Source organism: Myxocyprinus asiaticus, chromosome 49 (genome assembly GCF_019703515.2).
Source record: "Myxocyprinus asiaticus isolate MX2 ecotype Aquarium Trade chromosome 49, UBuf_Myxa_2, whole genome shotgun sequence".
NCBI lineage: Eukaryota > Metazoa > Chordata > Actinopteri > Cypriniformes > Catostomidae > Myxocyprinus > Myxocyprinus asiaticus.
In genome coordinates, this window is record NC_059392.1 from 10,878,405 (window position 1) to 10,939,352 (window position 60,948).

Sequence of the window (60,948 nt, forward strand, 5' to 3'; positions counted from 1 at the left end):
GCAGAGCTGCTGGGATGGAAAAAAATATCCATGAGGATGGCTGAGCAGAATGCTGGAAAAGCAGTTTACTTTATTGATACCAATTCATATTTGTGTTGCTTTATTTACCTTCCCTCTATCTTTATTGGTTCGATGTTACTGTTATATTGAAGGCATTAACATTTCTTGTTCAGAATGGAATTCTAGCTTCGTGCTTACTGAATTTGCAAAAAAACATTTTCAAACTTTGTGTAAAATGTCAACATTTGGTGGTCTAATCAGTTTTTAACATCTGGTTCTGTCACACTGGAAATGGAAGGTCAAGTGCTTTGGTGGTGGCGACCAGTGCACTCTGTTATTTACTGCCTGGGCAAATGTAGGTCATCTGGGTATTCTATGCATACAGAAAATGTGCATACTGTACTCCGTATACATACTGCACAATAAATCAAATAAATAATCAAGATTACAATTACAACTGCCACAATGATCTAATTGTGAAAAGTGTCAATTATAGCAGTCTATTTAGGTTTGCTCAAGTGTGTAAGATTTCAATTTCAATTTCTATTTAATGTATTTTTGCTCACCTTTGTGTATAATTTATTCAGAATTTACTAACATGCTGCTTGGAGGGCCAATGTGAAGTTGACAGTTTAGGCAATGTCTTCATTTACTGATAAAACATCCATAAAATTATTGTATAATTTGTTGGTCTCACTGCTGTTTTTCTTTTTCTCACGACAGCATTGAAAAGATTGATTACCACTATGCTGGAATATATTCATGCGTTTTCCAAACAGAACCTCAGGCTAGTGCAACCATTGAAGTCAAAGGTAAGACTATTTTGGGTCTAGTGCATTTATGCCTCTGTTGGGACTTGAAATCATTAAAGTTCTTTATTTTGTGAATATACATTTCTTTTCATTCAACTACAACTGCATTTACCCTGGTTTTTGGCTTTTTGCCCAATGCTCTTCCTGTTAGCCCCCCCACATGTTGCGGCCTACAAACACTCTGAATATGGTAATGAGAATGACCAGGCTGTTCTTGCATGTGTTGGCCATGGACACCCCCTGCCTACTGACTGGAGTTGGTACAAGCTCTCCAATGATGGAACTGAGACGAAGGTACGCAAAGGTTTTACGAGACATTTTATAAGAAAAGGGGATAGGTACCTGGCCTTGTGGTTTGACATTAGTTTTTAAATGCATACAGATGTTAAAATTGCAGAGACATACCAAATGTCACTTGGCACAATATGAATACAGTACTGTTTAAGTGATATTTAGCAGACGTATTATATTCAGTGTATCTCATGAGAAGATTTATGTAGTTCTCTCAAATTGTAAACAGAAACTTGTAATACTGAGCTGTTATAAGCCATCATATCCTCATCAACATGTAGGTCGCCATCACCAATGGCACTGACGACAAGTATGAAATCAAGAACACCCCCAACAAGACCACACTGTATGTGAAAGATCTGGATATCAACAACGACATGGGCAACTATGAATGCCATGGTATTAATGATTTGGGATCAGCCCACGATAAGATTCAGCTGCGTGTGCGCAGCCGCCTGGCTGCCTTGTGGCCCTTCCTCGGCATTGTCGCTGAGGTCATCATTCTCGTCACCATCATATTTATCTACGAGAAGAGGAGAAAGCCTGATGAGATCAATGACGGTAAGCATCAGGAATCATTTACGTCATAGTGATCTTTCGCAAACCGAACATACAAATTTTCAATGGATGTAAATATATTTTTTGTTTTGTTTTTTTGTATTAATTCTTAATGGTGCAAGATCCTATTTCAATTTGATTTTGTAAGTTTGTTTTATTTGGCTGTAGTGTGTGGCTGTGCCTTAGCTGAGTCTATTTTTATTATTTACGTTGTTTATTCCTCTGTTCGCTGCTGCTTTTACGTTGTGGTAAGTGCTCAAAACTGCATGTCAGACTGCAGTGGATTTGCTTAAAGAGGGGATTTGGAATGCACTCCCAAATAGGCTGAAAAATACAACTCTTTCACTGGCAGTTTGTCTTAAATGAAAAGATAAATTACACCAGATTTGTCAGAATGAGAAAAAAAGTGACTTATTGGTTCTCTCATAGCCAGTGAAAGGGTTTAGTTGAGTCTGACATGTTGCAGTTCAGAATGGTTTTAAATGTCAAGGTATAATGCATAATAACCAAGATGACATTTCGAAAGGATCATGTTATATTGCCTTGCATGCTCTCTGCATCATAATCTCAATGCATGATATTGTTTAGGTGAGACAATTCTGGCAAATTATATATCCAAACTTGAATATTACTTTAACGGTTATTCTTTGTTCTGAATGTGTTTGAACATGCTTTCTGCATGAACAACTTGGGCAGCAAAGTTATCTTAACCACAGGATTCAACTCTGTGTTTTAAAGAATATGTTTGCTGGTTTTTGATCCATCTTATTAAAATGTTCATCTTCTATTGTGTAGCGCAACCTTGCCAGTAGCCGTAGTATTTTATACAGTTCTTTTTCAAACAAGCATTTATAGATCCTTCAAAACCCCTGAGTATTTTATTTCGAAAATGGGGGGGGGGTCCTTGTAGTACAATTAATGGTGTCTATGAGTGTAAATTATCACAAACATTATTAGGGCTGAGAAACTAAATACTAATTTTTCACTAAAATATTACCAAAATTCAAATTACATTCGAATGCTTTCTAATTAAATATGAATTTTCACATTTTAAAGACAATATTTCAGGTTGGGGAAAAAAATGTACAAGACATCTGATTTTTAAATTGCCATCTCCTACATCCACAAGACACGAGGATGCAACGAATCGGTATAAACCAATCAGCACCGTGTTACAGCTATTAATTTTTGCAAAGAACATATCTGGGGGTAAAAAAAAATAAAAAAAGTGCATGAAATGATTCAGAAGATTTAGCCATTTCATATTCTCAAATCTATACATTTGCACATATACAGTGAAATTTCTCTTTTCACATATCCCAGCTAAGCTGGGGTCACAGTGCAGGGTCAGCCATGATACGGCGCCCCTGGAGCAGATAGGGTCAAGGGCCTTGCTCAAGGGCCCAGCACTGCCAAGATGCCACTGTTGGGCCCTTGAGCAAGGCCCTTGACCCTATCTGCTCCAGGGGCGCCGTATCATGGCTGACCCTGCACTCTGACCCCAGCTTAGCTGGGATATGTGAAAAGAGGAATTTCACTGTATATGTGCAAATGTATAATGTGTGATAAATAAATATAATTATAATGAAGTAAAAAGTACAACAAGAAATAAATGGTTCTGTGTTAGCTTAGACCAATATTCACGTCCTATGACTCAATCGGTGATCTGTAATTTGGCCGATCGCATGAACCGATCGCTCATGTCAAAAAAGACGTACGGCTCTGCTGTTGTGGCATCATGGAGTGTGGAGAATAAGGGCATAGTGTTGTAAGACAACAAACTTGATACAGCAGTTAAGATCGATGCAGTTGGAGAGGTACGGCGAATATGAAAATCTGTTAATGTGACGTTTCACACATGACAAGGCAAAGGGAAGACCGCGCGAGCTGTTAAACAGTCCTTATTATCGTTCATGTCTGCAGCTTCTCAATCTCCACCAGGCATAGGCATCCCAGTAATAACGTGAGTTACAAGATGTGGTATAATTCTAACATCTTTATTAAATACCTCCCGATTAAACAGCAGTAACAATAGTAGCACCTGTGGAGTCCAGAGGCATGCGCTGTTTCTCCGCTTTTCTCAATCTCTTGCCCTCATGAGAAAAGCGTGTTCCTCTTATTAAAGTTCAAGCAGCAACAAGTGAAAAATTAACTATTAATACAATCACCCAACTTAAAAGGCAGGGAAGGAATTTATAAATATAATAATTCTTTATACATTATTAAGATAACCACAGTATAATATTAAATATAATGCAACAATAACATTTATATAATAATATGAAATAATGACAATAAATCAATAACCAAAAATTTTACAAGTTTAATTGCACCTATGGGTTATTAGTTTGTGTTCAATTTGACACTAAGCTTAAATATAGAATATTTTGTTAGCCTATACTTGATTTAAAGTCTTATTAAAAATAGCTTTTTTTAATAAGCCTTTTAAACATTTTTTTTTTTTTTTTTTTTTTGGTCAGCAAAAACTTGGCAAATTGATATTACTGTGAAGAGGAAAATTAAATTAATAGTGACAGTGTGCAGAAAGTTTACATATAGGCAGTTATGGCGGAGATCCTGATAAAAGGTGAAATTATCGGGATCGGGTGACAAGAAGATCGGTGATCGGTATTGGCTGTAAAAATCCTGATCGGAGCGTCCTTGTTTTTCATTAAATACAGTGGTATGTACATACTAATGCAGCGAGTCTCTCATAAGAGCAAGCCAAGGCATAGTCAAGACACAACCACAAAAGACCTCCACCAAAGGGGCCGTTCATTCAACACGTTTGTCTTTTTTACGCAAGCATGCACTAGATTGACGTCTTTGACTGTTGCTCCATGTCTTGCTGTTGCGCCAAGATGCTATCAATTTAAAAGGTATTTCAGCCTTAAACGCATCTCTAGACACCCGCATTCTGTTTTGTCCATTAAACTGCATCTGTTTTAGCTCAAGAATGCGATTTGATCTGAACCGCCCCGTAAGTCATCGTCAGTGCTTGGCACACATTCGAATGCTCATTTTGACATTTTTATCCTAAATTAGAGGAATATTTGAATTTCTAACTGTAATTTGACAGCTTTATTTTTATTTTTTAAAGTACATTTATTTGCAAAAATAAAAAAATGAAGCCTACATTTAAGGACCATTAAATCCTTAAATGTGTAAATGTGATGCGATCATGTCAACATTGACCAGAATCTCACAGGAAAGTTTCCAACATCTTGTTAATTCCATGCCACGAAAAATAAAGGCTGTTTTGAGAGCAAAGAGAGGCCGAGTATTTGCATTGTGACTGTATTTTTAGGACACTTAATTTAACCCCCCGATTCTCATTATCGTAACACGTCCAGATGTTTTAATTGGTAATTCTCGTTACCGTAACACGGTCATGATTTTACAGTATTACACTAAAAAGATGCTGTTGAACAATGAATTCCTTAACTAAAATCAGCGTAAATTATGCGTAACTGTCAGGGTTACGCATAATAATGCAGGGATGAAAACTAGTCACTTTTCTGAAGCTAATTTCCCCTAATTGTTTGGTAAAATGTTCTACATTTTCCTAATTAGAATCACTTGAAAGGGTTCATTTAAGCTTAAACAAAAAGCTTTAAATACGTAAAAAAATAAAAAAAAAAAAAAAAAAAAAGCTTTACACACACAAACAAATAAATGGAAAATATACATCTGAACATCTGCTATGACTTTCTCACCTTTTTCATCTCTTAAATTTGCATCCCTGATTTAATGTCACAATGTAAAAATCTTAATGGCCCTAAAAATAGGCTTCATTTTCTATAGAAAAAATGTTTCATTTGCTTTTGGATTAAAATAGGACTTGGACATTTTCTTGACAAACTATCGGCAAATTTGTGCTGCAAACAGCAATACGTGATTGAAAACTTGTTCTAATAAAACCACTAAACGTATCCTTTCAATCCAACATTAGACTGCATGGCTAATGCAACTGTATTATTCTGCATGAATCATGATCAGTAGTGCTGTAAAGAAACTGCATAGCAGTGTATAGTTGACCTTTACAGACTTTCAAATCAAGCAGCTTAGCAGTAGAACTGACCAAATTATGAATAATAATACTACTCTTTTTAAATTCCCCAAATCACAGTGTACAGTAGGTGCTCTGCTTTTAACTTCATTAAGGTTATCTCACTGTCTCTTGAGGCTGTCAGAACTAGACAAGCTAACGGCAAAGTAGACAGGGTAGTCTTGTATCTGTAAACCTGTAAAATTAGTTTTTAACTTTTCCTTTTTGTCTTTCCATGTGTGCCCTCCTGCTTACTGTAGATGACGACTCAGGATCTGCCCCACTGTAAGTCTTTTTAATTATTTACATCTTCAGCCTAGACAGCCTGATCTCATGAGAATTGTGACTGTGGTGCCATTTTTGCAATTATTACGTGGTTCATTATACGTATTGCAAGCAGACTTTTTTTTTTTTAAGTGGTTTTGGGGGGTGGGGGATGAGGGGGATGTTGACATTATACGTGTTATACGTTAACTAATCTTATCTGTGCAAAGTTATGAAAAATGCTGGGAACATTATATAGGTTCATTATACATATTGCGGCAGTTCCAAGGCAGAAATGTCCCCTTTGTGGCACTAAAAGTGAGTTAATATTTCTCCCAAATAGGTGAAGTTTTTAAGGTTAATGCTCTGTCGAGTTTTAAATCAACCAAACCTTAAACATAAGCAATAGCGTCATAAAATGCAAACGTGACATGAAAAACTGAAGCAAGCTTGTGCCTCCAGGAAACTGCAGCGATACGTACAAATAGCCACGTAAAAAGAATCTACCTGGTCTCATAGAATCTAGGAAATGATTGTGGTTGAATTTGATCTTTTTCAAAAGAACAAAAATTTTGTTTTGAAATCTGGACAATAGCTTCTCAATATAGTTCTAGCTCAGGAAATCCTTGAGTGCATCATAGAGGGAACTTAAATGAAATCATGTTTTTCAGGAAGAGCAATGCCGCAACAAACCACAAAGACAAAAACGTCCGGCAAAGAAACTCCAACTGAGAATGGAGAAAAGGTGAGGCAAGATAAACTTGACAAATTTGTCACACCATCTTGATATGACAAAATATCAGATTTTCCTGTTTTGTTCCCGTCAGGTATCCTGATGACTACTGTTGAAGATCAGCATCAAGTTGCTGAGTAGCACATTATAGTGCACCCTGAGAGTTCTAAAACTTTTGCTTGAGTGTAAATGTCTTGAGATATTAATTGGTCTCCTTTTATTCCGACCTGTATTGTGCTGCAAGCAGACTTTTAAAAAAAAAAAAAAAAAAAGTGGTTTTGGGGGGAGGGTGAAATTGCATGATTGTGTTCTAGCTGTAGATGTGTGTTTAGTGAAAATCTCTAAATGTGGGAAAACTTTTTTTCTTTTTGTCCTGGCTTTCTTCACTGTTCCTCACGAGTGCACACCTGTTTCCAAAACATCTTCCAAACTTGTAATCTTATCACTGTTCAGCAACTTGGTAATTTGACAATGTCCCTTGTCTACAAATAGATTGATGTAGCTAGAACAGTGGTTAAAGGTTTTCTTTGGCAGGAGTCAATGGACCTCTTATTCACTCTTTTTGGCAGTGATTTTCCTTTCTGTAAGCCTTAATGTCTAGCCACTTTATTGTACATGCTGTTTTAAATCATGGAAATAATTTAAATTAACTTTTTATGAGCAGTACTCATGATGTTTCTGCATATGAAAGTGCACTGTTTCAGAGTGGATGGTGAAATGCCACTTAAGAAATATATATATATTTCCAGTAGGTTAGTAATTTTTTCCATTTAATATCTCAAACAAAAGATGCTTTTTATGTGGACTTCTAAGATTACTGCCGCTACTAACCTTTAAGGACCAAGTGCTAGGAAGGCGTGCATTTTGCTACTTGGATTATCAAATATGTAAAATGTTACTCAAATGTTAAAATCTAACATAGAGGTCAGTGAGATGGTAATATATTTAGATAAGTCGATGGATGTGATGTATAGTGAAGGCTTATTTTTTTGCTTAATGATTCTCTCCTATGGTTCAGATGTCATTCTTAATACATTGTGACATATAGTGTCTGGATGTGTGCCATTTCCAAGTTAAGAGATGCAAAAAAGTTAAGACCTTATTAGAAGTGTTTAAATTATTTTGCCTTAGCATCATAGGAAATCTAATACACTGTCAACTGTACTGGCTTGCACAATCTGAATAAACGTATTTGATTTTAACATTTGTTCTCTTTTGAATATTCTGTCTGTCTGTCTTACACTCACTGAGCTTTATTAGGAACACCTGTACACCTACTTATGTGATTATCTAATCGGCCAATCATGTGGCAGCAGTGCCATGCATAAAATAATGCAGATATGGGTCAGGAGCTTCAGGTTATGTTCACATCAACCATCAGAATGGGGGAATAAATGTGATTTCAGTAATTTTGACCGTGGTATGATTGTTGGTGCCAGACAGGCTGGTTTGAGTTTTGCTATAACTGCTGATCTGGGATTTTTACATGCAACAGTCTCTAGAATTTACTCAGAATGGTGCCAAAAAACAAAAAAAAAAAAATGCATCCAGTGATCGGCAGTTCTGTGGACGGAAATGCCTTGTTGATGAGAGAGGTCAACGGAGAATGGCCAGAGTGGTTCAAGCTGACAAAGGCTACGGTAACTCATAACCCCTCTCTGTGCAATTGTAGTGAGCAGAATAGCATCTCTCAATGCACAACACTTTGAACCTTGAGGCGGATGAGCTACAACAGCAGAAGACCATGTCGGGTTCCACTTCGTCAGCCATGAACAAAGCTGAGGCTCCAGTGGGCACAGGTTCACCAAAACTGGACAGTTGAAAACTGGAAAAATGTAGCTTGGTCTGATGAATCTCTATTTCTGCTATGGCACATAGATGGTCAGAATTTGGTAACAACAGGATGAATCCAAGGACCTAACCTGCTTTGTGTCAACAGTCCAGGGCTGTGTTTCCCAAAAGTAGATCATAGAAACCCATTGAGGCCAAAGGACTTTACGATCAGCTTAATCTTGTGAAGCTTTTGGGAAACGCAGCCCTGGCTTGTGGCAGTGGTGTAATTGTGTGGGGAATGTTTTCTTGGCACACTCTGGGCCCGTTAATACCAATCAATCATTGCTTGAATGCCACAGCCTATTTGAGTAAAAAAATAAAGTGGGATAAAATTGCATTTTGTTTTTTTATTTAGTGCTGCCCTGAAGAATTTGACATAACAGATACTCATATATTCCACAAGACAAAATAGTAACTGAATTTACACAAATGGTTCTGTTCAAAAGTTTACATTCCCTTGATTCTTCATATGGTGTGTTGCTTTCTCAATGATCGATGGCTGTGTAATAATTGTTCACGAGTCCCTATTTTGTACTGAGTAATGAAGCTGACCACTTTTCTTCAGAAATCCTCCAGGTCCTGCACATTCTTTGGTTTTCCAGCATCTTCTGCACATTTGAGCTCTTCCCAGCAGTGGCCTACATGATGCTGAGATCCAGCTTTTCACTCTTGGGACAACTGTGGGACTCATAAACAACTATTACAAAAGGTGCAAACATTCCTTGATCCTCAAGAAAGCAACACAAGAACCAAGGGGTGCAAACTTTTGAACAGGATTATTTGTGTCAATTTGATAAAATGTTGTGTTATGTAGCTTCTGAAGGGCAGAACTACATAAAAAATATAATCTTTTATCTCTTATATTTGTACACATTCTGAAAGGGTGTGCAAACTTCTATGTAAGTGCCTCACTTTTACTGCAAATTTATATATATATATATATATATATATATATATATATATATATATATATATATACTCAGCAAAAAAAGAAACATCCCTTTTTCAGGACACTGTACTTTAAAGATAATTTTGTAAATCCAAATAACTTTACAGATCTTTATTGTAAAGGGTTTAAACAATGTTTTCCATGCTTGTTCAATGAACCATAAACAATTAATGAACATGCACCTGTAGAACAGAGGTTAAGACACTAACAGCTTACAGATGGTAGGCAATTAAGGTCACAGTTATAAAAATGTAGGACACTAAAGAAACTTTTCTACTGAATCTGAAAATGCCAAAAGAAAAATGTCCAGGATCCCTGCTCATCTGCGTGAGGCATGAGGACTGTAGATGTGGCCAGGGCAATAAATTGCAATGTCCGAACTGTGAGACGCCTAAGACAGCACTACAGGGAGACAGGAAGGACCGCTGATCGTCCTCGCAGTGGCAGACCACATGTAACAACACCTGCACAGGATTGGTACATCCAAATATCACACCTGCGGGACAGGTACAGGATGGCAACACCAAATGCCTGAGTTACACCAGGAACGCACAATCCCTCCATCAGTGCTCAGACTGTCCTCAATAGGCTGAGAGAGGCTGGACTGAGGGCTTGTAGGCCTGTTGTAAGGCAGGTCCTTACCAGGCAACAACGGGCACAAACCCACCTTCGCTGGACCAGACAGGACTGGCAAAAAGTGCTCTTCACTGACGAGTCACGGTTTTGTCTCACCAGGGGTGATGGTTGGACTCACGTTTATCGTCGAAGGAATGAGCGTTACACCGAGGCCTGTACTCTGGAGCGGGATCAATTTGGAGGTGGAGGGTCCATCATGGTCTGGGGCGGTGTGTCACAGCATCATCGGACTGAGCTTGTTGTCTTTGCAGGCAATCTCAACGCTGTGCGTTACAGGGAAGACATCCTCCTCCCTCATGTGGTACCCTTCCTGCAGGCTCATCCTGACATGACCCTCCAGCATGACAATGCCACCAGCCATACTGCTCGTTCTGTGCATGATTTCCTGTAAGACAGGAATGTCAGTGTTCTGCCATGGCCAGTGAAGAGCCCGGATCTCAATCCCATTGAGCACGTCTGGGACCTGTTGGATCGGAGGGTGAGGGTTAGGGCCAGTCCCCCCAGAAATGTCCGGGAACTTGAAAGTGCCTTGGTGGAAGCGTGGGGTAACTTCTCGCAGCAAGAACTGGCAAATCTGGTGCAGTCCATGAGGAGGAGATGCACTGCAGTACTTAATGCAGCTGGTGGCCACACCAGATACTGACTGTTAACTTCAGTCAGGATATCTGTCTGATAGGCTAGATGAGTTTTTTGTCAACACCTTCAAGTTGACTTAACTAATGTTATTAAGCACTAAAATGGATATCTGCAGTGTGAGAATCAACGACCTACACGGATTTGGCAAAGTTTGTTTCAAATAAAAAATCGAGAAAGAGATGCTATGGAAACTTCAACAAGCGGGCGACTTTTACAACAAAGTAACGGAGATGGTCATTGGATTTTGTGTTCAAGTAAAGGTAAGTTCGTATACTTATTAAAAACCTGTGTTATTAGGTCATAGAAACTAGGTCATTGTTTCTGGTTAGTCTGAGGCTATGAAGTTGTGATCTGGCAACCATGTCCTTCTTGTGTTATGCTCTGTCTGTTTTATAGTTATAACGTTTGGGTGCAGTGTCTGTTTATATTATAATATAATGTTTATGTTGTAATATTAAGGAATGTAGACTGCAGTGTTTACGTTACGTTTGCCCTGTGTATTCAGGTTAAGATTGTTGTCTTTGGTGGTCAGATTCGTTAATTGCTTCTGACCATTCCAGTGGTTATGAACTGTGGGAAGAGTGACGTGTGACTATGATGTTGAAACTACTGTAGTAACTGGTAGGTGTTTTTTTTTTTTTTTTTTTTTTCTTTTCTCGTATATCAAAACAAGCTCTTCGGGCACTGTGGTTCATTGATTTAATGGCCATAAACATGCTCGGTTCAATATATGACAATCTTTAATTTGTGTGGTATATCAGCAATATTACTGTCCTGAATTCATAACCATATATATATATATAAGTTATTTTTGTGAAAATCAACATTATGCCGCTGAGTTTAACGTCTACTGAACCCGGAATATTCCTGTAGCGTTTATATCGGCATATTCACTGAACCACCGGATGGTGGAGACATTTCCTCATTTATTTATTTTCATTCATTCAGGTTCTGGGAGAGGCACTACGTGACAAAACGCTCAAAGCACTGTTCCAATGGAACCAAGGAGCGATTCCATATTCTTAAATATATATAGGAGAGCACGAGCAACAGGGTTTAAAAGCTTACGAGTTTTCAAAGGAACGAAAACTTCCCCAAATATTTGGATACTATCCACAATTTAACAGCCATAAAATGGACGTCAGTTCGGCTTTCAACACCATCATCCCAGCTATACTCCAGAATAAATTACACCAACTCTCTGTTCCCACCTCTATCTCTCAGTGGATCACCAGCTTTCTGACAGATAGGCAGCAGTTAGTGAGACTGGGGAAATTCACTTCCAGCACCTGTACAATCAGCACTGGTGCCCTCCAGGGATGTGTGGGATGTGTGCTCTCCCCACTACTATTCTCCCTGTACACAAATGACTGCACTGCCAAGGACCCTTCTGTCAAGCTCCTGAAGTTTGCAGATGACACTACTGTCATCGGCCTCATCTTTGATGACGACAAGCCTGCTTACAGAAGGGAGGTTGAACAGCTGGCTGTCTGGTGCAGTCAAAACAACCTGGAGCTGAACACGCTCAAAACAGTGGAGATGATTGTGGACTTTAGGAGGAACACTCCAACACTGACCCCCCTCACCATTCTATAATTATAATAATAATTTTCTTTATTTATCACACATTATACATTTGCACATATACAGTGAAATTCTTCTTTTCCACATATCCCAGCTAGGCTGGGGTCAGAGTGCAGGGTCAGCCATGATACAGCGCCCCTGGAGCAGATAGGGTCAAGGGCCTTGCTCAAGGGCCCAACAGTGGCATCTTGGCGGTGCTAAACAGCACTGTGGCAGCAGTGGAGTCATTCAGGTTCCTGGGCTCTACCATCTCACAGGATCTGAAGTAGGAGACCCACATTGACTCCATTGTGAAAAAGGCCCAGCAGAGGTTGTACTTCCTTTGCCAGTTGAGGTCACTTAGTCTGTCCTCTGCACTTCAATAACTGTCTGGTTTGGTTCAGCTACAAAATCAGACATCAGAAGACTACCAAGGACAGTCCGGACTGCTGAGACTGCTGGTTGCCCCCTGCCCTCCCTTCAAGAACTGTACACTTCCAGAGTGATGAAAAGGGCTGGAAAAATCACTCTGGACCCCACTCACCACCTTTTTGAACTGTTGCCTTTTGGCCGGTGCTACAGAGCTCTGAGCACCAGAACCGTCAGGCACAGGAACAGTTTTTTCCCTCAGGCTATCCATCTCATAAACCGTTAAAACTGCCTCATTGTGCAATTATTATGTGCAATACACAACTTAGTCTATTTATATTTATCCAACATATCCTACCCCTTCTGCCATTATATTCCCTATTGTCTTATTGTGTATTTCTATATATACTTATATTTTCTATTCACCTTTTATTTTTATTCTATCTTTGTATTGTTTGTGCACTGGAAGCTTCTGTCACCAAGACAAATTCTTTGTATGTGTAAGCACACTCGGCAATAAAGCTCATTCTGATTCTGATGATTTTAAACCATAATAATTGCATTTATAAATCTGAGGCATAAAAATGGGGAAACCACACAAATTTAATTATTAATAAATTATATCATATTTAGAATTGAGAACTGATCTCAGGACCAAACATAGACAACTATGTCAAAGGGGGCCATTATCCACTTTTCCATGTACATTTTTTTTTTTTTTTTTTTTTTTTAATTGTCTAAATGTGCTTCATTCATAAGTCCATCTGAGAATAAAGAGATTGTTATGTGTAACCAGGTAAGGGAGTGAGCAACTGCGACTGCAGCCATAGCAACGCGACTGGTGTGGCTGTATGGTAGTATATTGGTGACATTGGAAAGAGGTGCAAATGACTATAGCCTACTGCCCACGTCTGCGCTTTCGCAATCTGGCTGCGTCAGGATTCATCTCCAAGCAATACCGTCATGGACGAAGCGGAGGACGGCGATGGAGACAAGAAAGAGGCTCGAAGGGGCGACATGCTTGACTCGTCCTCCAGAATAATGAAGAATTTAACACCAGGAGGGGGAGCAACGGCAGCACCGAGCAGAAACTCCAACAACAATGATCTCCGCGTCGCGCACGACAAGGACTTCGCTTCTGCCTCATGTGAAGACACCACGGAATCCGCGTTCCTCCTCTGCCAGGGAGATGCCTCCGGCTTTTGCGCCCCGGTCACCAGGTGTGGCGCGGAAAAGACCCCAGGCGAGGATGGCACCGGACGGAGATGCGTAATCAACGGAGACTGTAGAAGAGACGCGGCCACCTCCGGGAGCTTGTCCTCGATTCTCTCTAAACAGGAGAAGCAGACAGGTGGAGGTGGTCACTTCGCCACCGCCAGCATGGATGGCACGGTCACTCCTTTAGCACAGGGAGCCACCGAGAAGAAGGACTCGAGAGTTTCTTTCTCAAACGCGCCTAGCAGAAAGGCGTCCTCACCTGCCCACGGAGCGACCCCGAACCAGCAGCCAGGGAATTTGGTCAGCTTTCCCAAGTCCGAGGATGGACAGATTGTGGCAGACGATGGAGAGTCAAGGGACAATCAAACTTACATGCAGAGACAGTTCAGTTCCATGCTACAGCCCGGGGTCAATAAATTCTCGTTGCGCATGTTTGGGAGCCAAAAGGCAGTGGAGAAAGAGCAAGAACGGGTCAAGTCGGCCGGCAATTGGATCATTCATCCTTACAGTGATTTCAGGTATGTCAATGGAGATCATATATATCACACACTCTCTTCATATTATCAATAATCAAGATCCCTGGTTTTATAGAACTTTTCTCCAATAAGTGGGCCAGTTTGACAGCTGTACCAAAGCTGTTATGTTTAATGTCATCATGTGTGTTTAAAACCATAAATTTGGTGGGAAATTCTTGTGCGTAAAAGCTGGATAAACTGCATATTGTACATGGAAACAGGTCAGGACACTTAGTCTACTCCAAAATCAAGAAATGATCCTCCTGGCCTCTCAGGATGATAATGAATGAATGCAATTAAGAGTGGTATAAACCTTTCCTATCACAGGCCGTCACAAGTGGAGTCAATTAATGTGCAAATTACCCCACAGAATACCAGATGCAAACGATTTGCATTGCTCTCTTTAGCAATACCTTTAGGTTTTGTACATGCATTACTTAAAACAATGAATGAAGTGTCTTATGACCAGATTAGACCAGACTTTGACCACTTGGTTACGTGTGCGATAAAACAATTCATTATTAATTATTAAAACCATAGGCTATTAATTCTTAGATATCACACTTAGATATCTTAGCTAAAAATGCGTTTTTTCCCCAACGGTTGGTTTGTTGTTCTGCTGACAAGCACTTTGAAGTAATATCCACTGTGTTCTATATTAAAGGGATGGTTCACCCAAAAATGAAAATTCTCTCATCATTTACTCACCATCATGCCATCCCAGATGTGTATGACTTTCTTTCATCTGCTGAACACAAACGAAGATTTTAAGAATATGTCAGCTCTGTAGGTCCATACAATGCAAGTGAAGGTCCAAAAAGCATATAAAGGTAGCATAATACTAATCCATAAAATCAAGGGCGTAGCCAGGAAATTACTTTTGGGTGGGCCTCAATAAAAATGGATGGGCCAAGTTTTCCTCCACATTTTTATTTTACCTAATTTTCCTTAACAACAGAGAAGCGGCGCATTTTAACAGTTCTTTCACATTTACAGAAATCAGAATTTATGCTGCTGCTTTTTTTTTTAATTTAAGGAAATTTTTTTTTTTTTATCTATTTTATAAATATATATTTGAAGCCAAAGAATAATCTCTAATATTCTGGGTGGGATCAGGCCAACCCTTAGCTACGCCACTGCATACAACTCCAGTGGACTCCATGTCTTCTGAAGTGATATGATAGGTGTGGGTGAGAAACAGATCAGTATCCTTTTTTTACTATAAATCTCCACATTCACTTCCTCATTCTTCTTTTGTTTTTGGAGATTCGCATTCTTTGTGCATATTACCACCTACTGGGCCGGGAGGAGAATTCATAGTAAAAAAGGACTTAAATATTGATCTGTTTCTCATCCACACTTATCATATCGCTTCTGAAGACATGGATTAAACCACTGGAGTCTTATGGATTACTTTTATGCTGCCTTTATGTGCTTTTTGGTCCTTCAAATTTCTGGCCACTATTCACTTGCATTGTATGGACCTACAGAGATGAGAGATTCTTCTAAAAATCTTTGTTTGTGTTTTGCAGAAGAAAGAAAGTCATACACATCTGGGATGGCATGAGGGTGAGTAAATGATGAGAGAATTTTCATTTTTGGGTGAACTATCCCTTTAAATTATCTCTCAGGACACAGAGCAATACACTGACAAACAGGTTGATTTTCTTTCAATTCCAACAAAGTCTGTTTTTATAGCATTAGTCTACTAGCTCAATTTAAGAAGTAGCCAGTGCACTTAAAATTAGCCTATCAAGTTTATCAATGTTTTAATGGAATGTTTTAGATATGTAAATGTTAAGTGCTCTAGCCCATCCAAGAAAAGATGAATTACTCAGGAACAAAACTGTCCTTTTTCCAACATCAGCATCGTTAGAAGGTTGCCTCGTCCATGCTTTTACGCATTCTGATCATTAATGTGCATTCATGTACGATGGGCCATCCAATGAACCCAAGTGTTCTCTGTGGATGCAAGAAAAGACTGAAAACATGTCTTTTCGAGCTAGTTTTGAAAGTCATCATATTTATTTTCAAGCACACATTTTTAGTTTAGGTTGGCAGTCTATTAGACTACTATTTCACTGTGAAGAATACAGAGAATTGCATTTGAAATTGCATTTTTTTTTTCTATTTAAACATACACGTCTTTGAATGCTGTTTTTTCAGCATCTCGCGCAGGAGTGCCACGTTTGAAGAGTGCCAATTTATAAAAACGCGTCTCGAGACAACTACGTTCTGTTTTTTAGCACAAGGACACGTTCTGTGTGAACGGCCCGTGCAAAAAAAAAAAAAAAGTTTAACGGAATATTCAGTTCAATAAAAGTAAAGCTCAGTCGACAGCATTTGTGGTATAATATTGATTACCAAAGAAATTAATTCAGACTTGACTTGCTTAAATCTGGGTTACTTACAGTGAGGAACTTACAATGGAAGTGAATGGGGCCAGTCCGTAAATGTTAAAGTACTCACTGCTTCAAAAGTATAGCCAGAAGACATTTTACAACTTTGTTGCCATAATGACGACATATGGCCATAAACCCTACCCTAAAACGACTGTAAAAATGTCAATTTAAACAACTTTACAGCTCAAATAATATTCAAGTTTTAACAGATGCATTAATGTAAGTGTTCACATTTCTGCCTTTAAACCCTCCAAAAATTGGCCCCATTCAGTTCTATTGTAATTAAATTGAGACTACAGAGAGGTGTTTGCTTTTTTTAAAGAAAAGGAGGGACGAGTTGAATTTATATTTTGTGGTTATCAACGTTATGCCACAAATGCTGTCGACTTGTGTTGAACCCAGAATATTCCTTTAACGCAGCACCACGAGCGCAGGTGTCTCTCGAGACGCGTTTTTCGAGCTGAAGTTCTTTTTAACTCGACACGGCATCAATAAAACGTGCCGCTCCTGAGCGAGACATGGCGAAAGTGTCAAGACGAATGTTAACAACAGAAAATGATCAATAAATGACTGATACACCTCAGCAGAAGCAACTCCGACCTTCATTTGTCACTCAAATCCTTTACAAATACACCGACATTTTTTCTGGTTCACAATTGATATTGCAGTTGATCCCGTTTTGCCCTTCCTGTATCTCTTTCTCAGCATTTATGTGCATCCTTGTGATGACCTTGTACGGGTTGAGGTAACTTATTTATTGGCACTATATTGATCACCAAATAGGCGTTATATCACATGAGTGCTGTTTTATGACGCCTATATATCGTGTGTCTCCACGGGGCGTGTTTGTCAAGGCTCAGATTATTTACAGGGTGTATCCCTGTCTCAGCGAACAAACGAGAACTGAATGTAATTACTTAATTATAAGGGTGGGCCTGTTATAGCAAATACATTCTCATACTAATATAAAATGGCAACTCTGCCTCGAGGACTGTGATAATTTTATTATTGTTCTCAAACCACAATTATTTCATCCCACAATACTCATATGCTGTACTTTATACCAGATTTTGCACCTGAGACATTTAAATGCCTATTTTTGAAATAATTGTTATGAAAGTGTTAAAACATATGCTGAATACTTTAACATTCTCACTTCAGGTCTTGAGTCACCCATGCAATCATAACATTTGTTCTTTTATTCATTTCAATATAATTCAAGTTAAAAAATCATGCTGAATGCACTTGCTCATTCATATATAATCTATGTAGGTTCTACTGGGATTTCACAATGCTTATGTTTATGGTGGGCAACTTGATTATCATCCCTGTGGGCATCACCTTCTTCAAGGAGGAGACCACCACTCCTTGGATTATCTTCAATGTGGTGTCTGACACTTTCTTCCTCATGGACCTGGTACTGAACTTTCGTACAGGCATAGTCTATGAAGACAACACCGAGATAATTCTGGACCCTGAAAAGATCAAGAAGAAGTACCTGAAGACGTGGTTTGTGGTGGACTTTGTCTCATCCATCCCGGTGGATTATATCTTTCTCATCGTAGAGAAAGGGATTGACTCTGAGTTTTACAAGACAGCAAGGGCGTTGCGGATTGTGCGTTTCACCAAGATCCTCAGTCTACTGCGACTTCTTAGACTGTCCAGACTCATTCGTTACATCCATCAATGGGAGGAGGTAAGAAGGGCAAATTTAGGGTTTGTCTTTATTGCTGTAGTCTTTTGAAGTTTGATGCTACATTTGGAGAACAATCTTGCAAAATTTTCCAAACATGCAGTTTCACACTACTACCATTCATAAAAGGGTGTTTTTTTTTTTTTAACTTTGGACAGTTTCATGTCTCAGGGGTTGTTTTTTTTAACGATTTCAACTTTGTTATTTTTTGTTATTTGAAGGTAACATTACAACCGACGTGGAAACTTTTTACCAGGCCTTCATCATTTATTTTTGGTACTTTTTAAATGCCTTTTATGTAAAGATTTCACCACTTTAGCCATGTCCCAGACCCAGACTTTCAATAATTTCCTCATTAATTTTTTTTTACTTGTAAAGAGATGAATATTAATTTTGAAACATGTTACGACAACTCATGTGAGATGAAGAGCTCAGTCATATCAGTAACCTTATAAAAGCTCTTTTATTCTACACTCACCGGCCACTTTTAGGTACACCTTTACATACTTATTCATGCGATTATCTAATCAGCCAATTGTGTGACAGCAGTGTAATGTATAAAATCATGCAGATACGGGTCAGAAGCCTCAGTTAATGTTCACATCAATCATCAGAATAGGGTAAAAAATGTGATCTCAGTGATTTCGACCGTGGCATGATTGTTGGTGCCAGATGGGCTGGTTTGAGTATTTCTGTAACTGCTGATCTCCTGGGATTTTCACACACAACATTCTCTAGTTTACTCGGAATGGTGCCAAAAACAAAAAAAACATCCAGTGAGCAGCAATTCTGCGGACAGAAATGCCTTGTTGATGAGAGAGGTCAACGGAGAATGGCCAGACTGGTTCGAGCTCACAGAAGGCTACGGTAACTCAGATAACCACTCTGTACAATTGTAGTGAGCAGAATAGCATCTCAGAATGCACAACATGTCGAACCTTGAGGCAGATGGGCTACAACAGCAGAAGACCACGTTGGGTTCCGTTTCTGTCAGCTAAGAACAGAAAACTGAGGCTGCAGTGGGCCTACCATTTGTGTACCTCAGCAGAAATCCAGATTTGTCACACCAGGCAATGTTTTTCCAGTCGTCTACTGTCCAGTTTTGGTGAGCCTGTGTCCACTGCAGCCTAGATTCCTGTTCTAAGCTGACAGTAGTGGTATCCGGAGAGCTTCTGTAGCCCATTCGCCTCAATGTTCGACGTGTTGTATGTTCAGAAAAGCTTTTCTGCATAGCACTGTTGTAACGCGTGTTACTGTCACCTTCCTGTCAGCTTGGACCAGTCTGGCCATTCTCCTCTGAACTCTGTCATTAACAAGCTGTTTTCGACCACAAAACTGCCACTCGCAGGATGTTTTTTGTTTTCTCGCACCATTCTCTATACACTCTAGAGACTGTTGCATGTGAAAATCCCAGGAGATCAGCAGTTACAGAAATACTCAAACCAGTCCGTCTGGCACCAACAATCATGCCACGGTCGAAATCACTGAGATCAAATTTTTTCCAATTCTGATGGTTGATGTGAACATTAACTGAAGCTCCAGACCCATATTTGCATGATTTTATACATTACACTGCTGCCAAACATGCTTGGCTGATTCGATAATCGCATGAATAAGTAGATGTACAGGTGTACCTCATAAAGTGGCTGGTGAGTGTACATGGGGCAGGGGCACCTCATGGGGGCTGACATGTTAGGATCACATGCCCAGCTGAATACTACTCACTTAATCTCAGTGACTGCCCTGTTATTAGACACTTTTATTCATGGATTAAATTAATCCTGGCTTACTGTGCATGGTGAGTTTACAATGACATTGGTAACTGAAAACTACTGTTTGAATGATGCAGCATCCAGGCCACTAGGTGTCAGTGTAAGCCACTTTAACATACTTAAAAAAAATAAATTACCGAGTGCGCCTTTAAATTATGAAAATCCATTATAAAAATACAAATGATTAAATCTTATTTTACAACTATGATACTCTAAAGAAAGAGTGACATAAACCATTTCAATATTTATTGTGTGCAAATTCTGTCAATTTTTCTAAAATTGCAATTGTCCTACAGTTGTGGCGTAATTTTCACCACACCAAAGATTTTTTCCCCCCAGAAACTTTTTTGACGGCTAAACGATCAACGTTGCCTCCTCTAAACATACCAGTGCCCCACCAAAGATTGCATCCTAGTACTGGCCCTGAGTGAGAGTAAACATTTTAACAAAACTTTTTATTTTTTTTTTTTTCTCTCCAAGAAGTCCAGAGTGCTAAAACCCAAAAATGGCTTCTGGGGAAAAAGTCCAAGAACTAGAATTATTTAACAGTCTGCAGAACAAAATGTCCCTATATGTTTGTTTACCTGTTGACGTCACTTTTCTTGTCTGTAATTGGAAACAGCAGAGCGTAATCTCTTCATTGATTGCCAATGTTGCCTTCTAGGTGTTTTGTTGTTGGTGACTAATTAGGCTTAGAGGCTAATTAACGTAGCCCAGAGTAATTAACCATCACATATATTAATAACAGCAACTGATTGACCACAATGTCTAAGAAACAGTTCAGTACATTGGTATTGAAACCGGCATTTTAAAACACCAGGGGCCTCATGTATAAAACTCTGCGTGGATTTCATCCTAAAAGTGTGCATACGCACAAAAGTCAGATTTTGCGTACTCGCAAAAGTTTTCAGATTTATAAAACCGTACATATGCCAGAACCTGTGCAAAGTTCACTTTATCCACAGTTTTCCTGAGCAACCACTTGGTGGTGCCATGATGATTCTAATTGCTTGTTTTGTACTTCTGGTCTCGAGGTGCCAAGTATAAACTGCCAAAACGGGCGATCCATAGGAGAACAACAACCACTGAAGTGCTACTTGGTGTAAAAATGAATTTCAGGCTCAACTTGTGCAGTTGTTGCCTGTCATAACAACTCAGAATAATTAATGATATCAACGTAACTAACCTTGAACCATCTCTTCGTGTCATCTACACGTTCAGGTGAGGCACTGTCTATAATAAAAAACGGTCATCTCGACTTTTCATCTTGACATTTTTTTACAAATGTAATACCATGAACATTAGATTACCCGCTAAGAATATACGCCGATGCGAGTGAAAACACTGGAGACTGGAAATTGAAAACAGTCGAATTGTGGAACACTTCCGTGTTCAGGAAAAAGGTGGATTAATCCCAACTAGCAGAAGATTGTTCGTACATGCACGTGATCTATTCCCCATCCCGTTTCCTCGCCGAAATAACCATATATGGAGTGTACAACGCCTATTTTTACTATGCGTAACCTCCTTTACATACGATTACATATGCATATCGCCATCCAGACACGTGACTACCGAGTTTAATGGTAAGAGAAACTATGAACACGGGCGATTAATACAGACTGTTAATACCTCAAGTGCCCGTAAGTTAGTTGCTGGTGCTAAAAATTATTTCTTTTAAACAAGATCTGTTAACCTGAGGAATATTATTTTTTTAATATATTAACTTGTTTTCAGAGAATATACCTTATCCCTTGACCATGTTTTTATTGTTGCAAGCATAAATCTATGCAATTTTGCTTCTCAGACAATGTTTTAAATCGTTTTACTACCAATATTTCCTTAGTAGAGCTTATATTTGAATGCCTTTTCATTTAGATAAATACAATTTAATATAGCCTAATATTCGCTGGAAAACGATTCATTTTGATTCAAGTGGTTAAAGGTGCAGTCAGTAACTTTTTTTTTCTTTGTCATCTTGGACTTAGACTGACACCTAGTGGCTTGGATGCAGCATAATTTAAAATCAATAGTTTTCAGTTTCAGATGCCATTGTAGAAATGTAGTATGCACAGTCAGCCATGATTACTTTAATCAATGAGTGAAAGTGTCAAATAACAGGATGTTTACTGAGATTAAGCAAGCAGTATTCGGCTGGTCATGTGATTCTAACATGGCCGCCCCCATGTGCGGACCCTCCATGTAGAATAAACATCTTTTATAAGGTTACTGATATAACTGGAGTCTTCATTTTAATGTGAGTGCTCATGATTTCCTACATATATTGCAAAATTACAATTAATGTCTTTAGGAGTTAAACTTTATTAATGAGGACAAAGTTACTGAGTGCACCTTTAACTACATACTTTTTTATTCTAAATGCTGTGTATTTAATGAAAAGCAGAGTTTATAATCAGTCTGTTCAGTTCATTACTTGTCCAGCTGGAGTTGCCAATTCACACACAGCAGTAAAAGTATGCGTACGCAAGGGGTACAACTTGCGTGGTGGCGCGCACATTTTCACGTCAAGTTTACTTTTTTATAAATCCCATCGTGAACTTGAGAAGTGGTGTACGCAACATCTTTGTGCGTGTGCAGCATTTATACATGAAGCCCCAGCTCTTATGAACATTAGAGATGATTACATAGAAGGCCAGCTGTTCCAAGGGACAGCAGTGTGATGATTTGCCTGGGGTTGAGCAGACTTTGAGGATTTACTTATGTGTTCTTTTCACCACTAAATGGGACAATTACGCTTCTGATTACAGAGTTGTAATGTGAGCCAGGCATGGCCATCAATTACTGAATCAACCTTGCACAGCAGTGACACAAACACTCGGCACAGTGTTTGGCCTCCTTGTTGCTCTTGATTGCTTAGGCAGGGACATGAAGCTTAGAGTTACAACCAGGTTTTGGAACTAATATGACGATGAGAATGTAAACTTTAAGTATTATTTTCAAGTGAGTAAATTAAATTTGTGATTCTGGAAATAATCTTGCTTAATTTGGCAATCTGCATCACTGGAAACTAAAAACGCACATTTTAAAAACATTAGCTTAACCCTCCTGAGACCCGAACGTGACTGCTGTGTGCATTTTCCATTTCCCTTTTTGATTTGTAACTAGAAGCAGCTAATAAACATTACCTAGAGCAAATTGTTTTCCTAAAAATTTGTCAACATATGTGGACAGTGGGACTAATTTGTGAAATTTTAAATAACTCTTTTTTTTTTTTTTTTTTAAATCAGATTGTTTATTATGTTTCCAGGGCTGTTGGTTATTCATGTTTTTGAGATGTTACAGACATTACATCATAAATTAGCATAATTAATTCTGATTCAAAGTAATGGCCAGCATCATCCAATCACTGCCAGCCATGTTAAAATAAAATTATACATTATAAATTCTGAATCTACGTACTGATTACCATTGTCCCATGTCTGCCAACCATGTTGAGTGGTCCAAACATCATCTGCAGCCTGAAACTGAACTTTTGATAGGAAGTTTGGAGTGAATGCACTTAACTCCATAGAGCATATAGGATGCTCCCTTTCTCCCTATTTAGTGAATGACTTAACCTCCAGTGTGCACCTTATTTTCATCTTAACTCCATATAAAGCCTCTGTAAGCAACATTTTTCAGCTTTTGGATGAACCCATTGATTCTCAGTGTGATAATACACAGTAAATATTGGATTTCTTAGGAAAAAATGCACTAAAGTACACATTAGTGTACATTGTGTTTATCAGCGTGGCATTTTGCGATAAATCGCTCACATTTTAAAAATGGCATATTGGATGAAACTAGAGACTCTTTTGACTCAAACAGGTTTCAATTTAAAAACCCACATAGGTTTCTTACTAGATGTTTTGTTGGCGTTTCTCCCAAAGACAAACTCCGATGTGGTCGGCACCATGTTGATTTGCCACATGAAAGTTTAACCCTTTACTGAGCACTGACCCTGATCAAAGAGACTGGTTGTGGAATGCTGTTATTGGAAATGGCAATGAAATGCTAAACAAAAATAATGCTTCTCTTTAAATATAAGTGTCCTGTCAGTTTTATGTTTTGTGTTGTCTCAGTTTAAAGATCATGTCCCCTGTGCTGCTTTTACTCAAGCTAGAAATGAACAACCCACGGCGGCTTCGATCTTAACAACTTAAGCCCAGGTTGTGTCTCCGCCTCGTCGTCTTCTATTGCTCTTTTTGGCCTAGTTCCAATTTAGGACACTTGGCTTTTCTCAGGTGTGACAAGCCTTATTTCTGGTATGGGAAGAGAGTGTCAGTGCTGTCTCGCACAACCACACAAGGCTTTATCTTGGACTGGTGCCAGATCACTCTCCAATAGCAGCCCTGTCCACTTTGTATCCACAAACAAACGGCACACACACTGCTGTCTCCTAGTGACAAATTCTCCGGTCCCTAGTTTTTCTCAGTCCTGCCAGAAAGAACATGGTATCAGTTTGGCACGGTACATTCATCATTCACAAACATGCTCATATCACCCTGACCTGGCATTCAATGATATTGAATCTAATCTGACAGGATGAGTAGTTTTAGGATGTAGCGTACCCATTACATAAATATTTGGCAAAGATGTCCAGATGTTAACTCGCTCATATTCAGACAAGTGCAAATCTAGAGATCACAAAATAATCTACTGGTCAAAAGGGTTTTGAAACCATTCCTTGTTAAGAGAATCCCTCCAAAAATGAAAAAGATAAACCCATTGCAAATGACCCTTCGCTAAGCTCCGCCCCCTTTGTTACCATTGCTCACTCAGACAAGGTTTACAGAGTGTCCCATAAGAGTGAAAGGGACATTGATCACACTAATCCATTTTCGTTTGAAATCTCAGTTTGCAGTTTCCTAACGTCATTGTTTCCCAAAGTATGCGATAATGGAGATTGTTTTCGGTGGAGGAAAACATCGTTTTAGTGTAAATAAGATTATTATAGCGAAATTAAAGCATTTTCAAATAGTGATGATTAGTTTGGACATGGCCTTAAAAGCTCTGCCATTTTTCTTCAAAGTAATTGTTACATTACAGAGTAACATGATTAAAAACTGCACAGATGGCGAATCGGAAACTTAAACTGCGTAAGATTTTTGTATTACAAAGAGTGTGTATTGTGTGTATCCTCTCTGGGTATTTTGTGTCACTATTAAAAGTGCCCCGGCAAGAAAGTTTTTCCATATTTTTTGGGATAATTTCTGTAAAATTCCATTTGAAGCTATATAAACAGGACATCCATAGACTCACATTAGAAAAGAGCAAAAGTCTGACAATATGGTGGACAGCAACAGTAGCAAAGATGTGACTGGTCAGTAATGTTTTAAAGGCATGCCTTAGTGTAGGGTCAATTGTCCTTTTATAGGAATTTTTTGGGTGAACTGTTCCTTTAATATGTTCTGGTTTGTCTTAAAAAGTACTATTTCCTGCTGCTTTTATCTCATCTAACAGATCTTTCACATGACCTATGACCTGGCCAGTGCGGTAATGCGCATCTTCAATCTCATTGGCATGATGTTGCTGCTGTGCCACTGGGACGGCTGTCTGCAGTTCTTGGTGCCCATGCTTCAGGACTTCCCTTCAGACTGTTGGGTGTCCCTTAACAAGATGGTGGTGAGTCTTGCCATCTAATTCCATTGATTCTTTCTCTCCATATTCAATTGAACTTTATACAATGGCCCCAAAAAGTGTGGACACTTTAGCCACACTTAAAAATGTATGAATTATATATCAAAATATCAAACCAGGTGGCATTTATATTAAAGTAATATAGCAGAGGCACACTTTCATTGTCAATGTCCAAAAGAGTGTGACATCATTGCATTAATAACTATTTGTTCAGTCTGGTTCTGTATGCAGTAGGGGAATTCTTGTTTAAATTTATGCATTTGGAAGGCGCATTTATCCAAAGTGACTTGCAGTGCATTCTAGGCTCCAATTTTATTCATTTGTGTGTTCCCTGAGAATCAAACCTATCACCTTGGCATTGCTAGTGCCATGCTCTACCAGTTGAGCTGAAAAGACATTGGTATTCACTACTGGAGGTTTTCGGGAGTGAATTTGGTTGGAGTATGTAGTTGTCATCCCCGTAAATAACTCAATTGGCCTCACTCGTGAAACACAGCAGAACACATTTTTACGTCACTCAATTAGAAATGTAATTTTGTAGTACGCGGAGCCTGTGAATCTGGCGGAACGTTTTTGGGAAAGTCCATACTACGTGCAAATTAGTCCCTATTTACAAAGGTTTCATGAATGTATCTGCTCCATGTGTACAGAACAAGATTATGAACTAATAATTGGAGTTACAACTATACTGATTCTACATTTTTGTCAGATTAGGCCACGTCCACACTAATGTGTTTTAATTTGAAAACGTTTTGATTTTGTATGTTTACGCCTCTCATCCACAGTGGGACACAGCGTTATTATAGTTTTGGATTTTTAATTTAGTTTTTTTTAGTAAGTGTAATTGAGCTTGAAATCATGATCACTATATTATATATAGCGTTATATTTTGGTCTGTTCATCTCCCTCATCAGATTAGATTACTTCGGAAGACATGGATTAATCCATTTATGGATTACTTTTATCCTGACTTCATGTGCTTTTTGGAGCTTCAAGGTTTTGGACCCTGTGGACTTGCATTGTATGGACTTACAGAGGCGAAATATTCTTCTAAAAATCTTCGTTTGTGTTCAGCAGGAGAAAGAAAGTCATACACATCTGGGGTGGCATGAGGGTGAATAAATGATGAGACTTTTCATTTTTGGGTGAACTATCCCTTTATGTTTTTGAGGTTTTAAGTTGATGAGTTTACTTTGGGATGTGTGGCAGAGCTCATTTCATGACCACTACTGGGAAAAGCAATGGTAAAGAAAATGACAGAAATTTGAGGTAAATCTTGTTAAGGTTATAAAAAAGTAAAAGTTAACTTAATGTTATGATGTGAAAGTGTATTAGGAAATATAAAAATTAATTCAAAATATTTTGTAGATATTTCCTAGAGAATACATTTTCCTCTGTCCCACTTTACCAGTACTGCTTTAAAAAATCTGGAATTTGGTCAAAAGAGGGTCTTCTTAGGTTCTACTTTCCAGTATTGAATATTTCTTCATTTTTGCTTTTGACAAAGGTAGAAGACATCCCAAGCTTTCTTTAAAGGTATAATCTTAGGTTATGTGGCGTTTGGATCATAATTCAAAGTGTCAAGAACAGTAAAATTTCCAGTAGTGTCCCACTTTGCCCATATTCACCCTAGTATATTAAAAACTAAAACTAAAATGAATTCGAGATCATTTTTATTTTAGTTAGTTTTGGAATTATGAAAAATAATTTTAGTTTAGTTTCAGTTTTTTCCAATAATTTCAGTTTTTATTTTATTTTATTTAACTAAAATGATTTTCGTTATTTTTCGTTAACTATTAATAACACTGCTGGGACATTGGGGAGCCAACTCAATCACCTGCTTCTCACACTTTCGAAAGTCTACCAGGCATTTAGAGCCACCCCTCCCTCAATGCCCACCATCATCCATCTGCTCTAGAACTTCTCCCAACTGTTTACCCAGGACAGAAAACTGCACATTAGGTCTTTCGACAGGTTGTCAGGATTGGTTGTTAATAGTTGTTGCCCAGTAGGGTTGCCAACAATTCCGCATTAGCAGGGACTCCCTGTATTTTGGCCGAAATGAAGACGTCCTGCATGCCGTTCAGATGGCAAAATGTCCCGTACTGAAGGCATCATGTCCCATATTGAAGTGCCAAAATCCTCCACTCCCCCGGTCGGATGGTGAAACGTCCCTTATTGAAGCACTCAAAATGCTCAGTGCTTAAGCGTCCCATATTGGCATAACAAAAATTGGCAACCCCGTCACCCACGTTTGTATGAAAAGTGCACCAATTTTCATTTAATCACATTTTACTAATGGAAAAATGGACAAACTCAAGATATCATGTCTCTACGAGAGAAATGTAATACTTATCGGCTGTTCTGATAAATGCAGATTATTTGGGGTTTTCCTGCATGTAATTTTTTTCCACGCTCTCTAGGCTACATGTTTTCACTTGGCAAAGACCAAGAGACCTGGGACAGATTTCTCATTGTCTTTTGTACTGCAATAGTTTATGCAATAGAGTGTAGTCATTCTAGTTGCTACAGTGCAATCAGGGTCAGCAGCTTGTGAAAGGCAGATTGCTTGAAATGAAAGACACAGCGATAAACGATCGGTCACATTATTTTATGTGTCCGCCTGGTCACACAATAGGCCTTCTTTGTGCAGTAATGAAGCCTCTGAGTCACTCTCAGTCAGGTGTTGTTAAGCTTCAGCAATGGTGCTATCAAAGCCTAGACCAGGGCTATTCAACTTCATCGACAAATGGGCCAGATGGAAAAAATCTTTGGGGCAAACAGGCCAAGCCAGTATATTTTGTTTTTGAAAAGCTTCTATCTACAGATATTGTGCTTTAATAGGCCAGTAATATTTGTTTACTATATAAATAAAACATCTGTGTTTTATAGCTTTGATTTTTTTGTAAATCCTGTGGAGTTACAGGTAACTCGAGACAAAAAAATGAAAATAAAAATAATCTAAAAAGTGCTTTCAAAATTGGTCCATTACAGAGTAAATCAGACTAATACTAAAAATTGTATTGAACAGTAACTGAAGTTTATTGTACATGTAATGATTTAAACTTTTGACTTTTGATTTCTTGAATAAATGAATGAATAAAACTTTTCTGTTGCTCCGAACGCACGCTTGTCAATCTTCCATGATTTTAGTTCTTTAATCTTCCCCTTCCGTCAAAATGACGAATAATGTTTATTTGTAGTGCAACCTCTAAAAGCATCTAAAAACGTGGCGTTCCTGTATGAGACACTGTAAAAACATCAAGACGTGGTGCAACATTTGTCTAGCGCAAGTTGGCATAGGAGAACAATTGAAAAACAGTGTGAACAGACACAAAGCGCGTTCAGTGTGAACAGTCCCCAAGACAACTGACAGCCTCAAGTGGGCCACTGAAAATTTCAAACAAGCTGGATTTGGCCCGCGGGCTACCAGTTGAATAGGCCTGGCCTAGACAATTTACAAAACTTTCTCCATTTGTTCGAATAAAGTGACAAATATACCGGTACTTAATGGCCTAATCTACCTAAAAGTGAAAACAATGTCATCATTTATTCACCTGCATGTTGTACTAAATATCCAATGTCCAATCAGATTAGAGGACCGGAACTAACTGTTGTATAAAGTGTAATCATATGAATTGTCCTTTATCAGTTTAGAAGAATATCTGTTGTGAGAGTTTATGGCGACGTCCAGACAGAAAAATCCAATCCAGAACAAACCATATAGTTGCCTCCTCCCTGGGTGCAGATATCCAGGGCAAGAAAAATATGAATGTCTGTCTTCGGAGGTGGTAGGACAAACATCTGAGATCACAAATGTAAGCCGAGACTCATCAATGTAGCACCCAAATTGAATTAAAATTCCATTTTGACTCACTTAAATGAGTTCCAGCTGGTTTAATGGTAATTCACCTGCTGCTGTGTTTGCAGCCTCTGATAGATCAATGCACCGAAATACACGCATTTGATCCCTTTTGATCCAGCTGTGCCCTGTGATCCATGACCTAGCATCGTCAAATCCATCCATGTGCCATTATAATCCCAAATAAAGCATGTGCAATTCACCGGTACAAGCGCACATGTCTGCATTTCAAGGGTCTTGCTTAAGAGGTCTGCAAGCTTGAGAAGCCATTCATAGTCAGGATTGGCATCCCCAGTCTACCCAGCACCCACATACATGCACAGACACAAACAGATCAGGTCTATTTACAGATATAAACTCACATATTGAGTTTCAATCATGAATGTGTCTAATTCCCCCCTCAAGCGTCACTTTGGCCAAAGTACGGGACATCCCAACTAATATGGGACACCCAGCATGGCAACCCTAAAAACGCATGAAGTGGAAAAAGTGTAAATATCCCCATAGATTAAACACAATCTACCCTGATCTACACTGCCCACTGTGAAAGACCCTTACACATAGCGACTATCAAATAAGCAGTGCCACAGGAAACCTTTATGTATTGCAGCTAATTAGTGCTAGCATTATTTAATGAACCATTTCAATACCTCGGCGAGCCATCGGTGTCCATGAGAGTAATAGACAGTGAATGTCAGGGTAATTTTTCCCTTGGCCATTAGCCATGACACAATGCTGTTTACAGTTGTCCAAGGAAAATTTTTATTTTTTTAATGCCTATTTATTCTTTTTCTCACAGAAATGGTAGCAGTAACAGAATGTAGCGCACGGGTTGGTGAGATGAATGGTGATTATTTTGATGCATAAGGATGGCCTTTAAATGGTTCAATGCATTAATTTGCATATTGTCCTTTGAGAAGCATGGCACTGCCAAGGGATTCTTTGTATTTACAGCTTGTTGGTGTTCATGTAGCATGAAGGCATTTACAAGTGTCAAACTGATCTACATTTTCCCTTTAAATTTGAAACAATGTAATCAGTCTCACTGTGGGAAGTGTGACTCAGATCTATCTCACAATGTAAAGAAACAATAAAGGTGCTAATTACATTAGTCTCTTTCCCAGCTGGATAAAAAAACAAAAAAACATCTTAAACCAGCCTTGTTTAAGCTGGTCTTAGATGGTTAAAGATGGTCTACCAGTCAGATCAAGCTGGTCTTCAGCTGGTCTCCAAGCCTGACAAAATTAAAAGCACTCATCTAAAACCAGAAAACAGACCAACCTGGCCAGGCTAGAAGACCAGAAAACCAGATTAGGCTGGTTTAAGTTTTTTTTTTTTTTTTTCAGCAGGGATGCCATTCAGATCTCATGATGGTTCAGATAGTTGACAATGTCCAATTATGGCAGTTTTGTGTATTCTTTTGATGTTCAATTATTTACCTGCATGTTCAATGAAATATTGCAAAGAACATAAAAGAGAATTGTATTTCTCTGTACACCTGGAAATATCAGAAGGCAGAGATGCATGTAAAAAGGCTCATGGAAAGCAGACATGCACTATATAAACAACGCTATCTGGCATACTCAATGCAAAACCATATCTTCGGTATCTGTATTCAGCATACAGTGTGCACTGTAGCCGGTCTCTGCATACAGCATACTAAATAATGATTGCAGTCCAGTGTATCCTGCCCCGGCAGAAGCTGGAGACTCAAATACTTTGCCATAGTGACTTAAGGACGGCTTTCTACTTTCCAACCCCAGCAAGCCAATTCTCATCACATCTCCTCCACAAAGTAATTCCACTGATTACCCATCACCCTCTTTCCATTACCACCTCTGACTCTCCCCCTGTTTAATCATTCAAAGTCAGCCACAGCCTCCTTGACTTTATCTCTTTGATTCAGGATTTTGATTCAGGGTTTGTCTAAACCCTGCCGAAGAGAATGCAAATCAGGTTAAGCATATTTCACAGGCAACCATCAGGTCAATCCTGAACAATCAGTCACTCATGAAGAAAGACGAGGCACCTTGGTTCAGCAGCCGAGGTCTTTTGCATATACCTGAGAGAAGAGGAAAGACTTTATTACATGAGCCCAGCTGAACAATAAACAGTCCAGTGCTCATTAGCTGCCTTTACATTGCAAGACAGCGAATGGAATAATTAATCTATCATAGGTTCATGGCACATGACAGTGAGACGCTAGTCATTCAGACTCGTAGGCACAAATTTTATAGAGGTGTATCCCATGGATGGTACTAGGGTGGTCTTCCAGGACTTAAGCCCCTAATGTTTTTAGTTAAGCCTTGGAGGGTTTTTTATCACCTGGTCTTTTTCATGTCTGGTAGTTTTTTCACTAATAAAATCATTCAGAGCAGACATTTTACCACTAGCCTAAAGTCTGGTGCATATTGTGGCTTATTCTGCAACAAAGTGAAAACACTTGTTGACTTTTGGACAGTTTCCCTCCATCCAGGCATAATAACCTAATATTTCAGATACATAACACTGAATACAAAGCAGAATAAACAATTATGCCCGAGGAATTTGCAGACAATAAGACACAATCCTGACCACTTGCGGTTCTTGCCCTATTTTATTAAGACACCACATCACGAACCTTGAAACCAATGTAAATCCAGAAAATACTTTCTTTTTTCTCAGAGGTACTAATTTTAATAACCTGCTAACTGCTATACAAATTTAAAACAGCACTCTGTGAACCAATGACGTAAAATAGCCAGCTGAACACAATGTTCAGTGGACTTCGGAAAGCTGAAAGGGACAACTGTTTAAGGTACATTTAGCTACAATGTTGTAGAGTAGTCAACATACAGTGATAAAAAAAAAAAAAACACAGAAACTTCTAATCCTTGGGCATGTCTGAGGCTGAGACTTAAGCCAGGTTCACATTGTATGATTTTAGGCCCGATTTTTCCGTCTGAGACAAATTGCAGGGATCGTAAAAGATTTCTCTTGTTGTAGTGCAAAATATTCAGTCTTTGAGCATTTAGTGTGACATGTTCATAGACAGACGATTTATTGCCTTTGCAATTATCTTAGCCTTCGACAAAGTTGCGTAGCAGTCATAAAGTTTGACTGCTCCAGTGATGGCCAGCTGACATTAAACATCAAGTCAACTCTGTCATTTGGGACGACTGGAACCAAAGTCTTGGCTACGATGTCTATTGTGTAGTTTGACAGTGTCGCACAATGTGCCATGGCTTTTACCCAAGATCTCACTCGGATAATATTGTACAGTCTGACAAGCAGCAATAATAAAGGGCCGTACAAATTTTACAGTGTGCACCTGGCTTAAGGTTAGTGGGAACGCTTTCATTTTAGCTCCAGTAATATTTAAAGACTGACTTTGTCACAATGACATTTAACACGAACAGCTGTAATAAAGTCTGTCATACTGCAATATTTCATTAATGATGGCCTCATATGTACCCACAGAGGTCTAGATTAAGCCCTGAACATACACCAGCCCTTGAACAGTCCCGGTGCGTCCCTCCTGAGCCGAGCTTTGACATAAGGAATAGCATGATAAAGCAGTGAGTGTTATCTTGTGCTGATAAAGTGTCATATTTTGCCTCCTACTTTACAGAACGACTCATGGAGTGAGCTGTATTCCTTTGCCCTGTTCAAGGCCATGAGCCATATGCTGTGTATTGGGTATGGACGGCAGGCCCCTGAGAGTATGTCTGATATCTGGTTGACCATGCTGAGTATGATTGTTGGAGCCACCTGCTACGCCATGTTTATTGGCCATGCCACTGCCCTCATACAGTCGTTGGACTCTTCCCGTCGCCAGTACCAGGAGAAGGTGAATACCACACTCCAAACACACACACACGCATGCAGATGACCTTCTTATGTGTCACCCTTTGTTTGATCTTGCAAGATCAAAGTCGGTACCTATCGTCTGTTTGGGAGGATGAAACTGCTCAGGCCAACTAGTTCTACAGCTGAGGATTCTGGGTGTTCTCGGCAATCTGGTTTCCCTCACTTCTGATCAGTAGTCATCCCCTCCTACTTCTGTAATTGGGCCCTCTTTGATTCCTGATCATGGCATCTGATGTTTGTTTACAGAGGCAACCCTAGTTGTCATCACAGACAATTTGTTTTAATATCGTAGGTCTGCATCATTTCCATTTTGTCCTGACCACTTCAATTTCCTTCTTTTTCCTGGAAATAGATATTATTATTTTTTTTTATTGAATTGTGACTTCAAAGAAAATATGATTTGGGGAGACTTTAGTTCACAGAAATTTGAGGTTGATAATCACCTAAGCAAAAAGGCTTGCATGTTCTAAAATTTGACAGTACCTGGGGGCTAGCAGCTAGTTCACATTAGAGGTATGACATGGAGATAGACAAGTCAAATAAAAGTGTGAGAGATTATTTTCTTCTCTACAGGAAATTGGGAAATGAGCCGTTAGATGTGGGGAAAACAATGTAAGACAAATTTCAGGGATCGTAAAACATTTCTCTTGTGATAGTGCAAAATCGTCAGTCTTTGATTGTTTAGTGTGACATGTTCACAGATGGCCGATTTATTTCCTTTGCGATTAATCTTAGCCTCCAACAAAGTTTGCGTCACATTCGTAAAGATTGACTGCTCCAATGATGGCTAGAAGACGTTAAACATCAAGTCAGCACTGTCAATCGGGAGGATTGGGACCAAAGTCTGCATCAGCTTGTTAAACTTTAAAACTTTGCATGTACGCATGTATAATTGTTAGCTCATTTCAAGGTGGTGTGCCACTAGTGAAAGCAAATGAAACTGCAAAAATGTTTCCCAAACAGGTTTCCTAAATGTGGATTTTCGAAATTTAGGATGGCATGGGAAGAGTCCTGATTTGTTAGGGTTAGGTTTAGGTGTAGGTTTAGGGTTGGGTTTAGGTGTAGGTTTAGGGTTGGGTTATAGTTTTTCCAAACCAATCAGGTAGTGCTGTCCTGATGAATATTACAGAATAGTCCAATCAGGTATCACTTTACTCATGAATATAAATTACTGTTCACCTGCCATCATATGTTTTAGAAATGACCATAGAGAACAATTTGCTTAAACTCTTCTGGAAGTCAACCAACAAATGGCTTACTTATAGTTGTCTCTTTACATTAAACTGGAATCAGAGAAAGTATTTTAGCATTTAGTATTTTAAGCTCAACATTTTAAGGCACATGTTCCTGCGTACTGTCATTATTAAGACCTGAATTTGATTTCTACTCCAACTTTACATATACACTGAACAAAATTATAAACGCAACACTTTTGTTTTTGCCCCCATTTTTCATGAGCTGAACTCAAAGATCTAAGACTTTTTCTATCTACACAAAAGGCCTATTTCTCTCAAATATTGTTCACAAATCTGTCTAAATATGTGTTATTGAGCACTTCTCCTTTGCCGAGATACTCCATCCACCTCACAGGTGTGGCATATCAAGATGCTGATTAGACAGCATGATTATTGCACAGGTGTGCCTTAGGCTGGCCACAATAAAAGGCCACTCTAATATGCCACACCTGTGAGGTGGATGGAGTATCTCGGCAAAGAAGTGCTCACTAACACATATTTAGACAGATTTGTGAACAATATTTGAGAGAAATAGGCCTTTTGTGTACATAGAAAAAGTCTTAGATCTTTGAGTTCAGCTCAAGAAAAATGGGGGCAAAAACAAAAGTGTTGCGTTTATAATTTTGTTCAGTGTATTATGATAACATTTGAAGGAATGATGTAATGTTGTGCATCTCAAAGGAATTGTCTGTGGAGCTCATCAGATCTCACCTCAGGCGAAGGACTTTCCTCTTTATTAATCACTAGCTACAGAGCTGCTTACCGTCAGATAACAGCGCCGTAACGGCAGCAGGGGAGTAGAGTGTGCTAAAGAGCCACACCAAAATCATTCTTTGCACAAGATAAAGGGTCCTCGCTAAAGCTTCCAGTCTTCTGGGAAGGCTTTCCATTAGATGTTGGAACATGGCTGTAGGGATTTGCTCCCACTCAGAAAGAAGAGCATCAGTGAGGTCAGGCACTGATGTTGGGAAATGGGTTCTGGCTTGCAGTCTGATTCCAATTAAACCCAAAGGTGTTCAGTGGTGTTCAGGTCTGGACTTTGTGCAGGACAGTCAAGGTCTTCCACACTAAACTCCAGTAAACCATTTAAAAAAAAAAAAAAACTTGCTTTGTGCACAGGGGCATTGTCATGCTAGAACAGAAAAGGTCCCTCCCCAAATTGTTGCCTCAAAGTTGGAAATCCACAATTCTCAAATGTAATTGTATGGGTTAGCATTAAGATTTGGCTTTATTTGGGGCCTTGCCAAACCTGTCAATTGGAAAAGACTGTCCAAATACCAAATCCATATGGCATACATTAACTCAGATTTCTAGACACAAACACGTCACATGCATTTGCACCCTGATAAACAAACCACACAATGTCCCTGCACAAACATCCCCCATCGCCCCATCACATGTCCGTCTCTCTTGCTGAGTGAAACCAAAGGATTGCTAGACAACGACAGATGAACGGGACATTAGCCGTTACGGCACATTACGTAATGAGCATTACATTACTTAACTTTGACTTTCAAGCACCTGTTTAGGTTCAGCTTCAAATAAATGCTCTTATAGAGTAGAACAAAACTTGTCTTGGGTCAGTTTTCCATCAGCTGTACCCTGGGGAGTTGTGGTTGTGTGTGTATGGCTGCTGAGATGTACTGATCCAGCTGTATCAATCGACTATTGAGCACCGCAGTCTCTGGTCAGATCAGTACATTAGAACATTGAACTCTAAGTCTCCATGGCAATTGTAAAACCATATAGATATAGATTGTCAGTCCCATTATAGAGTCTTAAATACAGTTCACATGTTTTTGTGTCCGTCTGCTCTGTTTTTAGATTTTGTTTCTATGTAAAAAAGCACTAGACAGACAACTTTAACCGTTGCACCGCATTTCACTATTTTTTTCAGTGTCTTGCGCAGGAGCAGTGTGTCAAGTTAAAAAGCATTTCCACTTTTGAAAACGTGTCTTGAGACACCTGCGTTTTATAGGGTGCACTGTGTCTAGCTTTTTCTTTAGCATAACCCAAATGCTGGGCTTGTTTTAAAGTACAAGACACATAGTCACCAACAAGAATGACAACTACGTTTTATAACCAAATTTATTCCCATAAATTGCAAGGACTTGTTCGCACGGAATACGTTTTTGCGTACATCTGCACTGTTTTTCAAAGATTTTTCTATATAAACATTCGGAAGACAGATATTTTTTAACGTTGCTGCGCATCTTGCTGTTTTTTTTTAGTGTCTCGCACAGGATTGCAGTGTTTTTTAGATTCAGTGTCACGTTGGTTATTACCTAACGGTAAACCATCATAATCCCAGTTGGCACCAGGACACTTTTGGTTTAAATGTATCCGCCGATGGTCCATATGGAAGACTGGCTTGATGTACGGTTCACAGGAATCAGGCTTTCATCTCCTTTACTTGGTGACCATGCTGACCTTGATGCTTTGGCAGATGGTCATGGGAGATGTATCATCCCTTTATGTCATTGAAGATCAACTGCATTCCCCATTTAAAAAAAAAAAAAAAAAAACCCTATGGAAAATTTTAAATAGGTTTTCATGCAGTAAACCCGTGCTCAGTAATACAGTACACAATTCCATTTATCCGTTATAATTAATAGCTTGTTTCCACATGTTTATTCGATCCATGTGATTTGCAAGCTGTCAAAAGTGATTCTGTCATAAATTTTAATGGAAACAAAATAAGCATCCATTGGCACCGTCTAGTGTTGCTATGCAACTAGTATTAATACTAATGAACATACTTGAAAAGATTTTTAATCTTGTGTGAAGTAATATTTAGTGAATCATCTGGGAGTCTTAAAAGTAATCAAATCCAGTGTACAAACCAGTTCAGCAGTCCCTGAAAAGGGATTTTATTGGTGAGTATCAGTGTGTGTCAATCCGTCCATATTGGAAGGACAAAGATAATTATCTCTCATATATTATGCAACATTGCATCACTCTTTGTTTGATGACTTGTGTTAGGATGCTTAAACTAGTTAATCTGATATTCCTGCACAAATGTTTCATGTTAGATGTGTGGCTTATCTTGTTGATGCTAAGCTAATGCTTGTACTGCACTGTAGGGCTGTGCGATATGTAAAAAATATTTGAGCGAAAATTGCCTTAAAATATATCGCGTTATCCGGTTACATCGTCAACCCCCCTGTCGAGGGTCGGTGAATTTTTTTGCTTTATTGATTTTGCTTTAAAAATTCAATTAATTTATTGAAACACAAAAAACTTAAACTAAAGACATTTCTAAAGCATTAAAATAATGAAGTGATCAAAAAAATCTTATTTAACCACCTCCCCAAATCCAAATATTTACCGTCACCAACGGCTCCATTTGCTCCAATTATAAATGTAAAGACAATGATAATCAAAATAAATAAGCCTAATAAATTCCCTTGTGTTCCAAAAATAATGCTGCCATTATTGCGTTTTGGTAATACAGTTAATGCTGCCAAAAGAAAAGTAATGCTGCATTACTTTACGATTTAATCACTGTCATCTTTGTTTCTTTACTACAAAGATATATATATATTACTGAACCTGCAGAGTTGTGTTCACAATGCATGCTAACCGCGTGGGAATAAAGTGAACTGAAGTCACAGCACCTCCTGAGATTATCAGAGATCATTTGCAGCATTCTCATAGACAACAGTTTTCTTGCAGTTTTCAGACGAATGAAAACTCTTTACATGCGCTTGTTCCACGAGACCTGTTCCAGCTCGTGCTGCACACCTCTGAACAAACAGTGAATCAGACCCAAGCAGTAGCTATGTTTCCATCCAAGTTGTGAATTTAATTAATGCGAAAAATCAGAATATCGCAAAAACAATGTGTGGATAAAGCTGCGTTTCCATCCCTTCAAAAGTACAAAATCGTACTTTTTCGGGGAAACTGTAGCAACTGTGCGACTCTTTTATTAATAAAATACTTGCGGTTTAAGATGCACAGACAAAACATTTTAATAACTCGTTTCTTGACTGGAAATGACAGCGCGCCACGCAGTTCTGGGAGCACTATGTGTGTGTGTGCGTGTTCCTCCATCATGACTTTGCTGCGTGGATCTATAAGATATTCTTTAAAAGTGTCAATAAACCTGCTCTTTGGGAAAAAGTGCAAGTTTGTGTTTAAATTATTTGCACTGCAAACTCTATGCAGGCTTTGGATTTTTAGGACACCGGTATTTCAGAATGACCAGGGCAACAGTTCAGTTGCGATGATTGATTGGTCCGCTGGTTCGTCCAGTTATGAATGAATTATTCAGTCACATGATTTTTTTGATGTGTAACTTGCATTCCTGTTAAATTCAATAGGAGTTTATTGGGTAATGTGTTTCCATCATAGTTTATGCACATTTCTTCTTATAGAATAAAAAATGTATCCACCTCAAGCGAGCGTATACGTTTTCCATGCGTATTTTGGAGATTTTATTCGCATCTTGGTGTTTCCATCCAGCAGATTTTATGTGATATCCTAAAATGCGCATAAAAAAAGCATTGATGGAAACAGCTGTTGACGGCTTTTCTTCCGTCTGTTCTTAAAAATATAATAAAGTGTGTTTCTTCAAGCGCATGTCTTTGTGACTAACAGCATTTCTTGTCATATGTCACTCCAAGACGTCTTGCAGGGCGCCCGCCTGTTGCGGGTAGATGAGCAAAATTACCCGTGCATGAAATACATTTGGATGAGGAGCTTGTGAACTAGATTCAGCCTCATCGTATTTTGCGGGTGGCGGGTGCTAGTTTCACGGTCACTGTTTAATATGTTTGGTGACTTCCCAGATCCATGGTTTTGCCATTTCCCAATGTCTGATTGTTGATTGTCATCTGTTCGCAGTCAGTATCAGGATCTTTGTAAGACATCGTTGATATCCGATTACATCATCCTATCGCCCAGCCCTACTGTTCTGTCACTGCAGATTCACATAGCTTTCTACCTTAATTCTCTTTTTCTTTCATTTTCTTTTTCAGTCCATCTTCCTGGTCTTTGTTTCTTGTCTTGTCTTTCTGGTCTTTCTTTTTAGTCTTTCTGGTTTTTCTTTCATGTCTGTCTTTCTTGCCTTTTTTCTGGTCTTCCTTTCTTGTCTTTTTGTTCTTTTCTTTTTCTCGTCTTGTCTTTCTTTCCTGTTTTTATCATCTTTCTTTCTGGTCTGTCTTTGTGGTCTTTTTTTATTGTCTTACTAGTGTTTCTTTTTCATCTTTGTTTTCTTTTTAGTCTTTTTTTATTGTCTTTCTCATCTTTCTATTGTTTCTTTCTAGTATTTCTTTCTGGTCTTTCTTTATTGTCTTGTTAGTCTTCCTTTCTCTATTATCTTTCTGGTCTTTATTCTTTCTTTCTCATTGTTCTTGTCTTTCTATTCTTTATTTTTATTCTTTCTCATCTTTCTAGTTTTTTCCCTGGTCTTTCTTTATCATCTTGTCTTTATTGTCTCATCTTTGTTGTCTTCCTAGTCTTTTTCTGTTTTTTCTTTCTATTCTTGCTTTCTGGTCTTTATTGTCTTACTAATCTTCCTTTCTCATCTTTATTGTCTTTCTAGTCTTTTTGGGCCTTTGTTTCTTGACTTGTCTTCATTGTCTTCTCTCGGGTCTGTCTTTCTGGTATTTTTTTTCTTCTCATCTTTATTGTCTTTTTAGTCCGTCTTTCAGGTCTTTACTGTCTTACTAGACTTTCTCATCTTTGTTGTCTTTCTAGACTTTTTTCTGATCTTTTTTCTGATCTTTCTATTGTTTCTCTCTAGTTTTTTTATGATCTTCAGGTCTGTCTTTCTATTTTTAGTCTTTCTCACCTTTGTGCTTTTTTCTGGTCTTTCTTGTCTTTCTTTCAGGTCTATCATCTTTCATGTCTTACTATTCTTTCTTTTTGTCTTTCTTTATTGTCTTATTTGTCTTTCTAGTCTTTTTTCTGGTCTTTCTTTCCTGTCTTTTTTGTTTTTCTTTCTGGTCCTTTTTTTTTAGATCTTGTCTTTATTGTCTTTCTAGTCTTTTTTCTGGTCTTTCTTTCTCATTTTTTCTTTCTTAAATGACTTTCTTGTCTTTCTTTCTAGTCTTTGTTTCTCGCCTTTTCTTTCAGGACTTTCTTTCTTGTCTTTCTGGTTTATCTCTCTTTTGTATTCTATTTCACTCTGACCCTGAGGAGTATGATGCTCAGTTAGATCCAACAGACTTATGGCCTAGGGAGAGTGAGTCACAGGAAGTGCAAGTGGAAAGAGAGGGGGGGAAAAAAGATAAGGAAGCCCTGTCCTGACTATAAACAGGCAGCTTCCAGAGCTATAGCCCTTTTCACAATTAAAAGTTTCCTGAAGTGTTTTTTGTGTTGATACACAGACCCTGGCTGTATGTAATAGGAGGCTCAAACAGTAATTGCAACAAGGTCCAAGTAATTGTCTTCACTCTTCAGCTTAATGCCTTGTCTTACTTCAAGGCTGATTGAATAAACCAAAGAGAGGAGAAAATAGGATTCCTTGATTGAAAGGGACAAAGCGTAACGTACAAGGAGTTGGTCGAGCTTGACAAGACAGGTAGGAATTGTTTTGAGGTGGCCAAATGTTGGTGTGCAAATAAACATAGATGCTTCAGGTACCTTCCAATAATATTTAATGGTTAATCATAGTTTTATTAATGTTAAACATGGACAGACTCTCTTCTTTTGGCCTTTGCCTTTTATTATATTCTGGGGGGGAATTTACTAAGAAAGAATTGCGATGGTTAGTGAATAGGATGTAAGTTTTTGCACTGAAATATTGTGCACAAAAGTGGTGCAACTGTTTAGTGAATTTGCCCCTCTGTGTTGTAATACAAGGTGAAATTGGAAATGGATACAGGGAGTGTTGAGACCCCCATGGTTGTTTTTTTCAGTTGGGTGCGATTTGTAAAATTCCCTAATCCAATCGTAATTATTTAAGATTGAATGAGATTAGGAGTTGGGGCGGGTTACAGAACAAAAGGTTTTCATGAAACAGGTTTATGAGAGGGATTTCCACTCTGAGCTAATTAAAGTCAGTCACTTCACTTTACATGATTTCCCACCCACTGCCAAAGGGACTATGAGTAACAGCGTGCATGCTAACATACACGTGCCATAGTGTCTATTGTATATTGCGTGCCTGTGTCAGATAGGAAGTGTAAGCTTTATTTGGTAGCATAATAATGTTGTATATGTTAACAATTAGTTAATGCATTATGTACTAACAATGAACAATAATTTTAACAGCTTTTACTTATCTTGGTTCATTTTAATTTGGAAATATAATATTGTTCATTGTTAGTTCAAAGTGCATTAACTAATGTTGATGTACACTTATTTTAAAAATGTATTTGTACATGTAGAAATGAACATTAACAACAATTAACCAATGATGTAAAATACTTTTTCACTGTAAGTTCATGTTATAGGGATAGTTCACCCAAAAACAAACTATTCTTTAATTCCATTCCATTCAATGGTTTGTAAAACATACAGCACCTGTTTGTAACCAGTGCAACAGACTGCACCCTGTTAGTATCTCTAAAAATCGACCTAGGAGATGTCAAGCTGAGCATATGTCACTGCACACATACCGACATTTATTATCCACACACATTCTCCTTCCGACACCATCCATCCAGCTGGGAGGTCACTAAAGAGCATCACCATTCCCCCACATCATTATCCATATGTGCACATGAACCACTCTAGATTTTATGTTGAAATATGAGGTCTTAGAGGCCACAGAAGCATATCTCAGTTTCAACGATGCTTCAAAAATATTGTTACACAAGGTTAAAATGTAATGCACTCCTATACTCTATATAGCATTCCTCTTCGTTAATAAGACTGTGATGAAATGTGACATTTTGACCGCTTCAGTGACATGTCATCGAAATAACCCTAATGTCACCTTATAACACTTAAAAAACCAACAACACTTGAGAAGCCATAACGGACAGGTGAGAGCACTATCTATCCAACCATCCATCAATCCATCCATTGATTGTCTATTCATCCATCCATCCATCCATGGTCTATCCATCCATCCATCCATGGTCTATCTATCTATCTATCTGTCTGTCCGTCCGTCCATGGACTATCTATCTACTCAGCCAGCCATCCATCCATTCATTCATCCATCCATGGACTATCTATCTATTCAGCCAGCCATCCATCCATCCATTCATCCATCCATGGACTATCTATCTATCCATCCATCCATCCATCCATTCATCCGTCCATGGACTATCTATCTATTCAGCCATCCATCCATCCATTTATCCATCCATGGACTATCTATCTATTCAGCCATCCATCCATCCATCCATTCATCCATCCATGGACTATCTATCTATTCAGCCATCCATTCATCCGTCCATGGACTATCTATCTAATCAGCCATGCATTCATCCATCCATGGACTATCTATCTATTCAGCCATCCATTCATCCGTCCATGGACTATCTATCTATTCAGCTATCCATTCATCCATCCATGGACTATCTATCTATTCAGCCATCCATCCATCCATCTATTCATTCATCCATGGACTATCTATCTATCTATCCATCCATCCATTCATCCATCCATGGACTATCTATCTATTCAGCCATCCATTCATCCGTCCATGGACTATCTATCTATTCAGCCATCCATTCATCTGTCCATGGACTATCTATCTATTCAGCATCCATCCATCCATCCATCTATTCATCCATCCATGGACTATCTATCTATTCAGCCATCCATTCATCCGTCCATGGACTATCTATCTAATCAGCCATGCATTCATCCGTCCATGGACTATCTATCTATTCAGCCATCCATTCATCCGTCCATGGACTATCTATCTATTCAGCCATCCATTGATCTGTCCATGGACTATCTATCTATTCAGCCATCCATCCATCCTCTCCCCAGACAATGGTATGTATTAGATATTTTTACAAATGATAGTTGGTATACTCTCAGTCCTCTTTGTACTTACCATTGACATGTAAATGGAATTGTATTATCTTCAGTTAAAAATTTTTTTTTTTTTTAAAAAACCTGGTGTGGAATCTATAAATAGAGACAGGAAAGAAAGCTTGTCATTGTTAGGCTCTTAGAAGTTGCCCCCTTTAGGCCTCTGTATGTGCGTGAGAGTGAGACTGCTGCAATGATGTGACAGAGCTGATGTTATCAACACATTCTATAACCTCTGTGCTCTGCCAATCAAGATAGACACTGTGTATATAATGCCCTTCTGCAAGTCAGGAGGTGTTATTTTCAGAATTTGACAGTTATTCAATGTTGATATCCTGTGAAATATATCCACATTTCATAGAAATATACTTTTTTGGCTTTTGAATAATGAATTTGGAGTAGGTTGATTAGTTGTACCTAATATCTCCTTGCCTAGAGGACAACACAAGTAAAATGTGAATGAATGAACATGACATTTATATAGCACTTTTCTGACACCATACTCAAAGCGCTTTACACTGAACGGGGGACTCTCCTCAACCACCACCAGTGTGCAGCATCCACCTGGATGATGCGACAGCAGCTATAGTGCGCCAGTACGCTCGCCACACACCAGCTATTGGTGAAGAGGAGAGAGTAGAGTTATAGAGCCAATTAATGGATGGGGATTATTAGGAGGCCATGATTGAAAAGGGCCAATGAGGGGAATTTGGCCAGGACATCCGGGTTACACCCCTATTCTTTTCGAGAAGTGTCTTAGGATTTTTAATGACCACTGAGAGTCAGGACTTCGGTTTAACGTCTCATCCGAAGGACAGTGCCTTTTTACAGTATAGTGTCCCCCATCCCTATACTGGGGTATTATGACCCACACAGACCACAGGATGAGCACCTCCTGCTGGCATCCCTATGTGGCACAGCTTACCCCTCTTTCCCCTAATGCATAGAAGATCAGCATCATTTAAAGCAATAAATGTACTGTGTATTCTTGTGACATAAACCAGAAAGCCATCAAATACAGACAATGCAGAAGAAAGATGGTTAACTACATAGGCTGTGCTATGAATAGATCTTATCTTCAGTTTCATCACACAGTATCTGCTTGAGAACATAATATTATCATACGCTCTTAAGTCTATCACATCCAATGTAAATAACTTGCTTTGATGTTTCCCAAAATAGCAGGAATGCTCATAAAGGAAAAGAAGCCTGGATGTTTAATTATTTACTTTCGGCTGTATATAGTGATCCCTGCCAGCATATCACATCTCCACAAAAGAGGGCACACAGGACTGATATAGGAAAAGCACAGATTGGTGGTTGTACATATTGCGTCAACACGACAAAAACTACTGTGGTGGTTTTAGATTATAATACCATGGTACTTTGATATATACAATAGCCAGAGGTGGGTAGAGTAGCCAAAAACATTACTGAAGTAAAGGCACAATTACTTTAAAAAAATAAATTAATCAAGTAGAAGTAAAATAAATCATGTTAATAATTACTTGAGTAAGAGTAAGAAAGTATCCAATTGAAAGATTACTCAAGTAGCGTGTAACTAGTTACTTCCACATATAACATAACAGACATTTAACATGTTACATAATAATTATAATAATAATAATAATAATAATTATTATTATTATTATTATTATTATATTGGAAATCCTGTCATCATTCACCATCATGTTGTTCCAAACCATATGACTTTCTTCCATGCATCACAATCAAGATCTTAGACAGAATGTTAGCTTTAGTCACCATTTACTTTCACTGCATGTCCAACCCCCCCATATTTTAAAAGGGAATGATGAATGAGACTGTCAGTCTCTAACATTCTGTCTAACATCTTTCGGGTTCCACAAAATACAAAAAGTCACATGGGTTTGGAACAACCTGAAGGTGGGAAAATGATGACAGAATATTAATTTATGGCTAAACTATCACTTTAAGGACGCTTGTCAGGTTTAGACAAATCTGTCAATTTGAAAAAAAGGTTTGAAAAACGTTCTAGTAATTATTATGGTGAAAAAACATGAACAATGTTCCACAGGCCCAATTATAGATAATGCTGAATAAAACGAAGCAAGACTATGCTTTATTAATGTCTACTATTGCTACTTCACAGCCTTTTAAAGTCCTGCATAGATTCTTAGTTCAGGGAAGTTACAGTATTTCATCGAAAGAATTTAGATCATTAGTTCTGTAAACTAAACGGCACCTTATCTCTGTATTTGGAAGCATGTTAGGCTTATTTAAGTTCAAAGCTTGTTCTCTGCTGTCCATTAAAAAAAACGTGCCACGTCTGTCAAATGTAGAAATGCTGTGCTCACGCAGAAATGCTGTCTGCACGTGATGGGCAGAGCAAAAGGCATTTACACTTAAAGGAATAGTTCACCCACAAGTGAAAATTCTGATATTATTCACTTACCTTGGTGCAATCCCAGATGTGTATGACTGTCTTTCTTCAGCAGAACACAAAGAATATTTTTAGAAGAAGACAGAGCTCTGTCAGGTCCTTATAATGCAAGTACACAGGTGCCAGCACTTTGACGGTCCAAAAGTCACATTTAGGCAACAAAAGTAATCTATGCGACTCCAGTCGATCAATGAATGTCTTCTGAAGCAAATCGATAGGTTTATGTAAGAAACAAATTGATAATTCAAACGCTTTTAACTTTAAATCGGCGCTTCCATCCAGGGCTCTGATGCTGTTTGAAATGGCTGAACTCTCGCGTGACATTAGTTCTTCTGTTGTTAATAAGCGCACGCTTCCGAATTCTTCACGTCAGCTTCTGGCATGAAGCACTTCTTAAAAGTTAATAACGTTTTAATATCGATTAATTTTTTTACACAAACGTATCAATTTGCTTCAGAAGACATTCATTGATCGACTGGAGTCGTGTGGATTACTTTAATGCTGCCTAAATGTGACTTTTGGACCGTCAAATTGCTGGCACCCATGTACTTGCATTATAAGGACCTGAGTCCTTTCTTCTTCTAAAAATCTTCATTTGTGTTCTACTGAAGACATACACATCTGGGATGGCATCAGGGTAAGTGAATAATGAGAGAATTTTAATTTTTGGGTGAACTATTCCTTTAACGCTGATGTTTACATGGATACAGACACAGATGTATTGCAGCACTGATATAAAAATGTATACTTATAAACTGAGGTCCTAAGAGCCCATAGATACAGAATCACCCTGAAAATGACCATCACCATGACACAGATAAGCTCACGTTATCACAAAATCGGCAAAACTTACCACAACATGCTTTCTTAACTGCAGTTTTAGTCTTAAAATATCCATTTGCCTTGGTGTAAAATGAAGGCTTTTGAGCGCTTGCTGCAGGAGTGATGAGCTCGACTCAAGTGACAGAGCGTTGTTGTAAAACGCATTTAATAACACTCATTGAATTAAAACCAATAATGTAACGACAGGAACGTCGCCCATTGTAATGAAATAAAAGTACATTTTTTTCATTAGAAATTTACTTCAGTAAGAGTAAAAAGTACCCTCAATTAAACACACTCATAAAAGTACATTTTTTCCAAAAAGTTACTCAAGTAAATCTAGCACGTCACTACCCACCTCTGACAATAGCACTGAAATTTAAATTTACATGGTACTACAAGGTACTTCCAAGAATACCATGTCCAAAAATCCATTGTAGTAACATTTTGTAAGAGAAAAGTATTGTTAAATGTTGCTAGCATCTTTATCCTGTGTTCTTTTTCTCTTTTCAGTACAAGCAAGTTGAGCAGTATATGTCTTTCCACAAACTTCCGGCCGATTTCCGGCAGAAGATCCACGACTACTATGAGCATAGATACCAGGGCAAGATGTTTGACGAAGAAAGCATTTTGGAAGAGTTGAACGAGCCATTGCGAGAGGTACCAGTTAGCACCAGGAAATGATATACAACTGATACAACTGCAAAAAATCTATAGTTTTTAATCAGTATTGTTTTCCAGTAAAAATATCTAAACATCCTTAAATATCTTAAGAAATATATTGAGTCTTATATTTGCAAATAGTTTTTTTTTTTTTTTTTTTTTCTTGTTTTGAGCATAAATCAAAACATTTTTTCGATTTGTGCTTAAAACAAGAAACAAATGGGGTAAAAAAATAAACGTAGCAACAAAAGAAAATATTTTTTTTTGTAGTGTACCTTTATTTCTTTAATCTAATTATTAACAAACCCAAATAACTTCCTCAACTCCAGGAAATAGTCAACTTTAACTGCCGGAAGCTGGTGGCATCCATGCCGCTCTTCGCCAATGCAGATCCCAACTTTGTGACCGCTATGTTAACAAAGCTTCGCTTCGAGGTCTTCCAACCAGGAGATTACATCGTTCGTGAGGGAACCATAGGAAAGAAGATGTACTTCATTCAGCATGGTGTAGTCAGCGTTCTGACCAAAGGGAATATCGGCATGAAGCTCTCTGACGGCTCCTACTTTGGGGGTAAGGACCATACAGCATACAGCAATTTAATTTATTCTGAAACATACAACTCTTGCACCGAGATATATTAGTGTAATTATCATACTTAAACATTATTATTAAACATCATGTAGTCAAATATTTCTGAAGGAATTGTAAATTCTCAGAATTTACGACCAATCCAATGGGAATTGTCTCATATGAATCTAATATAAAGCAAAACCTAGATCTTTTTTTAGAACTCAAAGTTCCCAATAGGACTATTATGAATACCAATTCAATAAATTGCCCCAGTATGACATGAAAAGTAATTTAAAGAAAATCTTTCAGCATTTAAAAGCTCTTATGATTTCCTTTAACTGTCCATTAACAAGATATTATTCCCCAAGAATTCAAGAAACCTGTAGGAATTTTAGTTTATCCAGAAAGACGCCATTAAACGCTGTTCAAACTGAATTCAATCAAAAATGCAGCGCAACGATGAACAGAATGCATGTGTCTCAAGACACGTTTTAAAAGCTGAAGTTCTTTTTAACCCTTCTACAGTCTTTGTTATAGGCTGACACTCTTAGTATTCCCGGTCAAATTTGACCGGATACAGTAATCATGTATTTTATTTTATTTTTTTCCAGAAATTTAATAAAACTAACTTCACTAAATAAATCACTAAACTTATGTATTTCTTTTGTAATTTGTAGTATTTAGACCCAATTTACCTCTAAATTACTAAATTACACCATTCATTTTCAAATATATATTATATTACTTTAACTGAATTTAAAAAATACACTTCATTAAAATAAAAAATAAGAAAATATAAAAATGTGTCATGCATTTTAAGCATCTGATGCCATCTGCTGAAAAAAAAAAAAAAAAACCTTTACATGAAATTACAATTATAACCAATAGATGGCTGCAGCGATCCACACATGCTGCATGGTCACAGTAGACCAATGTTGTAAGAAAGTTAATTTCTAAATATTAAGTTATGAATTTTGATATATATTTTGATATTATCAAAGACTACATTTGTCAAAGTTTAGCATGTTTTTAATGTTTGCAGTCAAACTTGACCATGGTGTTACAAAGAGAAGTCTTATAAGAATTCAGTCAGTGAAGTAAATGAAGTATAAAAAATTGAAAGACAATGAACAGCAAGATAATGAACATAATATAGTGAACAGCAATAAATAAATGATTAATAAAAAAGTAATAAACAGTGCAGAAGAAGTCTTGTTTGTAAAAAAAGTTTTATAATAAATCATAGAATCTAGTTAGTATTTTGTGTGTGTGTGTGTATTGAGATGGCAAGTGTAGAAAAAGTCACTTAGCCTTATACTATTTAGATGAAGAAAATTATTATTATTACAGAAACAAAAGTCAAATCGGTCGAAAATTATCAAACAGTAATGTAAGGAACACTATTTCATCATTGTGCTGCTGAAACAGAACTGTGAGCAAGGCCCAAGAAAGCCAAATATATAACTTTACATGAAATTTTGTTTTCATAATAGATGAATTAGTATTTTGTCTGGATGGTGTGGCTCCCACACCTAAGTTCTGTATATGTGTGTTTATGTGTGAGAGAGAGTGTTTGTGTGTGTGTTAAAGTCTAATTCTTTGTTTTTTCTTATTTGATTTCAAATAATGTGAAATAATGCGAATGTGAAAGGTGTAACTGTTTGATAAAACCACGTAGATTCATAGAATCAGTTCAGCATTTTTTTTGTGATCAGATGGCAAATTTAGGAAAAGTCACCAAGCCTTGTACTGCTCTGATGAAGGAAACCATTAAAAAAAATTTTTTTTATCAAATAGGTCAAAAATGACCAAAGACAGTAGTAGGGTTAACTTGACACGGAGTCTAAAACCATAAAAAAATTAAATCGGTCAAAAATGACCGAAGACAGTAGAAGGGTTAACTTGAAACAGCGTCTAAAAATGTGGCTGTCCTGCGCAAGATGCTGAAAAACCAGCGAGTCAGTGGACAATGTTTAAAAACGTCCATTTAGTGCATGTTTACATAGAAAAACAATTCAAGAACAGCACAGACAGATGCAAAAACACATTCTGTGTGAAAGGCCCACCCAAGCAAGTCAAATAACTACAAGCAAGCCATTTGTAGGTTAAATGGCTTTAGTATTGTGGCTCTTTTAAAACATTGCTGTTTGTTTGAGTACCCAGACTCAACCAATGGTGTCAGTTTGGGGCGGGATTATCTGTTTGTTCGACCAATGGCACATGGGGGAGTGTTTTGAAAACATTATTTTCGCAATTCTGTCTGGTGCTACTAGGGGCCCAGAAATTATACACTTCACCTTTAAGAGGAAGGAGTTTTTCAAAAGTATCTTTTTAAAGCTGAAAAACAAGCAGGCTTGCTTGATGTTTAAAGTCGCATATTATTACATGTTATGTTCACTCCCACTGAAACTGCTTACTTGCACCCAGATTACAGTGATGAATATCACTGACATTTGAACATGACTCCTCAGTTTCTCCCTCCAGCGAGCTTTGTCCCATTTAAGATCCTGACCCACCCATGAGGGGCCGGCGTAGATGATCCGGAAAAAAGACAGTGCTTTTTCCAGAGTCTTTAGGGCACGGTCTGGTAGGGGGACACAGGCGGGCAAGTAGCAGAGTTCACTGAGACTGGGAATACTCCAGGAGCCATGCAGGGGCTCTGAAGGACCACAGATAAAGGACAAATGTGGCCAATTAATAACACCTAATTAGTGGAGCAGAACATCAATGTCAGAGTAATTTATAATGTCGACAGTGGAGATTCCCTGGCTAAAGACGATTACACTGTACCTTTTAAGTTGCATGCATGAGAGGGCTTATTCATGATGCCAGACTGATTTGTCATGGTTCTCTGCTGATCACAGCTTCTCACAGGACAATAAGACCCACATTCTGTTCACTGTATATAAGTTGTATAATAAAAAGGACAGTTCCGGCTCTAAAATCTGATTGGATGCACCACGTTTGCACCACGGCCTCATCACATACGGTATGTACTGTGTATATATACATACAGTATATACTCACTTGAGTAAAAATGGCTTTGGCAAGTTAATAAAACTTGCCTGTTGGCGTGGTAACTTTATTAGGAACTGCACTATAACACATGGTTTAAAGGGATAGTTCACCCAGAAATGAATATTCTCTCATTTACTCACTCTCATGCCATTCCAGATGTTTATGACTTTCTTTATCTGCAGAACACAAACTAAGATTTTTCGAAAAATATTTTAGCTCTGTAGGTCCCCACAATGCAAGTAAATGGGTACCAACATTTTGAATCTCAAAAAAGAACTTAAAGGCAGCATAAAAGTAATCCATACGACTCCAGTGGTTAAATATATATCTTCAGTAGGTGGCGATATGCACAAAGAATGTGAATTGCCAAAAACAAAAGAAGAATGTGATAGTAAAATAGGGCTTAAATATTGATCTGTTTCTCACCCACACTTATCATATTGCTTCTGAAGATATGGATTTAACCACTGGAGTCTTATGGATTACTTTTATGCTGCCTTTATGTGCTTTTTGACCTTCAAAGTTCTGGCCACTATTCACTTGCATTGTGAGGACCTGCAGAGCTGATATACTCTTCTAAAAATATTAGTTTGTGTTCTGCAGAAGAAAGAAAGTCATACACATCTGGGATGGCTTGAGGGTGAGTAAATGATCAGAGAATTTACATTTTCTTTAAGTAGAATTGTTAAAATGATCATTTGACCTTCGCTGATGTAAGTGAAGTGAGCGATTTTAAATTAAACCGTGTAGTAAAGAAAATATCTGTCACTACTCGTGTATCTAGAATAATTAAAGTTTTTTTTTTCTCCAGAACTCCGTGGGTCTTTCATTATATTGCTCTTGGCACCATCTTAAAAGAGCAATAAGCCACAAGAAGCAATACGTTACAGTGATTTTACCATGGTTAAGGTGTGTTGTTGGGTGCAAGGCAATCTGGAGAGCCTAAAACCCCCTTAACTGTGGTAAAATCACTGTGGCCTCTCATGGCTTATTCCATTAATCTGTGTTTCCAAGAAAAATAGTCAAGCCATTTAAATTGGTTAATAGCATAAGTCATAACAGGAATGTTTTCTGTCTTAAGGAGTAAAGTAGATGCTACATATTAAATAAAAAAATGCTTTTAAAACAGCATCTGTCTTAGTTCATATGGACACATTAGACGTGTTTTTTTTTTGGGTTTTTTTGTAAATAGAAATGAGAATAATTATTAATCTCCTCTGCTGGTCTGTAAATATCTCAGACGATACTCTAAATCGACATGGAGCATGTAGACATAACGCTTTTGGTCGATCAAGGTCATATGTTAAATCAGTCAGAAATCAGAAAATAAAAAATCAGTCATCATTTACTTATCTGGATGACTTTCTTTCTTTCAAGGAACACAAAAGGAGAAGTAAGGCAGAATGTTAGGCAGAAATATTAGGCCTCAGTCACCATTAACTTGTATTGTATGGTAAAATGATGCAATGAAAGTAAATGAGGCCAGTGTTCTACCTCTTTTTGTGTTCCATTGAAGAAAGTCATACATGTTGGAATGGCATGAGAGTACCACCAGGAGTGCATGTAGTGAGGAGTATAATAGATTTTCTTAAAGGTCAAGTCTTTGCAACTATGTGCAATCAACTTTAAATTACACTTTGATCTAAAAACGCTCTTATTAAGATGCAAATGCTACCCAGAATGAAAGCGATATTGATTTTCAACAACAGGCAACTTCCACTTGAATACACAGTGGAGTTTTATCCACTCTACAGGGATGAGGGGCATTTTGGTAGTGATGCTAACAGCAACTTCAATGAGAGTGAGCTGTGCCAACATTCACCTTGAAGTGTGGCCACATTTCCAGCTGGGTTGATACCAAATTGATGAGCATCCACAGTGTGTGTGGACAGGGCCCCTTCAGTCAGGGAACAGGATCTAACGTCTCTATAACATTGAGCGTTCTGAACTTGCTTCCTCTCGGAAAAGAACAGAAGCACAAAGGACACAAACCAACAGCTCCTTCAGAGTGTGGGTTTGAGTTACCTGACAGGTATTGGCTCCAGTGGTGGTGAAATTACATGGAGGAGTTAATTTAAGAAGAACGACTCAATTAAGATGACTGTGATGAAGAGTCTCTAGAAAGTTTGGGACAAATGTTCTGTATATGTTCCAAAGATGGTTAGATGTCCTGTTTCAAAGTGCTAAAGCAAACACATCCCTGCTGGGGGGAAAAAACAAATTTTCTATTCCCATTTTTGATTTGTAACTAGTGCCCCCTAAGAAACATGCAAAAAAACGAAAAAACTAAAATGATGTCCACATATGTGGACAGTGGGACTAAGTTATGAAATATTAAATAATACCAAGCTATAATCAAATTGTTTATTATGTTTCCAAGTGTGTTGGTTTTTCATGTTTTTGAGACGTTACATACATTAAAGAAATTAGCATAAATAATTCTGATACAAAGTAATGGCCAGCATCATCCAATCAGTGCCAACCATATTAAAATATAATTTTGCATGAAAAATTCTGAATCTATGTACTGATTACCATTGTCCCATGTCTGCTAAACATGTTAAGTGGTCCAAACTTCACCAGCCTGAAACTCAACTTTTGACCAGATTTTAGTAGTAAATGAACATGACTGTATAGAAGAGTTATAGGATGCTCCCTTGCTCCCTAATTAGGGAATTACTTGACCTCCAGCATGCTGTCTGTCTGCACTGGTCTCAGAACAGTTTGAAATGCACCTTAATTTCATCCTAACTCCATATACAGCCTCTGAAAGCAAAATTTTCCATGTTTTGGATGCATCCATTGATTCTCAAGCAGTTAAAAACAAACACTTATCTTATGTTGATTGCCCTCTTAATGTATTCCATATTGCTGCATTGTTTGCCTTTACATTCTTACTTAAGTTCTCGTATATATCTCTAATATAATTATTTTAGACAGGCTTTGGGGACTGTCAAATGGTCAGGCTGGTAGAACAGCTAAACACCAGTTTGGTCAGGTTGGTAGACCAGCTAAACACTAGCTTGGCCAGGCTAAAAGACCACCTAAACACCAGAAAGACTAGCTTTTTTTAAAGCAGGGAAGGAACATTATTGTATTTTGTGAGGTCAAAGCAACACAGAGGTCAAGTGTCAAATGCATCATGTTTGTTCTATACTGCCAAAAGTGGTCTTCTCATTTTTAAGCTCTGTTCCAGGAGATAAAGTTGGACAATACATTTTTCTATTCTTGAACCACAACCATGATATGTCCTATTTGTTTCTCTCTCTCATCAGAGATCTGCCTGTTGACCCGTGGAAGAAGAACTGCCAGTGTTCGAGCAGACACCTACTGCCGTCTATACTCGCTCTCTGTAGACAACTTCAATGAAGTACTAGAGGAGTACCCCATGATGAGGAGAGCGTTTGAGACAGTAGCAATTGACCGCCTTGACCGAATAGGTATGTCCGCCACCTAAACTGCTAAATTTATAGAATAAATAAATAATATTGTGAATAGCAGCACTTAAATTCATGTACTTTTTTGTAAGTGATAGTGTTTTGGATATGTACTATGATAATACCATGGTATTCTTTAGAATTATCTTGGAGTCACATGTAAAGTACCATGGTATTACCATGGTTTGTGGACATGGTTCCATGGTAATGCTATGTTTGTTGGGTACCATTGTACTTACATCCCATACAAAAAAGTACTGTGGCAGCAACAATTGTAAAATAATAGTATCAGATAGTACTACCATGGTAATTTGATATATACAATGTTATTGAAATGTATGTACCATGGTACCACGTTACATGTCCAAAAACAAAGCAAAACATGGCAGTAATATGCTACAATGACCAAAAAACTTGGTTGTACCATGGTACTTTATTGTAAGTGATAGTGTTTTGGGCATGCACAGTACTACGTACCTCGGAGTACCAATTAAAGTACCATGGTATTACCATTTGATCCCATCACCTTACCATGGTACTGCCACAGCACATTTTGTATGGGTGTGTTTACCTGTATTAAAGACACTACTGGTACATGGCCAGCAACTGTTGTCCACACATTCAGATCTTCCATCTGTTTCATCACATTTGGACATTCATTGGTCACATCTGTGGGAAAATACGAGTCCCCTCCAAAATTTGTCTTCAACACAATTGTTTTGCCATTCTTGGCTTGAATTCTCAGCACATAAACATATAATTTGCCAAGAGAGGCCACCTGCCCTCCCCACCCCGATCAGCATCCATTTGGAATCCTTCCCTTATCTCCCAAGGTCAGTGTGCTGCTGATGTCACTCCCTATCACATGACCACCTCAGTTGTTTACAAATGGGCCATGCAGCCACCCCACTCACTGCTGTTGCCATAACAGCCAGATTCCATAAATGATCAGTTCAGCTCACGAAGGAGTTCAGACTCCAGACACTTTGCAGTAGAGCATCTGCTTTCACAGTCTCAAATTCAATGGGCTGCAGTCGCTTCACGTAAATATTGCCTGTTAAATTTATAAATGCAAAAAGTGTCTCAAGTTGCTTATTAAAAAGGGAATTCAGAGAGGCAGCTGTAACAGGGTGTGTCCAATATAGGGTGACCAAATTACCCCCCAAAGTATTACCTACACCTTTTTGTAATTCTGTCTACATTTGCTGAAGTGTGCTTTTTTAACAAACTAAGTAAAATTGCAAATCTATGAGAGTGATAAAATCTACGACTCATGATAGAAAAAGCATGATTCACTAGTGATGTCCGATTCTTGAACGAGTCGTTCTTTTGAGAAGATTCTCAGCAAGTAACCAGTTGAAACGGTTCACAACATCGAACTGAATCAAACGTTATTTCCGGGTTGATGACGCAAGACGTACAGCTGAAGTAAATCTACTGGCTACGCACCACGTCAAACTGTCCAACTCAAAAAGAACGGAATGAACCAGTCCCACTGACTGTCGAAGTTTTCCAAGGATTACTGAGGACTTGCAATGTGTTGAGATGTTAATAGTATCTGAATAAAACATTTATAAAACCAACAAATGTTTCTTTCTGTATTCTTTTTTTTTAATCATTTTAAAAAGATTTGCAAATGAAGGTCTCGGGAATTAAGTAGGCATTTTCACTCTGTTACTAATACAAATTATTAATAACATATTTGTTTTCTAGTTGTATTTTTATTTTTTAATTAGACTTAATGACTTGTGTAGCTAACTGTGATGGACATTTTCAAGAAACTGAATATCATTAAATGCAGATGACTAGTAGCCTGACACTAAGTTCGAAATGAAGGAGTTGGACTCATACAGGCAGGTGGCTCTTATGAGAAAGAAACTAAAAACTGACTTTTCAAACAAAAACTGAAAAGTGTGGACTTAGATTAAGACTAATTATGAGGACAAATGGTGTCCTCAGTACAACTCATAAAAATCTGAATTGTAGCAATTTTATCAGGACGACTGGTCACCCTAGTCTAGTGGTTTTCAGTTCTGGCCTGGAGTACCCCAGCACTTCACATGTTGGATGTGATGCAAAATGTGCAGTGCTGGTTTATTCCTGTACCACTGCTCTAGTTCTAGCTCTAAACATGATGGATGACACAAATCCGCACCGCACATCCTCTGATATTCGCTATTTAGCCGTGGATCTGGAAGACAGCTTGTTGAAATTGCATGCCCAAACCAAGAGAGACAGAGTGATAGTTTTCAGTGTTATTTTTGTGTGCTACTGGAGGCAGATGTGAGAGAAATTGAAAGCGATGTTCAGGCCCTGCAAAGGATGTCATTTTAGCTGCAAATTGGCCTCTGCTAGCAGCAGGGTGCAGGTGATAGGCACGTGCTCTGTCACGAGTTAGTGTTAGCTGTGCCATGACTCAGCAGTACGATACTAGTGCCAGATATTATAGCTTCCTCTCACCAGAGATCTCAGTAGGGCTCTGGGTCATACTGTTCACAAGGGACTGGGCGATCATTTTATCAATGATAAAAGAGCAGTTCCCTGCTGAATAACAAACAATCATCTTAAACCTGCTGGTCTTAGCTGATCTGTATGCTGGTTTTAGGCATTTGTCAGTTGAAGGGACCAGTTAAAGACCAGCTTGGCCTGGCTGGGAGACCTGCTAGACTGTAAACCAGCTAAAACCAATATTTTTTCCCCCAGTAGGGTTGTCAGTAAAACAACAGGAATATGCTGTGTAATGTGGCAAACATCTATAAAACACACTCAAACCCAAAGACAAAAGTATGCTCTCCAAATTATGCAAATCTGCCAAATGTGAATTCAATTGCTTTTCATTACTTTACTGCTACTAGGTCTGGAAAATGGTACAAGGATTTAGTGCAGTATTAAGCCAATACTTCATTGTGTCTAACAAAACAATTAGGGTAATAGAGCTGAGTGTAATGAGTTCATTGTAATACGAATTCAATATTTATGACGTTTTTACAACTGCATCATTATTATGGATCCTTAACTGCAATATTATTGCCTGTTTGGTACCTCTTGCAGGCAAGAAGAACTCCATCCTTATGCACAAAGTACAGCATGATCTCAACTCTGGTGTCTTCAACAACCATGAGAACGAGATGATTCAGGAGATTGTCAAGTACGATCGGGAAATGGTTAAATTGGTGAAACAAGGGGACATGCAGAGGCCCAGGGCCATGTCCATGACTCCTTCAACCCATGGTAGCTTTTTCAGACCTTCTAGCCAACCCTCCACCAGTTCTGCCATTGCCACCCTCCAGCAGGCTGTGGCCATGAGTTTCTGCCCCCAGATGGGCAACTCTCTAGTTGGTTCTGGGGCCGTCCAATCTCCCCGAATGGTGAGGCGGTTCCAGGTGGTCCAGGGCCAGACTCCCCCAGGCTCCCAGTACTCCACGTTAGCCCTTGCCTCAGCTCTTGCCAGCACACCTGTCCATAGCCCTCTGGCCACAACTGGTCGAACTTTCCAGTATGGTTCCAGCCCTCCGGGTGCACCCTCGGGCTCCCAGCTATCCCTTGTACACCAACATGTTCCCAGCCCCACACATCGACCACCAGGCCCCAGAAGCACTCTAAGCCAGGACGCCCGAGCTCTGTCCGCATCTCAGCCATCCTTGCCCCATTATTTGGTGCAACCAGCTGCCCCAAGTCCTCCCCAGTCAACCAGAGTCTCCTCCACCTCCATTGGCCCCCCTCATAACCTTCCAGGCCCTACAGGTCACAGAAGTAGCATCCCTCCAAGAATGGCACTGCACCACCAAATGTCTGTAGGTGCATTCCCCCCTGCTTCCCTCCCTCAGATGAGACCCAGTTTGGATTCGGGACTGCCCAAGAAGGATTCAATAATCAGCCTGCCAGAGACTGACCACCACACCAGATCTAGATTATCATCAAATTTGTGACCATGATGGTGGGCACTGCCAGTGTTGGGAACCTGTGGACTTTCCCTCACCAATAACTTTTCCCATTCCTTTGTCACACCTTGGATTTTACTCTCAGAATGTATGTGGTGTGACCGGCCACAAAAAAACCCTCTAGAATATAATGAACAACATGTCTGTTTAATTCTAAACATGATTGGGACATTTCCATTGTACATATAATATAAACATCAATGTAGCTTGCACCAACACAGTTTGCCTCTTTTGGATTGTTTTCTTTATTGTAGCTGTTCACAAAGATTACAAATGTACCCACTCCCTTTTATATACTGTAATCCAAATGATGCAAACTGACATGAATACCAGGACATTGCAGTTTACTTCTAATCATAACGTAGGAGGTTATTCCCTCTTCTCAACATGAACCAGCTAGACAATAGATATTTAACCTATAATGTTCAATATTAGAATTGTTATAGAAAACTGAGAAAAGCGATTGCGTATTAGACGGCAGGTCAGTGGAATCCAGGTTCTGAAAAGGGATGTATTCTTACTGGAATTGCTGTCCATGTTTTTTTTTTTTTTTATCCCTTCAGACCAAAGTTGGGCCAAAAGAAAAATGTTACCATGAGGTTACATGTAAAGGTGTGTCAAATAAAATGAATATACAAATATAATTGAATTGCATTGATTTTGATTAAAACTTTGTGTGTGACCATATGTGTTTCTTTGCTAGTCCCACAACAGAGCACATTTTATCCACATCCTGATTTAGCATTGGGGACACATAAATGAATCATTAGTTTTCTAATTCATTAAAGTAAATACCACAAAGATATTGAACAAATTATACTGGTGCAGTACGAAGTCTAATGACTGAAGTACTAATTTGCCCTTATCTGGTGTATTCGAATGCATTTAAGTCTTAATTCCAATGGACTTAAGTAGCTTTCTTCACAAATGTCAGCTTTTCAAAATGAATTATGCTTTTATTTAAAAGATATGATGTTTTTTGTTTTTTAAAAAGATTATGGCACTGTCCCATATGTAAAATTATTCTTCCTCACAAATAAAGAGACTTATTGCTCAAAGCCTGAGTAGTTTTGAGGAAATCCAGCATGGGTCAAGAAAATATCCTGACACTTTTTTACTCCAAAATCAAAAGAAACAAATTAAGTATATTTTGCATATTTAAAAAGAAACCATTTTAGGGCAATTCAGTTTTTTTTTACATTATATTATTTTCATTACGCATTACACAGTTGCATTTTACCCCCAGTTCTCATTACCGCAATGCAACAAAAAGATGATTATTATGATATTCTCATTGCTGCAGTGTAAAAAAACAATGCATTATATACAGAAAAAAAAAAAAAAAGACAATAATGTCAAAATAACGGTCCCAATGTAGGCTTCATTTTCTATACTCAATGTACTGTAAGTTCACTCACTGAGCACTTTATTAGGATCACTATGGTCCTAATAAAGTGCCCGACAAGGTCTTCTGCTGTTGTAGCCCATCCGCCTCAAAGTTCGAGGTGTTGTGCATCGGAGATGCTATTCTGCTCACTACAATTGTACAGAGTGGTAACCTGAGCTACCGTAGCCTTTCTGTCAGCTCGAACCAGTCTGGTCATTCTCCATTGACCTCTCTCATCAACCAGGTGTTTCCATCCACAGAACTGCCACTCACTGGATGTTTTTTGGCACCATTGTGCGTAAACTCTAGAGACTGTTGTGTGTGAAAATCCCAGGAAATCAGCAGTTACAGAAATACTCAAACTGTCTTGCACCAACAATCATGCCACTTTTGAAATCATTGAGATCACATTTTTCCCCATTCTGATGGTTGATGTGAACATTAAATGAAGCTCCTGACCCGTATCTGCATGATTGTCTGCCACACGATTGGCTGATTAGTTAATTGCATGAATAAGTAGGTGTACAGGTGTTCCTAACAAAGTGCTCAGTGAGTATCTATGTATAAAGTATATGGGTTAAAAATGACTAGAACATTTTATTGACATGTTTTGTGACAATCACCCACATCTTAGAGGGCAAGTGAGGTTATGTGAGCAGAATGTGACCAAGTACACTGCCAGTGATTACCCCACTCCTTTGAAATGTGACAGGACGTATCAGGCGACAACGAGTCTCTCCACTATCTGTTGTTTTGCAGCACTAAATAACTCACTCGCCGTGGCTACCTAATGAGGCACTGATGTTCTCTCTGTATTTGAATCCTTAAAACCCTATTTAAATTCCACTGTTCCACGTACCATTTCACTGC

At 38.4% G+C, this 60,948-nt stretch overlaps 2 protein-coding genes across 3 annotated transcripts in view; both read left to right on the top strand.

Annotated features, from left to right (window-relative positions):
- LOC127437973 (basigin-like) overlaps positions 1-7,908 on the top strand; it is a 23,677-nt gene extending 15,769 nt beyond the window's left edge. Inside the window, exons 3-8 of one of the 2 annotated variants that reach the window (XM_051693160.1) lie at positions 724-812; positions 964-1,106; positions 1,385-1,664; positions 5,982-5,994; positions 6,645-6,718; positions 6,801-7,908. In XM_051693160.1, the coding sequence (XP_051549120.1) occupies positions 724-812; positions 964-1,106; positions 1,385-1,664; positions 5,982-5,994; positions 6,645-6,705 (586 nt within the window). In that variant the 3' untranslated portion in view covers positions 6,706-6,718; positions 6,801-7,908. Of the gene's footprint in view, positions 1-723; positions 813-963; positions 1,107-1,384; positions 1,665-5,969; positions 5,995-6,644; positions 6,719-6,800 lie in introns of both variants that reach the window. The other variant, XM_051693159.1, reaches the window with a different exon arrangement.
- Positions 7,909-11,346: 3,438 nt separating this feature from the next.
- Positions 11,347-59,725, top strand: hcn2b (hyperpolarization activated cyclic nucleotide-gated potassium channel 2b). The gene is made up of 9 exons (XM_051693150.1): positions 11,347-11,381; positions 13,489-14,428; positions 18,100-18,523; positions 25,756-25,917; positions 33,405-33,623; positions 47,576-47,722; positions 48,055-48,295; positions 54,589-54,753; positions 57,802-59,725. Exons 2-9 carry the CDS (start codon positions 13,656-13,658, stop codon positions 58,677-58,679), a joined length of 3,009 nt encoding a protein of 1,002 aa, XP_051549110.1. The 5' UTR covers positions 11,347-11,381; positions 13,489-13,655; the 3' UTR covers positions 58,680-59,725.
- The last annotated feature ends 1,223 nt before the right edge of the window (positions 59,726-60,948 follow it).

Excerpts from the sequence above, each read along its gene's own strand:
- hcn2b (XM_051693150.1), top strand. The coding sequence starts at position 13,656 with ATGGACGAAGCGGAGGACGGCGATGGAGACAAGAAAGAGGCTCGAAGG. Across the intron at positions 25,918-33,404 it reads TGTCCCTTAACAAGATGGTG|AACGACTCATGGAGTGAGCT; the intron begins GTGAGTCTTGCC and ends CCTACTTTACAG. Across the intron at positions 47,723-48,054 it reads TGAACGAGCCATTGCGAGAG|GAAATAGTCAACTTTAACTG; the intron begins GTACCAGTTAGC and ends CCTCAACTCCAG.